Source organism: Euphorbia lathyris, chromosome 1 (assembly GCF_963576675.1).
Source record: "Euphorbia lathyris chromosome 1, ddEupLath1.1, whole genome shotgun sequence".
NCBI classification, from domain to species: domain Eukaryota; kingdom Viridiplantae; phylum Streptophyta; class Magnoliopsida; order Malpighiales; family Euphorbiaceae; genus Euphorbia; species Euphorbia lathyris.
In genome coordinates this window covers 124,094,837-124,166,925 of record NC_088910.1, presented here as the reverse complement: position 1 = coordinate 124,166,925, position 72,089 = coordinate 124,094,837, and the positions used below count along the sequence as shown (strand labels likewise).

At 36.0% G+C, this 72,089-nt stretch overlaps 3 protein-coding genes across 3 annotated transcripts; all 3 read left to right on the top strand.

Annotated features, from left to right (window-relative positions):
- Positions 1-14,013: 14,013 nt before the first annotated feature.
- Positions 14,014-18,516, top strand: LOC136210882 (uncharacterized). Its single transcript, XM_066002309.1, has 10 exons — positions 14,014-14,213; positions 14,407-14,535; positions 14,695-14,766; positions 14,869-14,943; positions 15,399-15,482; positions 16,417-16,486; positions 16,567-16,658; positions 17,973-18,014; positions 18,091-18,171; positions 18,289-18,516. Exons 2-10 carry the CDS (start codon positions 14,419-14,421, stop codon positions 18,364-18,366), a joined length of 711 nt encoding a protein of 236 aa, XP_065858381.1. The 5' UTR covers positions 14,014-14,213; positions 14,407-14,418; the 3' UTR covers positions 18,367-18,516.
- Positions 18,517-23,196: 4,680 nt separating this feature from the next.
- LOC136210881 (probable methyltransferase PMT17) lies at positions 23,197-28,147 on the top strand. The gene is made up of 6 exons (XM_066002308.1): positions 23,197-23,515; positions 24,508-25,215; positions 25,297-25,507; positions 26,358-26,655; positions 27,241-27,708; positions 27,787-28,147. The coding sequence occupies exons 2-6, from the start codon at positions 24,526-24,528 to the stop codon at positions 28,004-28,006; spliced, it is 1,887 nt and encodes a 628-aa protein (XP_065858380.1). The 5' UTR covers positions 23,197-23,515; positions 24,508-24,525; the 3' UTR covers positions 28,007-28,147.
- A 4,094-nt stretch (positions 28,148-32,241) lies between these two features.
- Positions 32,242-38,925, top strand: LOC136210879 (uncharacterized). Its single transcript, XM_066002307.1, has 10 exons — positions 32,242-32,800; positions 32,912-32,990; positions 33,082-33,176; positions 33,271-33,375; positions 33,450-33,529; positions 37,147-37,237; positions 37,306-37,413; positions 37,558-37,644; positions 38,341-38,409; positions 38,541-38,925. The coding sequence occupies exons 1-10, from the start codon at positions 32,555-32,557 to the stop codon at positions 38,670-38,672; spliced, it is 1,092 nt and encodes a 363-aa protein (XP_065858379.1). The 5' UTR covers positions 32,242-32,554; the 3' UTR covers positions 38,673-38,925.
- Positions 38,926-72,089: the final 33,164 nt, after the last annotated feature.

Below are 72,089 nucleotides of genomic sequence, written 5' to 3'. Positions count from 1 at the left end.
CAATGCCCCCATTGAGATCTCGTAAATTTTAAATACTCAGGAAAATAATTCAAAAAATTTGAAGTTTGCGCCCTCAATCTCCATTGTTGTTGCTTATGGCACTAGCTTTTGTCTCTGGTTCTCGTTCTCAAGGTTGAAGATACAATTTTTTTTCTTTTTTTTTTTCTTATCAAAACAAAGCCGTTCCACTTAAGTGGAACATCCTCGTTTTGATAAGAAGAAATTAAAAAAAAATTATAAAATAAATATAAATATCTAAAATTCCACAAGAAATTAGATTTAGAAGTCCTCTTACTTCCCCGTTCTGAAATCTCATTATGAATTCACCCCTTCCTCCTTCCCCATTCATCAACAACAATTGAATCCCAAAACTCAAATCTCAGTTCCCTAAATTTTTTGAATCCCTAAAGGCTAAAACAACATATCATCGTTCGTTCATCACTTGTCTCATCTCCGGTCGTTTGCTAACTTTGTAAAGGTAATTGTAAAAACTAATTACTATGAATTAATTGTAATTGCTAACGTTGTAATTGTAATTTTAAATTTGCAATTGCTGAGATTCTTTACGTAATTACTAACTTTGTAATTGCAATTGTAAATTTGCAATTGTTTAAAATATTGGAATTGTTTTTGTAATTGTAACTTTTTAATTGCCAACTTTTAAAGGTAATTGTAAATTTGTAAAATAAAATTGTAAGGGCTAATTTTGCAAGGGTAATTGTAATTGCTGAAACTTAAAGTCAATATAAAACAAAATGAAAAACAGAAATAATTAAACTTAGTAAACTTAGAGACTTGAAGCAGATATAAGTAAACTTAGAGACTTGAAGCAGATATAACCTTAGTAAACTTAGAGACTTGAAGCAGATATAAGTAATTTTTATTAACACCAAAAATAAACCAAATGAAAAACAAGATTCATGTTGCAGATTAGAGGTAGAAGACGGAGAAATATAGGAAGAAGATAAGAATAAGAAGAGAATAAGAAGAGAAGATAGAGAAAAACAGAAATGGGTATTCTAAATGCTACCCACAAAGACAACCATTCTCATATATATAACTGAATCTGTTTACAATTACAACTCATCAGTACTAGAAAGTTCTTTTTTATTATTAGTCAAATCTAGTGGGCCTACGGGCTCTTCTGTGGCCCTTTCTCACCACTGCCTGATCATTAGGTGCAACATTATCCCCACATTCGAAATTGACCTTATCCTCAAGGTGGAAATCAGGGAAATCCTTGTGAAAGTCTTGCAAATCCTCCCAAGTGGCCTCAAATACAGACTGTGTTTGCCAGTGGACTAGTATTTGTGGAATGAAATTGCCTTGTTGTAAGAGCTTGCGATAACCCAAAACTTAAGCTGGTAACAGGAGCGGCTGAGCATCCAAAGTCAGTGGTGGTAAGGGCACAAGCTGATCATGAGGATTACCTTTACAAAACTTGAGCATAGAGACATGAAAAAAATTATGAATTCTCGCAGTTGATGGTAATTCCAATCGGTAGGCTACTGGTCCAACATGAGTTATGATTTGAAAAGGCCCAAAATATCTCAGTGAGAGTTTGTTGGTCTTGCGATGTGCAAGAGTAGATTGGCGATAAGGTTGAAGTTTAACGAACACCCAGTCGCTAACCTTGAATTCAACTTCCTTGCGATGAGCATTACCTTGTTGACGCATGCGGAGCTGAGCATGTTGTATATTAGCCCGAAGTTGGGTAATCAATTGAGTCCGATCAGTCAGCACTTCATCTATTTGAGCAATTGGTGAATTGCCTGGGATATAGTCTTGGAGATTTGGTGGAGATCTTCCATAAACAGCCTCAAAGGGTGTCATCTGAATTGTTGAATGTGATGCGCCTCACGGCGTTAGGTACCGCAAGGCTCACTAAGGGATAAGTGTACCCCGTCGTTATCAAGTAATAAAATCTGGAAAGTTCAGGTATCGAATCCACAGGATTTATTCCTGCAAGTATCGAGCTACTTGGTCTCATGTGTTATCTAGGCTGTGTGGGTTTTGAGTTTGTTTTGATTAAGTTAATCTACTCATAGTTCAATTATTCTACTCCTAGTTAAGTTATACTAATTCGAACTAAGTTATTCTACTCCTAATTAAGTTATTCTACTCCTAAGTGATCTTTCCCTAATGCAATTCCTTGAAGGAACATGGTATGAACGATAATAATGAAGTTAGGTTATTAGGTCAATAGATTAAAAACCTAATCTAAGTCACTTGTATTCAAGGCGATTAACCCTACTTACCCTCCTGAAGTCTCTAGTGCGTGATTACCTTGTAAGGTCGAAACTAGGTCTAAGGCTCAGCAATTTGGGCTTAATCAACTAAGAGGTCGTCAATCTCCTAGGCTCTGACTAGGTCAGATTCAGCTCGCAATATGTGCCTACTAGATTTTGAGGCTTTTGAATGAGTTAAACCAATTGAATAAAGCGTAAGACAAAGATTAAACAAATAATCATAGAACAAAATAAGAGCTAAAATATTATTAAAGGCGAAGAATATTATCACAGGATACAATTAGCCTAGGATTCATAGACTGTATCAAAGGGTACAAACATGGTAAGATAAAAGGTGATAAGAAAATCCCTTTCAAGGAACCTGTCTACCCTGCAGCCGGCTTCCTAGGTCTTAAGGATGGACCTTGAATAATCCTCGGTGGATGGAGCTTCAGAAGTTCTTCAATGGAGGTTGAAGGAGATGGAGGAGGTGGAGAGGGTTTTTCAAGGGGGAAAGCTAAGAAAATTACAATAATGAAAGGTATCTAATTTACAATTGGAAATTCCTATTTATAGACGTGGTTCGGGCCCTCTTTCTGACCTAATTCGTATCCTTTTGCAGGTGGGAAGTCGTGGGGTCAATCGTGACTTCGTGGGACCGGGAATCAGTCTTTTGACTGATTCCCGTAGGGCAGCTCGCCGAGCTGGGCGAGCTGGCCTGTGCAGGCCAGCTCGCCGAACTGGCCTGTGCAGGCCAGTTCGCCGAACTGGCCCCTTAAAGGCCTGCTCGACGGGCTGGCAGTGCCAGCTTGCCAATCCGGCCCCAAAAGGCCATTTCAACAAGCGGGATTGCCCAGAACGCCTCGCGCGGCTGCTGGATGTCCCGAAATGCAACTTTCACCCGAACTCGTTCCTGTTTTAGCCTGCACATGCACGAAAACTCCAAATAACATTAGTTCCGAGGCTAAATTGACCCGCCAATCGCTCATTTTGAGTAAACACTCCGTTTGGTGCGACTTTTGGCGGATCAATTAGCTATAAAAGATAATGGAAATTTAACGTACATGCTATTTTGGCCATATTTGCCTAAAATAACCAGAAAACGAGCCTAAACAACGAAAAGTAAATAAAACATCTCCAATTCTTGACTAACTCACACAAAAGCATATAAATGCGAGAATTGCTCGCTTATTCATGAAATAACGCTAAAAACCGTCCTAAAACCGTATCCAAAGATAGAGGTTTTTGACCCCTATCAGAATGCCAAGAAGTATTATAATTCAACTCCGCCCAGGGTAAGAATTTTAGCCACTAGTTCAGTTATGGGCAGCAAAGCATCGTAGATAGTCTTCCAAGCAACAATTTACAACTTCAGTTTGGCCGTCAGATTGAGGGTGGTAAGCTGTACTAGCTGATAACATAGTGCCCTGAAGTCGAAAGAGTTCCTTCCCGAAAGTAGACATGAATAATGGGTCCCTATTCGTGACAATTCGAGAGGGAAAGCCATGAAGCTGACTGATTTCACGGACAAATACTTCTGCCAATTGAGAGGTTGTATAATGGGACCCTAAAGCACAAAAGTGAGCATATTTTGATAACCGATCCACCACGACTAAGACCGTTGTCTTCCCATGAAAGGGGGGGGGGTAGTTGTGTAATGAAATCCATCGAAATTTCATCCCAAATTTTACCAGGTATTGACAGAGGTTGAAGTAGACCTGGGGTGTCTGTATTGAGAGGTTTCACTTGCTGACATGTAGAACATTGAGTTACAAAATGATGAACATCTCGGCGCATATGAGGCCGATAAAAGAAGCAACTAGTCGTGCTAGTGTGTGTTGAATCCCATCATGTCCTCCAAGTGGAGAATTATGATATTCATGGAGAAGTAGTTGTTGGAGAGCAGACTCACTGGGAATTACTATACATTGCTTGAAGAAAACCAAACCATCCTTAACTGTGTAATTAGGATGAAGACCTGGATTTTGTAGGATGGATTGAAACCAGGTTTTGGAGGCATCATTAGAAGTGGGAATGGGAAACCAGTCTTTGATGGTTACAACATTTAAAGCTCTATAGTCAACACAAAATCGCCAAGTCCCGTCTTTCTTTTTAACTAACAAAACTGGAGATGAAAAAGGACTTTGGCTTGGATGAATAATACCATCAGTGAGCATCTCCTTAATGAGTTTTTCAATTTCTGCCTTTTGGAAATGGGGGTATCGATACGGCCGAACATTGACTGGGGCTGTATTGGGAAGTAAAGGAATTTGATGATCAAATGGCCTTTGGGGGTGGAAGACCTTTAAGAATGGCAAAAATAGAGGAAAATTGATCTAGAAGAGTTTGGAGATCAGTGGGATACGGTGTGGTCTCTTTAGGGTGTGGTGGAATTAAAGCTTTAGAGGTGGAATTGGGCACAGAAGGTAACATGACTATGTGGAAGAACGACATTATGCTAGAAGTATGGATTGTGCGATTAAGTTGTTGAAAGGAATATTGGGCCAAATGAGGCTGCATGAGGCCTGTTAATGTGACTTGGGCTTCTTTGTAATTAAATTTCATGTATAGTTCCAGATAATCAAAAGTAATTAGGCCCAAGGAAGCTAGCCATTGAACTCCCAACACAACATCAGCCCCATATATAGGCAGCAAATAAAGTTCTACAGGAAAGCAAGATTCAGCCATGGAAATGGTTACCTGCGAACAACGACCACCACAAGCCAGTGAGTCCCCATTTCCAACTGTCACATTCATGTGGTTGGAGGGATGTATAGCTAAATTAAGTTGCTGAGCAATCCTCGTTTGTATGAAATTGTGAGTGGAGCCACCATCAATAAGAACAGTGACCATTTGACCCTTAATTTTTCCTTCAATTCTCAGAGTCTTGGGTATACACCGACCTTCCAAAGCATGCAAGGAAATTGATGGCATGTCTGGTTCATTAAGTTGAGCATGGCTTCAGACAATTTCGAGCTCAATTGATTCAGTGGGTGTGATGGGTTCACTAATCTCAACATCCTCATCTGCCAGCAGACATAAAAATTGATTGGATTTACAACGGTGCCTAGGATAAATTTCTCATCGCAGTTGAAATAGCGGCCCTTTTCATGCCGTGCTGCCATTTCGGTAGGTCTGAGTCGTTTAATAGGTAATTTGGGTTTGCTAGGAGAGGAAGGTGCCGATGGAGGTACGGACACATGGGTTACTGGATTTCGTGCAGGAATATAGCGTGGTAAGACTTGGCATTGAGCTGCCAACTTGTCTTTAACTAATTTTGCCTAACCCATGGCTTTAGATAGTGTTGGAGGCTTAAGCAAATACAATTCTCTTTGGATTTCAGGTTTTAGGCCATAGAGGAAGCAATTTAGGAGGTTGGTATGGGAGAGAGTGGTAGTTTGGGTAGAGAGGGTTTCGAATTCATCCATGTAAGCGGACACAGATGTAGTTTGCTAGAGTTTATATAGGGAGGCTTCATGATTTTGGAATTCAGATGGACCAAAATGCAAAGTAATAGCTCTGGTAAAGGCTTCCCACGTTGTGAGCTGCTTAGTGCGATGCATCCATCGAAACCACACCAAAGAATCTCCAGTCATATAGAATGAAGCTATATTTAATTTCTTTGAGGGAGATGTACTATGACAGGTAAAAAACCTTCCAATTTGGAATAACCAGCCCAAAACCTTATCTCCTGAGAACACCGGAATCTCAAGTTTTGGGAGTCTAGGTTGAGATGGTGGCCGGTTTTCATGTTGATTGGTATGGGTATTGCTGTTGGTATTGGAAAAGGAAAATGAAGTGGGGGATGGTGGGTTAGGTAGCAGGGGTGGAGCTGGCTGTTTCTCTAGTCGAGCTAGTTTAAGTATAATATCCGAGAGAACAATTTTTTGTGATGCCATAGATTTTTGGAGCGACTCAGAAACCATTAATGTTTGAGAAATTACAGAAGAATGTTCGTGAACAGTAGCAAGAATATAATCAAATTGGGAAACAATGGTGTTCTGAGATTGAAGCTGATCTGTAACCTTGGCCAATGATTCTTCTAACGCCTTGTAACGAGTAACCATTCCGTCTCCCATGGGGTTCAGCTCTCAATGAAAGCACTAAATGTTGCATATTAGAGGTATAAGAAGGAGAAATATAGGAAGAAGATAAGAATAAGAAGAGAATAAGAAGAGAAGATAGAGAATAACAGAAATGAGTATTCTAAATGCTACCCACACAAACAACCATTCTCATATATATATATATATATAACTGAATTTGTTTATAACTACAACTCGTCAATACTAGAAAGTTCTTTTTTATTATTAGTCATCAAATCTAGTGGGCCTACGGGCCCTTCTTTTGCTCTTTCTCACCACTGCCTGATCATTAGGTGTAACAATTCATTTCATAATGCAGCAAGAAAGTCAAAGCATTTATATAATTATTAAACAAAAAACATAGTTTGGATGGTAGCAATCATTCAAGAAGAAAGCAAATAAGAGTGAGGAAGGGTGTTTTGTATCCCCTGGTTTATTTGAGTGCGAAGTTAGCTTTGATTTTATCGGTTGCAACTATTTTACTGGAAGAGTATTTTCGACAATGAACTTGGTGAAAGCTCCACTACGAAATCGTGTAGGGAGTGAATTTTTAAATGATTGTTTAGTTACATAGTATAAGAGAGAAATATTTGATAGAATTGATAAAGAAAAAATTATCAAAGATTTTCAACATATGAATAAGCCTAAAAGACAATTATGAAAAATATTGATTGATGCAATTTATTTTGATATATTGTGATTGAAATAATTTATTATATTGTTATTAATTTCTTGTAATTTTTATTTTATTTTATACTACATATATAGTTTGTCCCCACTAGATAAGCCGGATATGATAAACCTTCATATGAATTGGATGAATGGAAAAAGAAGATTTTGAAATATGATGAGATCAGTCTTCTAAGATATATTTTTCTGCAATCGATAATCGTCCCTGATGTAGTGGCGATTTTGTAATTTCTCCCAAGTTTGGGGTTTCAAATTTTGGTCCGGACCTTATTTGCTTGGAAACAGGCCAATGATCAAAACTCATGACTTTGCAATGAGCCCCATGTTGATTCGGTCAAATTCAGACATTTAGGCCCTCAAATTTGCAATTTAGTGTTATTTTTGAGTTAATTTGCCTTTTCTTAAGATTTTGTTTTCCTATTCTTTTATGATTATAATTTAGTATTTTTGGCTATTTAAGGCATTGTTTTGGATGTTTTATGGACCTTTTGACAAACAAATTTTTTATTTTCCAAAGTTCTTGAATATTAAAGGTTTATTGATAGGTATTCTTGTGCTAGTCAACTATCCATAGCATATTGAATATCTATTGATTACCTTCAAAATTCAAAAGGACTTTAGAAAAATAGAAAATATATTTATTGAATATCAAAAGCTCTATAAAAACATCCAAAATAATACTTTGAAATAGCCAAAAATACTAAATTAGAATCATAAAAGGAATAGAAAAATAGAATCCTAATTAGAAAAAAAAAACTAAAAAAGAAAATGCAAATTAATTCAAAAACAACACTAAATTGCGAATTTAAGGACCTAAATATCCGAATTTGACCGAAATAGCACGAGGCTTATGGCAAATCCATGAGTTTTGATCGTTAGCCTATTTCCAATGAAAATAGGGTTCGAAAATGCCAAATTACGAATCCCTAAACTTGGCAGAAATTACAAATCGTCATTGCATCAGTCTCTCAGGATATAATAGAAGAGTGAGTCGAACTCTAACCGCGTGTGTCGAATTATCACTGGAAAACCAAGAATTGAGACGAACGAATCGAAATATAAGTTTAATAAGCTGCACAAAATTTGTCAAAGATGGAAATTTTCAAATGGAATCTCTATCTGTTTCAAATGAAGTAAAAATCACTCTTATAGACAGACCGTTAATGAAGAATTAGTTTTACTAAATTAATTCATGTTAATGACAATTAAAATCAATTTAACGACTAAACTGTTTTACAAAATTAATAATAAATATTAATTTTATTAATGAGATTTAATTTTCTAATAACCACCATTCAGAATTTAAAATTCTTTAAAGGATGGTTGCTTCGAATTCTATCAATGCATTATACAACTCCAAAACTTTCAAGGATATTCTTTAATTAAAGAAATGGAAATGAATGATAAATTAATGGGAAAGAGAAAAAGACGTTTTACAATAGGTAAATGAAATGTTCAAAATTTATTATGACATTCATTTTAATGTTATAATTATAAAATTGAGGTTTTATAATATATTGACGTGTCATAAATTGATGATGATGTGTCATACTTTTGGGGAGTTTTATATTTCAGCATTTAAGAAGCTTTTATAGATTGTTAATAGACTATAAAAATTGGATTAAACCTTTAAAGGGTGCTAATTTAAGAAAAAATTCTTATAATTTAGATATAGTTAAAATTTATTTCTTTAGAAGGGATTGTTTTTTAACCTTAATTAAACAGTCCCAATACAGCACTTTATCCACCGTAATGGTGGAAAAAGAATTTTATTTTACCTCATTACGGCGCTGTTGGCGCCGTAATGAGGCAAAGCAGGAATCCCTTCCAAGGGATTCCTGCAGTCATTGCAGTGGCATCACGTGATGCCACTGCCAACACTCCTTCCCTTTTAAAAGGGAGGAGATAATAACATATATAAAATTATAAAATATAAATTTTATATTTTATATTTGATATATCTTTTGAATTATATATTTTTTAGTGTATTATTTGTTTATTTTTTGAATTATTCGTTTCGTACAATTATTTTAACGGATAAAATTATAAAATTAATATTATTTATTTATTTTTTAGTTGGGATGTCCGTCTTCCACCTCTTCCCTCATCGTTTTTAATTAAAAAAAAGTATAAAATTGATATTTTATATTCTACTTTTTACTGTGTTATTAATACACTAACTATTTAATCTATATGTTTCAAGCGAAGTGTAGCACGTCAGACCTTCTAAATCAATTTGTCAATAAATTGAAGCAGTTTCATACATTTTTTTGTAATTATATTAATAACACAGTAAAATATTTTAGATAGTTTCATAAAAACTAAACCGGCTAAATATAAATTAAACACAATTTTTTTTGAAATTGTTTAAAATATTTTATTGTGTTATTAATGCATTAAATATTTTTTGTTATTAATGCACTAAAATATAATGATGTCATTGTGATTAATTTATACATAACAAGTTTAGCTTTTTGAAACTGTCTAAAATATTTTACTATATTATTAATGTAGTTACGAAAAAAAAAATGTATGAAACTGATTCAATTTATTGACAAACCGGTTTAGAAGATCTGACGTGGCTAAATAACAGTCAAACAAATTTTGTTCAAAATTTCGGTAGCGTATGGTTAAAATTGATCTTCCTTGGAAACGTTAGTGCTAAATTTGCACAATTTCATACATTAAGGCTAAATTTGCATTTCACTTGAAACGTTACGGTTAAATATTTAGGGCATGTTTGGTTCAGCTGTTAGCTAATAGCTGTTGCGGTTGTTGTTAGTTGTTTGCAGTTGCAGTAAGCTGTTTGTTATTAGCTGTTTAATTACTAGTATTTGGTAAAATTATATTGAACTGTTGCTGTTCGGATTTAAAATGTCTAAAATATTTTACTCTGTTATTAATATACTAAATATTTTTTTTGTTAATAATGTACTAAATATTTAACCGTAACGTTTCAAGTGAAGTACAGATTTAACCGTAACGTATAAAATTGTGCAAATTTAATTCTAACGTTTCCAAGTAAAATTCAATTTTAATTAAATTTTTATAAAATAAAAATTCAATAATATCATTATAATATATAAATTTTTTTAATCAAAAAATAAATTTATTTTTATAAAATAATAAATTAAGTTTTTTTATAATTGTTTTATAAATTTTATTTTTATTTTTATTAAATAATAATTTTTTTTTTTAAATATTTGTTGGGGGCAGTGGCGTGAAGCCACTGCCCCATCTGTGGACAGGAATCCATTCCTGTCCACTACCTCATTAAAATTTCAAAAAAAAAATACCATATTTAATTATGGTTAAAAAATAGCCCCTTCAATGAAAATAAATTCTATGACCAATGATGTAATAATCTTTACTTTTGATCCAAACAGAGGTTTAATCTATAAAAATTGAGGTTTTATAATATGTTATAATTTAGGTGTTTTCTGTGCTTACTTTGTTTTTGACAAAATAATTCGACAAAGTTCATCACCATCCAATGATGGAAAAAACAAAATAAGTATAGTCTAATCCTATAATTTATGTTTGATGTGGCATGCTGTAGGTTTCAGTTTAATAATAATATTAATTTTATTATTAAGATTTAATTCTCTAATAATGAACGTTTAAAATTTAAAATTCTTTAACAAATGGTTACTTCTAAGTTCATGGAACTCTAAAACTATTAAGGACATTCTTTAATTAAAGAAAAGAATAATAAATTAATGAGAAAGGGGAAAAGAAGTTTCCCAATTGATAAAAGAATGGTTTAATATTTATTATGACATTCTTTTTAATATTATAATTATAAAATTGAGGTTTTAAAAAAAATATATCTCACTATACATGTTTTTAAAGAGATTTATGTTTTAACTTTTATAAATTATTTTGAGAGCCCTGATTTTTTATTTAAATATAAGCTCTTGATCTTTTATAAATGGATATATCAACCCCTTTCGTAACAGATAAAACTGTTTATTGACACCTCAACGACATGTAGATGAAAGAGAAAGCTAAAAAAATCTCTAGAAAGTACAAACTCTTAATCAAATTGCTTTTGGTGAATTATCAAAAAGAAAAAAAAGAAAAGAAAAAAATTACATTTAGAGAAAGAGTCACCTCAGTTGAATGGTACAGAAGGAAAGATATTCACTATTGATAAAAACTTAATTAAATTTATTGAATTCTTGATCAGCCAAATTTCAAATCCAAGTACAAACACATAATAAGCAAAAGGCTTGCGTTGCGATGGTTCCTAATTAACATACTAGTAAGTACAGTAATGGCTCAAGTAATAAAAGGGTTAACAAACCGAATATAATTCTTCCACATGGATTAATTGGTCCACTATTCACAACTAAATTAACTTAAAAAGCTTAATTACAGATTATAAAAATGGGTTAAGTTTGTTGTCACTGACACTACTAAACAAAGTAATGTAAAATAACTAGTAAAATAAAAGAGAATAACTAGCGCAATTTATGGTTTGAAAAATGTTGGATATTTCGGGTGGGTCACCCTTGATATGACTCGACCCAATCCAATCGACCATTTATATTAGTATAATAGTGAAGAGGTTGAATGAAAATATATATTTTTTTCTCCCTCTCTTTGTGACAAAGAAAAAAGAAAACTCTATCTTTCTACTCTCAGATTTCTTCTTCGTGATTGAAAATCGAAGTTTCACTTGAGAATTCTACAAGAGGTATTTATACCGTGAAAACCTTTTACATAGTTTGTCAATTTATCTTTGATGTGATTATGCAATTTGATTCATGTTAATGATCTTGAGTGTGACTAATTATGTTTTAATCATTGTTAAATCGATAAAAACACATGTGTATTTTCGTCGAAGAGATACAAAATGTCAGGGTTTGGTTATATTTCCATCTTAAACGTTCTTAACATATTTCTATCACCAAGAAATCAATTAAAGTCGTTTATATTCATATTTCTATCTCATATAAATAAATAAAAAAAAAAATTAAGGTCAAGAAATCACTTTATAACATTTTCATGCCTATAAAGTAATGAACACACCCAAAATCGATATTTCTATCCTACTTCTAACGCCTAAAATATATCATACTCAATTTGTTTCTAACTAACATAATAGAGATTGTTGGCGACCAAAACTCACAAATATAACATATTTAAGAAAATCCTATAAAGAAATTGTTACCCAAAATGAACGAAAACATGCCGTGACTTAGATCTTTTGTTTATCCCATGTGAGTGAACTACTCAGTCATAATCGATGAACTTTTTTTTGAAACACCATGGAAATGAACTTAGAAGCTCATTAAAACTATAAAAGTGCTCGAAAAGTAAAGGAAGAAGAAGAGAGAAAACAAATATAACTTCCGTTAAAAAATACTTAAATACCACCTTTAAAGGAGCTAAAAGCTGCCCTAAAGGACATGTGTCACATCCTATAGAAAAACACAAACCAAAAGTCTAAAGTATCAAACAATGCTTAATTAATTACAATACTATCACACAATGGTATAAAAAAAAATGTATGCACTGACACACATGTATAACACCAGCGGTCTTGCGGACTGCGTACGCTAACAGTCTACTCTTTTTCTTTCTGAATTGCCCCCAAAAGCTTTCAACACTTCCTTTTTTTAGAAGAATAAATGTTTCATTAATAAGAAAAGTAGTACATCTCGACATAAGTAATTAAAAATTACAATCCAGAAATACATTAGAGAAACTTGAATCTGCATCTACAATATCATAGACCGTGATAGAGCATTAATGAATGACTTCATGATCTTTCAATAAGACAGATCTATCTAATGATGGACAAAAGTCTTCTGTTTTTTTCATAAAAGAATACATGATAACACTCATATATGAGACATACCACAATCACTCATAAATGAAGAAAGAACAAAAAAAAAACTACAAATAAAAAAAGAAACTATCAAATCTACCATAATAGATCAATCACAAATTTATTGAATAAAGAAAAAACAAAACAAAAAAAGTGGCTTATCTTCCGATTAAAAGCTGGAAGAAAACCTCAAAATCTAGACGAAAAAAAGAAAGTTTCTTAGCAGTTATAGATGGAGTTTGTAATAACTCCCTTCATATAGTTTAACATCAATTAAGAAATAAAAGCATAAAAACTAATTAGTTAAAGTTTTTTTATCAAATATTTACAAAATAAAATTAAATAAATGTGGATTTAGGTATATAGCACATCACCTTGATTAATGGTGGTGAGTATGTCCACATAAATTGATGAATCATTTCAAGTACCAATTTCAACTTTTCCAATTTTCAACAAAATTCCAAAATTCTATAACTCATCCCATCATTTTTACATTCAGCAAACACAATACAAAGCTATTAATTAGAAAGTGAATTAAAAAATTAGTAATCCCTCACCATCGAATGAAATTCATCGAGAAAAGTCTACCTGGATTTGCTTCGGTTCATGACACCCTCAGTTTTATAGAAATACCACATTTAAACACACAAAAGCATTTCTAACTTGATTGTTGATCCACCATCAACTTTTTTTTTCCGCACTTTTAAGATAAAGGAAGAAAGCGGAGAAAAAGATTTTTTTTTTTTTTTAAGAAGAAAGACGCGTTCTGAATCTCCTTTTAGTCACGTGAGTTTGTGATTATGATATTTCTCTCATCCACATGTTGTTGAGGTGTCAAGAATATTTGACACATACGAGTTATACAAAAAGTGAATATCACAATACTTTTTATTTGTTAAGGGGTTAATCTATTTATAAAATATCAATGACTTAATATGTCAAAATAAATGACCACGAGCCTTATCGTAATGTTTTTTTTTTTTTAATTTATCTTTACCTTTTATAAAGTATTAATTGATTCTTTGTTATTTTGGTAAATAAATTTCCTAGCATTTTGATTTAACTTTTTAGTATTTATTAGATTTAGTTAAAAATCACTACAAAACAATACAGTTAAACGACGTTTGGATCTTTTGAAGATGTTATGGTAATATAATAATCATCATAACGAACTAAAATGGAAAATACAGAAAGAATAGTAAAAATAGAATTCGAAGAATCCCAGTCTGGCCAAGACTTGGACTATGTGAAGCGAATGGAAATCGTGTGCACCCAAATAAATCCTGCTAGACTCGGCTTCCTCGCCACAACACAAGGAACCGGTCTAGATACTACTAAGAAGTTGCTTTGGTTCATCTTTTGTTTAATTTCGCGGTATGATTTCTTTGATTTCCGATTCTTAATCTAGAACGAGATTTTGTATCTTAGGAACATGGATTTTGGTGGAATTGGGTTGTTCTGTGTAGTTGCTTCTATATCTGATTGTGAATAAAACAGTAAATAGTGCACGACATTTGTTTGATGAAATGTCTCAATGAATATTGAGTGTTTATCTTTCATATCTCAGGTATTTTGCGCCATGATGCGTCTTGCTCCTTTAACGAGCCTGTTCAGAGTTCCCATTGTGCATTCGCCGCCCTTAAGAAGATGGAGTTTGGCAGCGGGAAATGTGAATTTGTGCAAATCCTCATTTAAGGTTGCTTTATAGACTAGATAATTGCATTAATTTTCCTCCCTTTTTGTATATGATAATTTTGAGATTAAAATCCACTAAATGACTTGGTCTAGAACTAGAAATGTTATTTCAATTTTTTCAACTTAGTTGTACATTTAATCATCTATAAGTTCACTACAGATAATACTGGGTTCATCCTCAAAGGCTCGTAGACAAATTTTATCTGAGATGGGATATGACTTCTCAATCTTGGTATACCCTTAACGAGTTAATACTCAATTTTGTGTCCTTTTGTTTCATTTTATAGATGCTTGTTAAGAATATGAGCCAAAACCTAATGGGTAGTCAATTTAGACTGCAGATATTGATGAACAGAGCATAAGGAAAGATAAACCAGAGGATTTGGTTATGGCTTTGGCTCAAGCAAAGGTTTGACTTTCTTACAAGCTGTCCCATCTTGCTTGTGATTTAAGTGTGAATAATTATCTGGAACGCGCTACATAGTTTTGCGAGTTGCTACTTGGGCTTAAACATAACTAAGCTCTCAATGACAATGTTGATTTCCCTTATAATTTTGCTCCATAAACGTCATGTGATTTTCTGTATAGAAATTCTAGTTTCATGATATGGAACACTAGGTGAGGCAAAAAACCGTCCTGTTTAACTAATAACGCAGTTTCTTATTTGGTATGTATGTTTTTTTTTTTCTAAAAAAAAGAAAATGTATGTTTATTTAATTGAATATTAATGCTTTTTTGTGTGCATGGGTACATTGATTTTTTATGCAACTCTGTAATTTGATATGGTGGTACTCATTTTTTTGTTTTACAATTATATTTCTAAAGTGGATTCCTGCCTTTATTGATCAATTATTTATTTCATAGGCAGATGCTATCATTGCAAGACTTGGAGCTACAGGTCAATTGGAAGAAGATGCAAAAGTGACTTTATTGATCACCGCAGACACAGTTTGTCATTGTTTTTCCTTATTATTTTTAATTACTTGCTTTTCGATAAAAATGCATATATTATCCTGAAAAGGCTAGATTATTATTACTTGAATATTCTATGACTAGCTATTTGGAAAAAAGAAAAAAGAGAGAATGATGCTTGTTAGGAGATTTGATACTTTCATGAACACTAAGATAATTATTTTAATGAGAAAAATGCTGAAAACATAAAGAATTTAACACTAATAATTCTTAATTTCCTCACTTTGTACAAAAGGAAATGAGATCATAGAATAGTTTCTTCAGTCAATGAAGCTTGTTATGTAGGTTTCATGTGTACAATGTTGCACTAGATAAATTGGACACTAATGTTACCATTTCAAAGACACTATCGATAAAATTAAAAGGATTTCACAAAATTGAAAAGAGGCACAGCCATGATTTTAGGCAGTAGGGCCGTTATGAAACGTGTGAAATGCTATTTGTCAAAGATTATAATAAAACTATTCTTGGACCTTAACTATTAGCTTGAGCTTTTAGTTCAAATGGTTCTTTGACATGGTAATATGGGCCTGTGTTGTGCACGCTTCAAGCCCAGTTGGCATTAGCGTGCGAGGGTGTGTTAGATATTAATATGAATTGGGCATTTAACTATCAGAGCCTCTTGGACCAAACGGTCGAGGGTCCTAATCCTGACAGCCTCATTTATTGATGAATTAAAACACATGGTGGGATGGGTCTGTGTTGTGCACGCTTCAAGCCCGAGGGGCATTCGCGTGAGGGTGTGTGTCACAGATTATAATAAAACTATTCTTGGACCTTAACTATTAGCTTGAGATTTTAGTTCAAACGGTTCCCTGACATAACCAACGTTGTTGTTTGGTCATGTTCTCTTCATTTGGAACAGAAACTACTCTTAATGTTTTCTCTCAACTATGTCATGGATTTTCAGGTGGTGGTGTATAAAGGGGTAGTGAGAGAAAAGCCAACTAACGAAGAAGAAGCACGGACTTTCATTAAAGGTTTGCCAAAATGGTTTCTTCTTTGCCTCAACTGGTTATGATCTTTGAACTTGTTTAACGGCCATGTGACTATTTTGCAGGCTATTCTGGTGATCACGCAGCCGTTGTTGGATCTATACTAGTAACTAACCTTACTACAGGAATAAAAAAAGGAGCCTGGGAGAGGGCGGAGGTACTGTTTATTGTGCTAATATATTATATCTGGACTTACTTAATGAAGACTTTACGTAGGTTTCAGCCAGCAAATTCCTGTGGGCTTAGTAAAACTTTAAAGCTTATTATTTCTGAAAGAAAGTTCAAGCATTTCTGTTTAGCTTAAGAAAGCAATTATGGCATTACTTTTCTTGCCCTTCTATAAGTATATAGTTGTTAAAGGCGCACCTTACGCAAGGCTCAAGGGTCTGAGCCTTAATAATCCTAGACGAGGCTCGGTTTGAAAGGCTCTCGCCTTGTGCGCCTCGCCTGGGCTTCAGAGGCTTTCCTCAGGTGTATCTCTTTAACATTAAGAGTTTTTTATTTTATTTTTACAGTTTTCATTAAAATAAAAGGTTGATTAATCTCAACCATTGATCTAATCTAAGTAAACATAAATGTAACCGTTGAACTAATCTAAGTAAAAGTGTAAAACTAAACAAGAATAACAAGAGGTGTAAATAGAAGAGAGGTTAAAGCTATGCAAAAGGAAAAAACAAAAACAACTCCTCATGTGAGAGCTAGGCCATCTATGTCAGTTAAATATGAGGAGGAGGAGGATGGATATGAAGAGGAGGAAATTGGAGATGAAAATGATAATGGAGAGGATGATATTAGGCTTGAGGATGTTTTTTTTTGGGGGGGGTGCTTTTTTATGGACAATGAATGCTTATTAGTTTATTAGCATTAGTTAGGTTAAGCATACGCCTCTATGAACTTAACTTGCTGTTTTTGAGTTTAATATCATGTTTTTATGTGGTTTTGTCTTGTTCATGTGGTTATAAGTGTGTGCTTTGGTTCATCAGGACTTATGTTTTAATTAGCAATAGAGTATTAGTGAGATTAGTATCAAATATAGATTTTGTATATATATTTTCTTAAATTTTCTATTCCTGCTGTTCATCATGGGTGCACCTTGAGTGGCGCCTTATGCCTAGGCTCCAGGATCCCTTAGCGCCTTAAGTCTTTAATAACTAAGAATCTGGCTAATACAAATCAAAAGTTACTGTCCTCAAATTTACATCCTTTTTCTGTAATGTATAAAAATCTAAGTTCGTTCAAGTTTGTACTTGGCATATATTTAGATTCTTCAATCCAATTGGGTTCATTATAAAGATCTTGGCTAACAAGTTTTTCTGGTTCCTTGTTTCTCGGGTGTTTATAGAAATAATATAATTTGCTACCTCTGTAAAGTTGGATTTTGCTATATCTAATCTTGATAATTTATATATGGGTTGATGACCAAGAGACGGTGAGATAATGCTTAAACATCAATCTTGGCTTTGCGTTGCAGGTTTATTTCCATGAGATACCAGATGAGATCATTGATAGACTGGTATATTACAATACTCATTTTCTGTTGAGCTTTTGTTTCCCAAAATATATTCTAAATTTGCTTCTTGTGATCCCAGATTGAGGAGGGAGTCACATACAATGTTGCAGGAGGTCTCATGCTCGAGCACCCGCTAACATCGCCTTTTGTTGAAGCAGTGGTAGCTCTCTCTCTCTCTCTCTCTCTCCCTCTCTCTCTCCCTCTCTCTCTCTCTCACTCTCTCTCATTCTAATGGTTAATAATCTTCGTATCTGAATGTATTAATAATTTTTTGCAGGTCGGGGACACCGACACGGTGATGGGACTATCCAAAGTTCTTACTGAGAAGCTGATTGCAGAAGTCCAACAGGTTTAAGTGTAATGATTTAACCTCTTTATTTTTGGCCATCGGAAGAGTTCATGCTTTTACAAGAAATGGTGCATTTAAGAAAACTAGGCTTTCTGTAACCTCTAATTTGCATACAGTTATTCAAATACCTTAAACCACAAGTGCTTCTTTTCTTTACTTTTCCAAATCTTCCTATTTTTGTAAAGGTACTATTGGAAATATATGGATGAATCTATTAATTATAAGCAAAACTTGCCTTAAGAGTATCATCGTACCAAAAAAAAATGTGCTGAAGAGCATTGCTGTAAATGAGCCGAGCCGCTAAGCGTTCTGCTCGATAAAAGCTCGATTCGTAAATGAGCCGAGCTGGAGCACGATGAAACTCAGCTTGAAAGTTCGCTAGCAGGCTTGGTCAATAGATTCGTGAACAAACTCTATTATAATGTTCATGAACAGGTTAGTGAGCAAGTTTGGTTCGATTATTTTTTTAATTTATTGTGTTTCTATAAAGAGGGCGAGCCTTGGCGCAACGGTAAATGTTGTTATCGTGTGACCGAGAGGTCATGGGTTCAAGTCTTAGGAGCGGCCTCTTGCTAAAAATTGGCAGGGCAAAACTTGTCCCAGTACACCCTTGTGGTGGAACCCCCTTCTCTGACCCTCGCTTAGCGGGGACGCGTAGTGCACAACAACTCACGATCAGATAATTTTCTTAATGAGATAATGAACCGAGTTCGAACAAGATATTGACTTCAAACCGAACTGGTCCATTTTCTATTGAAACATGAACAGTTCAAAATTTGGAGTAAGGTTGAGCAAACACATGGGATGGGATTGCACAAGTAAGAATAAACAACAATGATTGTTTTAGGACCAAGTATTTTAAATGCATGATTTAAATTTGAAATGATATATGTATGTATATATGTGGTCTGTGTGTGCTGAATGGATATTGTGTTAAAAGATGTTTTGGCCTTTTTGAGGATTTTAAAGTTAGGCATAGGATTCGATACTGTCTGTAGATGACCTTATGCCCCCCATCAATAATGTTCACCACTACCTTCCAACCAACTTCTTGTACCTTTTCTTATTTATTTATTTAAGACTTTGTATCATTACAATCAATCATGACTATCTACAGATTAATCTTTGTTTTTTTTATGTCATTTATACAAAATCTTAATTGCCATCTAATCTAATTCATAATCCACAAGACAGAATCCTTAATTATAATACCTTGTTTAGTGTCACAATGAATCAAATAACACCATCAACAAAGTTTTAATATACCATATTAGCAAGTACTAACAACATTAGTCAACTTGTTTATTTTATTGAGGGCAAATTTTAAATATAGTTTATGTGGGTTCACCGATTTGTAGATAGATTTTTATGGGTTTCTTTATTGTAAAAAAGGATTGGAATTTCTCGCCATTAGCGAAACCAAGAACTTTTAAGTTGATACGGTTAATTTGATCGATGATGACTTCAAAATAAAAAATTTCAAAGAATGAGTGATATCTTAAAATCAGAAACTGTGACTATTTAATATAGACTGTAATCATTTCTTTGTTGGTTCAAAATGAGTTTGAGGAAGAAGAGGGTCTGAAACTGTTCAACCGAATGATTTTCGATGAGGGCTCAATTGATGATTTTTGTTTAGATTGTAACTCAATTGGTGATTTTTGCTTAGTTTAGAGACCTGATTGATGATTTTGATAGTTTAGGGTCTTAATTGACTTTGAAGTCTTAGTTTAGGATTCAAATGAGTATTATGCCTTTAATTATTGTTTAGTCATGAGAAATAAAATGAATGTTTATGGAAAAAAAGCTTTCAAAATAGTGATTTTGGAAATCGAAAACGTGGTTTCATATCATATGTGATACTAAACAAATTTAATCTTTGTAACTTTCTATTTTGAGCCATCCACGATCAAATTAATAATGTAAACCTAAAATTTGTTGATTTTGCTACCACAAAAAACCCAAATCCCCTTTTTGCGACAAAATAACGTAAAAATATCCATCTACAAATCCACGAAACAATGCAATTCATATTTGGAATTTGTCATATTATTAATGGTATCTTTTACGATGATGAAAAGAGACTGAGATGCTTGATGTATTTGTCTCTATTACCATTAGTCAAATCGCTTATTTGTCTCTATTACCATTGAGTTATGTTTGTTTCTTTCTCTTACAATAATGAAAAGAGACTCAGTTCATCAAAAAAAAAAAAAGAAAAAAAAGAGAGAGACTCAGATATCTTTTTCTAAAATTACAATCATGGTATCTCTAAAATAATTTCTTACATTTTTTAATCCCTAAAAAAAATCCAAAGAATTCGGAATCAATGAAATAAAAAATTATTAACAAATTTGTCGTATTATGAAACTATGCAAATTTTTTCATAATATGTCGAAATTGATTTGTTTTTTCATCAACTACATTTCGATATTGATTGACATATTTTTTTTTATCACATCCTCTTCTAACTGTAGCTCCTCTATATCATTGAAGAATACAACAACTGTATTGTTGGTTATTTCTTGACTAAAATGGAGGACAAATCAAATGAATATCGTAGCCACATCACCTCCCCCATCATTCTTTGTACTCATCGCAAGTTTGATCTCGCTACTATGTATGGCTAGATTAAAATTGAAGCAATTGTTACTTTCATGATCTAAAATTGGAAAAATGTATAGTATTTAATGATTCTCAACTTTTTGGATATTTTTTAAAATTGAAATGAAAGAGTTAAGAAATTGTTATAGGGAGAGAAGAATGAAATGAAAGACATAGAAATGAGAGATTATAGATAGAAAGGAATGACTAAATTGTTTTTACAACTTAAGTAAGACCTTGTTTGATAAACCGTTTAATTGCTTAAATTAAAATGTTAAGCACTTATTTAATTTAAGTGCGTTTGATAACAGTTGTTTCTCTACCACTTAAATTAGTTAATTAAGTTAAAAACCACTTATTTTGATAAATAAAAATATTTAACTTCACATTTTAAGTTAAACATTATCAACCAATATTTTTACATAAATTAAATCATTCAATATTTTCAGCACTTATTGAAGTAAAAAACTTGATCAAAATATGCCGTACCAATATTTTAATAGTTAAACGGTTGTAGCATGTCATAAGTACTATCTTGTCAATCATCTTAACTTCATGTATTTTCTCGTGAAAAATGAAGTTTGAATATCAAAGTGTAAGAAAGATAAAATTTAAGTATCATAGTTATATTTTATCCATATTTTTAATAGTTATACCATAATTATAATTTATCTTTTTTATATATATATTTATCCATCACAGGTGTCCATATGAACCTTAATGACCAAATGAATTTAATCATAATCTATCCATCTCAAAGTAATAAAACGTTTGATGGTGAGACTGAGATGCGAGGTTAAAGCGGGTATGTTGGCCCGAAATTTGGTTCAAAGGTAATTTGGCTTAATACATTATAGTATTTTCAATAGACGGTGCTATAAAAATTGCAAAACTTAATACATTATATTAAAAATTTAATATTTTATTTCCTCGCATTCACCTCATTTTTTACAATTTTTGTTAAAAAATGCTCTAATAGTAAACAACTTCAAAAATTGATACTATGGTCTCACAAATCATTATTTCATATATAATTTATTTTAATTATAGATATTGTCGTAAAAATGCACAACAGCAATAAGCAACTACATCATTTTTTATATTAAAAAAAGTCAAGCAATATTATCAAAATGTTATCAAAAGTGTTAACATTGCTTGAAAATTTCAAACATTTACCATCGCTGGACATTGTTTGAAAGTTAACAATATTATTGTCATACTGGGCCATGTGCCTTCGTTTGTTTACCAAAAAAACAATATTATTGTCATATCATCAAGTACTCAATCAAGCATTTTCGGTTAAAGATGCTCTTAATAACCTGAATTTCGTTCAAAAAGCAAATTAATTATGAATTTATATAATGTTTCATTAGTGTTTTGAAATTGCATAAAATGATTTATTATTTATCTTAATTTGTTTAAAATGAATTATTAACCCTCTGAATTGCTTATAATTATCTATTCATTCTTGAATTTGTTTAAAGTCATATATATTTCAATTTATCTAAATTTTATACTGACACATGAACTTAAAAAATTAATCACCTCCTAACATATTAAGCCTGAGTATTTTTTTCTTACTTGTCAAAAATCCATAAATATTAAATAAGACTTAATACATTTCTAATCCCTTATATTTATTCAAAAAAGTGTCTCATATATTTCCAAATTGTCTTATTTACTCTTGAATTTGATTAAAATAACATGTTGGTTCTTTGAATTTTTTAAAGTAATATTTTGGCCTCAAAAACTTATACTGAATTTGTTTAAAATATACACAAAATCTCCATTTTCTCTACCACTGGATTTCAGGGGTCAATAAGGACTCGTTTGGCTTATTGTTTATTGTTCCTGTTTGCTAGTTGCTGTTGCGGTTTGCCTTTGAAAAATGTTACTTTTCCAAAAAGTAGTGATTCTCTGCTTTTTGTAAAAAACTATTTTTCAGCTGTAAAAGGCAAACATAAGATGTCTAACCAAACACCTAAAACTCTGCATTTTAAAAGTGAAAAGACAAACAAGAAGTGAAAAGTAAATAACCAAACACTCCTAAATCTTTTTAAGAAAATTAAGGAGGTAAATATGAAGTTCTGAAAGTGTAGGGAGACAATTGAAATTTACTTTAGACTATTAAATAATAATAAAAATAAAAATAAAGAAGCAAAGGAAAGGGAGAGCCGGGGAGATAAAAAGACAAAAAAGGAAAAAAGAAATGGAGAGGAGTAAAATTAGGGTGTTCTCATCTCTCTGTAAATACCTGCCAACTTGTAGTGTTTTTCTGGACCAAATCCTCTTCACCTCCTCATTTTTTGGAACACTAATAAAACACACAGCATCTTCAAAACCCATCCAATCTCACTCTTTCTTTTCTCTTCTTCTTCCCCCCTTTAAGATAATACAAAAACAAACACCATATCTCAAAACTCTTCCTGCAATGGCGGAAGAGGCCTTCAATGTACCTTTTTCCTTAACCTTCTTTACGCTTCCCTCTTTTAATTTATTGTAGCACTATCTTTCTTCCTCGTTTTTCGAGCTTTTGTTTTCATTTCTTCAGGTACGCTTCTGCTTTTCTTTCTTTTTCTTTTTCATGTTTTCTTTTTGTGCATAAATTAGATTGCCATCGATTGTGAATATTTGATATTTTGTGTGTAAATCTTAAGAGAATAATTCTTGAATGGTTTTATATGAAGAACAAATGTAGACAATGGCCTGCCTGAGAAATGGCAGCATCGCCATTGATAATGTGGCCTGTTTGGGGATCCAATTGAAACTGTGGTTAATCATTTTTCAGAAATTATAAAATTGATCATTTGCTTCTTCCTTTACACTTGCTGCATCTTTCTTGAAATTTTTGGACAGCCTATTTTTTCACTTGGGAAAGTCTAATACCATTCCTTAGAATTGACAGATTAGCTGGTACCAAGTCTAGGGCTGTAAATGAGCTGAACCACTCATATGTGGCTCCGCGTTTGGCTCGATAAAAGATCGGCCGTGTTCGGTTCAGCAAGTTGAGCTTGAGCATGATGAAAATCATCTTGAAAGCCTGCGAACAAGCTCGATTATAATGTTCATGAACTGGGCTTGTGAGCAAGTTTGCTTCATTTATTTTTTTAATAATAGTAATCTAATAGGAGGAAATGTAAAATTATATAGTTTTATATGAAACTTAGTTTCCTTGATTTCAAAACTAGGTAGGTTTGTGTTAAAGATATTTCAAATGAATATAATTAAAGAGATATTCGCGAGCAAAGTTCATTAACAGAATTAAAGATAATCTCGTGAGCAAATAAACCAGCTGTTCGAAAGCAGCTCACGAACAGGATATTAAGTTTGAGCTCGTGCATTTTCTGATGAGCCGAGCATGAGCAAGGCAAACTAGGTGCTAACCAAGTTCTTCACTTTTCTTATAGAATGGATTAGTTCTCTAGCAATAGAATAGCATGGAAGTAGAAAGCTTTCAGCTTTTAGAAGATAATTGAGTTATATGATCATAACTGAACTATATTGTTATTGTGGTTAACATATTTTGAGGTGGTTGTTTTACAGATAAAGGAAAAATAAAAAATGGCAAAGGATTATCCAGGATCACCCAAACCTCATCATCAGCTTGAATCAAAAAGGAAGCGGCTAACTTTGATTTTGGGAGTGAGTGGCCTCTGCGTAATTTTTTATGTTTTAGGTGCTTGGCAGAAGAGTACAACACCTCCTCCTATAAATCACTCTGAGGTCACTACTAAACTTGGCTGTGATGTTTCAACCCCTGGAACCACAACATCCAACACAAATTCACCACCAACACTTTTAGACTTTGAGACTCATCACCAAATTGAGATCAAAGAAACTGAAACAACTGTCAAATTTCCAGCATGTAACGCATCATTCAGTGATTACACACCTTGTCAATATCCACCAAGGTCAAGAAAATTTGATAGGACTATGTTGAAATACAGAGAGAGACATTGTCCAAGTAAGGAAGAGTTGTTTCAATGTTTGATTCCTGCTCCACCTAAATATAAAACCCCCTTTAAATGGCCTCAGAGCCGTGACTATGCCTGGTATGATAACATTCCTCATAAAGAGCTTAGTATTGAAAAGGCTGTGCAGAATTGGATTCAATGGTCTGGTGACCGGTTCAAATTCCCCGGTGGAGGTACTTCTTTTCCACAAGGAGCTGAGACTTATATTGAAGAGATGAGTAAACTCATTCCTTTTACTGGTGGCACTATCAGAAATGCAATTGACACTGGCTGCGGTGTAAGTAGATGATAATGAACAGTTTTGGTTTGGTGCATTCTTATTTTGCTGCTATTGATGTTTATTGTTTTGGGGGTGTAGGTTGCAAGTTGGGGTGCTTACCTGCTGAAACGAGATATTCTGGCTATGTCTTTTGCACCACGAGACACACATGAAGCACAGGTTCAATTTGCTTTGGAGAGGGGAGTTCCTGCTATCATTGGCATCATGGCTTCACAGAGGCTTCCTTATCCAGCCAGGGCTTTTGATATGGCTCACTGTTCCCGTTGCTTGATACCTTGGCAAAGTCAGGGTAATGTCTTTTTCAAATTTTATATACACATACAAAAATGATAATTAGTAACCAGCAGTGTTCAAGAAAAAGACCGCCTTAACCGCCTAAACACTCAAAATCGAGAATCCATTCTGGTTTTACCAGCTTAGATCCCCGGACGTTTTCTTTTTGACCCTCTGGCCGTTTTTTTTGGCCACCTGGCGGTGCTTGGAAATTGCCTAGGGGCTAAAGGCTGGTAAAATCAGAACGAATTCTCGATTTTGAACCCCTCGATCGAACCTAGTTGGTAAAAATCGAAAATCCGTTTCAATTTTTCCAGCCTAGGCTCCCTAGCCGCTTTTTTGCCCCCCTAGGCTGCTTGGGAATCGCTTGGAAGCCGCCTAGGGGCTGTCTGGCGGCAATCAGAATAAAAGAACGTTTTTTTATTGTTATTTTGATTTTTTTTGCTTTACTATAATTTACTTTTGAACATTGTCGCACGATTTCTGGTGATATGTGTTTATTATTTACAGAGATTTTTTTTGTTTAATTGCGTTCTCTAGTTGTTTTCATGATATGATTTGAGATTTTAAATACATTGTTAGGTAGTTTTTTTACTTAATGTTGTTTTTGACACATTTTTAAGGATACATGCTAAAAATATACACGTTTCTCTGTCAAATCATTTTATGTTCTTATTTTTAAATAGTATAATACATATTTTAATTACATTTAAATAAAAAGTTATTTATTCACAAATAAAAAAATACAAAAATAAAATTCCGATTAGTTTCCAAGAGTCCTGTCCGCCCGACTAGTGTCTAGCGTGTTTTTACAACCTTGCTAACAATATAGACTTATGCAACATATATGCGTATACTTTTGTTAGGTGGTCTGTATCTAATTGAAGTGGATAGAGTGTTGAGGCCAGGAGGTTACTGGATTCTCTCTGGTCCTCCAATAAATTGGAAAAAGCACTGGAGAGGCTGGGAAAGAACACAGGAAGATCTGAAGCAGGAGCAAGATACTATCGAAGGTATCGCCAAGAGCCTGTGCTGGAAGAAACTTGTAGAAAAGAATGATCTATCAATTTGGCAAAAGCCTATCAATCACGTTCAATGCAATAAAATGAAGAAGGTCTATAAAACACCACATATTTGCAAGTCAGACAATCCAGATATGGCATGGTAATCACTCTCAATTAAATTAACTTTTCATCTTACCCTTCAGTCAGGGCTGTAATTGAGCCGAGCTAAGCCGAGATTTTGTCTGCTCATGCTTAGCTCGTCAGAAAATTGACAAGCTCGAGCTTGAGCTCTCAAGCTCAATATCCTGTTGGTGGACAACTCGTTTATTTGTTCACAAACTTTGCTCGCCAGCAGTTCATTAATTCTGTTCATGAACTTTACTCGCGAATATCTAGCTAATTATGTTCATTCGAAATTTCTTTAACACAAAACTACATTGGTTCTAAACCTATAAAACTAAAGTTTACACAAACCTACCTAGTTTTACATTTCTCCCTTTATAGAAATACTACTATTAAAAAATAATCGAACGCTTGCTCAGGAGCGTGTTCATGAACATTGTAATCGAGCTTATTCATAAACCTATCACCGAGTCTGCTCGTGAGCTTTCGAGCTGAGTTTCGTTGTGCTCAAACTCCGCTTGTTTATAAATTGATCTGAACACAGTCGAGCTTTTATCAAGCCTAAAGCCGGACCGCACATGACTTAGCATCTTCATTTTGCTTAACATAACATATGTTTTAGGTACAAGGATATGGAAGCTTGCATAACCCCTCTGCCAGAGGTAAGCAGCCCAGATGAAGTTGCTGGTGGTGCACTAGAAAATTGGCCAGAGCGTGCATTTGCTGTACCTCCAAGAATCCTCAGTGGTTCAATACCAGGCATCACTGCCGAGAAATTCAAGGAGGATAACGAGGAGTGGAAGAAAAAAGTCGCACATTACGAGCACATAATGAACCCCTTAACAAACGGGCGCTACCGAAATGTCATGGACATGAATGCTTATCTCGGCGGATTTGCTGCAGCAATGTTGAAATACCCTGTGTGGGTTATGAACGTCGTGCCTGCCAATTCAGACCACAACACCCTCGGCGCAATCTTCCAACGTGGACTAATAGGCACGTACCAAGACTGGTGCGAGGCATTTTCGACGTATCCAAGAACATATGATCTCATTCATGCCAGTGGAGTTTTCAGTATATATCAGGACAGGTAATTTGGAGATTATTAGTTAATGGTTGTGCTTGTTTTGGATGTTGAAATGTGGTGTTGTGGTTGTTTGTTTTGCAGGTGTGACATAACGTATATTCTGCTGGAGATGGACAGAATTTTAAGGCCGGAAGGGGCAGTGATATTTAGGGACTCGGTTGAGGTTCTGGTGAAGATTAAGAGTATAATAAGTGGAATGAGATGGAATGGTCAGATTGTAGACCATGAAAGTGGACCATTTAATCCTGAGAAAATCCTTGTGGCTGTCAAAACTTACTGGACTGCTGAGGAATCTGCTTAAAAAAAGAGAGGATTAACTTAGTGTAACATAATTAATTAATACCTTGATTATCTATTCAGGGATCATTTTGTTCAATCAGATTTTGCTCAATGAGAAATAGGTTTGGTATTAATGGAAGTGCATGAAATTTTGATTCTACTATGCAATTTCATCTTGTTGAGGTCCAAATGGGGTAAATTACACTCACGGTCCTTTAACTTTGCTTTTACATTCATTACGGCTTCTGAACTTCACACTTTACTAATATTATGGTCCCTTTTTACAGTTGACCATGTTAAAATAGTCGATGATGATTTCAAAATGGAAAAGTCTAAGAATTGAAATTATTTAGAACCATATTTTCTATGAACCGTTGTTTTTTATTTTCCAAATCAGTATTTTCGAAGCTTTTTCTTTAAAGAACTATTTTTCTCTCCTATAAGCAAATACCTAAATGATCTGAAAATTAAAAAAAAGTGAAGAGATAAGATTGTTTGGTATCATTTCCATCAACTCTACATTGGAGGGTTACTTACTATTAGATTGGTCATCTTCATCAACACTAAGGGGTTATAATGTTAATACAACAACAATAAAGCCTTAGTCCCGAAATGATTCGGGGTCGGCTAACATGAACCATCATATAAAACCGTGAAATAGTCGTGTCAGTGACATAAATTCTCTCCATCCACTCTGTCCTATCCACTACCATATTTTCCTCAAACCCCAATAAACTCATATCGCTCTCGATCACCCTCCTCCAAGTTTGCTTAGGTTCCCCTACCCCTCACTACTACATCCCTTTGCCACTCTTCAGTCCTCCTACCCGGCGCATCAAACGCTCTTCGTCTTACATGGCCAAACCACCTTAGTCGGTTTTTCCTCATTTTATTCTCAATAGATCTAACCCCTACTTTTGTCCTAATTATTTCATTACTCACCCGATCCTTTCTCGTATTCACGGGTCTTAATAAAAGTAAGAGTAAAATTAAGGAGACATGAATGTAATTTACCCATAAAAATGGCCTTGAAGTTGTTAGACAAGATCGATTTAGTCTAAATTAAAGTTTAGATGTCAACTGAGTTTTAAAGTTGGTAATATTAAACAAATTAATTCTAATATAACTAGTTTAAATATTTAAAAATTTATCAAATTTGAGCTAATTTATCAAATATTATTAATTTCAGAACCGAATTGATACCTAAACTTCTATTTCGACTAACCGATCATGTTTGTGGAGGTAGGGTTATTTTAACCCTTAATTATGTTGGTTGATCACTCTTATTCATTTTATTTTTGAGTATTGTTGTAGCCAAGCTTAGGTCTCAACTAAAACCTGAATCCTCAAAATTGGTGTCCTAACCATTTGGTAATTTTACCAACCAAACACAGCCCAACTCCACCAGTTTCCTATTTTTTTTTTTAGTTCTAACCTAACCATGGACACCAAATAAACAAATTTATAGGACAAATGACTCATATTAAAGGGGAAAAAAAAATACTGACCTTGACTGAAGTTTAGCCAATATCACAACATTGTTATTAAATTTTAGGAAAATGCATAATTAAGCCTTAAACTTTGTCTATTTTAACGAATTCTCTGATCAAATATATTTCCATATTGAGCCATTAATCATTGATTCTATTATGGATCGGGCTCTTTTTAACTTTTCTGTCGAGTTTGGATGATATATATCGTTAAAGCAATTCGATTTATTGACATGGATAAATAAAAATAAGAATTTCTTAATTAGAAGAGATAAAAAATTAAAAAGTAAAAAGAAATTATAGAAATTAATTTCGAGTACGTTCTTCCAAGTTCTATCTTCTCCTCTCCAATTTTATGATATCCAACATCAGAATCGCCAAATGGATCTTCTCCCCTAACACCATAATCCATTTAGAACATGTTCTTCCAAGCTCGATTACCAACTTAGAAAACCTACTAGAAATCGAATTGTAATTTCTTTTTACTTTTTTTTATCCTCTCTCTCTCCTAATCAAGAAACTTATTTTTTTATTTATCCACGTGGAAGTAAAAATTTCCATGTCAGCAGCCTTAACAGCGATTGACGTCCAAACTCGACGGAAAAGTTAAATAAGGGTATGATCTTTAAGAGAGGCTTAATGTGGAAAAATAATTGATTAGGAGCCTGATCCTTGAAACAGATAAAATTCAAGAACTTAATTATGTTTTTTACCTAAATTTTAAAATAAAACAATAAATTGATTAAAATTTTGCTATGGCTATAATAAAATTACAATGCCCAATTTAATGGTCATGTAGCGTCGAAAATATGACGTAAATAATTGGTAAAGAAATGAACTCGGTGTCACCTGTCTAGCATGTATGAAACTTTTGCCACATGACAGACGTGTGTTTGCCACGTGGTGTTTTGCCACATGACAGACACGTGTTTGCCACGTGCTAAGGGTTTTTAAAAAAAAAAAAACTAATCATATGGATAAATAAAAAGAAAACATATATTGTCGACAATTTACGTCATCTTTTTGATGCTACGTGGTAAAAATTCCATGTGTGACATACACGTAGTATCGAGCTTCTTTACTAATCATCCACATCATCTTTTTAACGACACGTAACCACTAAAACCGGCTATTATAACTTTGTTATGGTAAGATTAAAATTTTAATCACTTTATTATCCTTTCAGTGGCCATAAATGCCTTTTACTCTTCATATTAAGGACATGAAAATTGTAATTATGGTAATCAAGATAACCTCAACCATATTATATATATGGATATTATAATATAATGGGTAAAGGGTACATATATACTTATATAGTTGCGACGGGACTGGACATTTAAGATGTTTGGTGTCACTGTTGTACATTTATAACATGCATTCTCATTTCATTTCATACAATCAACTTATAATTTCAAATTCGTTTACACCCCATAATTTTCGTTTTTAAATTTTAAAAACAAAAAACATTATCAGCCTTTAATCATTTCGATTTTAATGAATTGAGCCTCTAATTTCATACTTTAACATTAAATTCCTAATATTTTTTTAAACAACGTTCTAATTTATCAAATTAGTTAGATGTGAAAATTTAATTCAATTGAAATATTATTACACGTTTTATTTATGTCTAAAATTATTTTTTTATATTTTAAAATAAAAAATTTAATCTTTATATAGACACATTACATATATAAGAAAATATGTTTTCAAACTATTAAAACTACAATTTTTCAACTTATATGAAATGAATAAAGATTTGTTAAATTGAATTTTATGTTAAAAATTTACTTTTATTGAAATAAAGGATCAAAAAGTACTATTTAAAATGGTTTAAATCTTACTTAAAAAAAAAAGTTTAAACCATTATTTAATCTCTAATTTATGTAAAATTTTACCATATTATTTGGTCACTAATCAATTTCAATTAGTTAAATTCAACCAATTTAGATAGAGACTACATAACTATTATAATACAAAGTGTTAGGGTCCGTTTGTTTTACCTGCTGTTTGCTGTTGCTGTTTCCTGTTACGGTTTGCTGTTTGCTGTTTGAAAAGGCTGCTGTTCCAAAAAGCAGGGATTCCCTGCTTTTATAAAAAGTTACTTTTCGGCTACAAAAGGCTAACAGGAGATATCTAACCAAACACTTTAAACTCTCATTTTCAAAGTGAAAAGGCAAACATGAGGTCGAAAAGCAGCTACCAAACACCCCCTTATTTTACACCTGAACTTAAAACATCATATGTCTTAAAGTTTTTTTTTGTCACGTAAATTTTCTTAAGTGAAAATAATTACTTAGATTTAAAAAAATAAAAACCAAATTTCTAAACAAAAATCGAAAAAATCTATCGTGGATCGGGACTAGTAATAATCATTCTACTCAGATGATGTCATGTCATTCCAACTATTAATGTGGTAATATGAGTGGAGAACAACTACTGGAGTCTACAATAGAATTTTATCACTAAAATCCATTAAGTCCGAGTGTAAATTTCAGCACGTGTTAATGGAATAACAGTTCTGTCAAAATCTCTATCAAAATTTGGTGTAATTTCGTAAATTGGGATCGGTCGAGAACAATTAATTAAGGACCCAATAGTGGTTTAAAGTAGGTTTAAAGCTTACTTTTATCAGGAAATTCACACTTAATTTGTTAAATTTGATGTTTGTAAAGTATTAGATCAAGTAATAAATTGAGATAAAAAGAAAACTAAATCGTTTCTACTGCTACTTAAAATATTTGGACAAGAAAAAAAGGGGAAAAAAAGACAGAGTAATGCAATATGGCATCAGCTTGAGTCCACATAAAATTAAGCGTCCGCCGCAGAGTGATAGAGAGATAGCGACACAGATTGGGCGGAAAAGGGTTATACTTCCGAAAAGACAACCAAATTGCTCCGATTTCAGATTTCAGATCATATGTCTATTATAATTATAGACAATAAAGTCTGTTAGGAGAGGAAGAAAGGGATTTTCCCCCCATTCGGTTGAGCTGCTTTCTGTGCAAGATTAATTTAACAAATTAAGTTTATACGCGATTTGGATCAATAAGATTCTCAGTCGGTCGGAGGAGGTTTTCATGGATTCGTCGATGAATTCCACGGTTGATGAATCGGCCGACAAGATAGAAGAAGAGGTTTCTAGAGTGGTGGAGCAGGCCAAAGAACTTCAGGATTCTGCCGCTTCTTTTATGTCCAGGTCTTTTAACGAAGAGCAGTCCCTCCGCCAGCGTGCTCTTGCTCTTGACTCTTCAATCCGACGCTGCCGTTCCCTTCTCGACTCTCTGTTATCCCATAAGGTTCTCGATCCCGTTCTTGCTGATAAGGTAGTTAACTACTCCTCTTAAAGTTATTGCTTTCCATTAATTTATCTCTCAATTCAATTCATAATCCATGTTATTGGTTTCTGAAATTAAATCATGCTGATTGTATTGCAGCTCGTAGAAGATTTGCAGAGAGCTAGATGTATTATGCTTGATGGAGATGCTGCTGCTTTTCTTCCTACCAAAACTCAGGGTTCAATTCTACTCCTAATTCTTCTTTTTAATCTCTCAATTCATTCCTTGCATTTCCTCATCTCATTGCATGTGCCCATATTTGCATGCAGGCCGCTTTCTCAAAATGTTTCTTGGACCAATTAATGTCCGGGCCTCTCGTAAAGACATTCAATTGAAGGTTAAAGAGGAGTACAACAGCTACAGGGTCTGGTTTGCTTCTCCTTCTCCTTCTCCTCTTCCAAATGATCTTTAATAGTTTTGACATCTTGTGGGCTAACGTTTTTTTCTTTCTGGAGCAGGATAGAACTGCCCTTTTATTTCTTCTTTTTCCTTCTGCTCTATTGATTTTAAGAACTTGGCTCTGGAGTGGATGTTTACCAGCATTTCCTGTTCAACTCTACCAGGTAACCTCCTAGTGTTTGAGATTCTCATGTAAATCAATTTCTCATTGTGACATATTTGGAATATACTCTCTCAGGCATGGCTTTTGTTCCTCTACACTGGTTTGGCTTTGCGAGAAAATATTCTGAGAGCAAATGGAAGTGATATTCGTCCATGGTATCTAAATATTAGCTCTAATCCTGTTAAATCTTTTGGAAGATTTGTGATAATAATGTGATTGTTGGTATCTAAATAGTCCTCTTTGGCCTATTAGCCTTGCTCAGCATGTTGTCAGCAGTCTACTCATCACCGTAGGAATAGATTTTGTTAATTTCTTAACTAGTATCTCTAAAGAGGACTTGTAAAATTTGCTATATTGCAGTAATAGAATTTACTAGAAAAGAAGTAACTGATGAAAAGAGTTGCTTACCTTCAAGACATGATAATGGCCAAACACTAGCAGACTCTGTCTGTGGATGATTTATTTACATCCTATGACTAGCTATTTAAATGTTTGCAAGAACGTTAAATTTCATCCAAGTTGTTAAATGAAGGTTCCATGGCTTGTAACTTTTACTATGCTATAGACTTCAATTGTGGATCTGGGGTGGTGATCAATGTCTTCCTAGATCTGGAACTTCTATGATTTCCTGATTCCTATTTCTGTTTATTTTATTTATTGTTTTAGGATTAGTCAGTTGCCACATCTTCCAAAGAACCCGCAAGTCTCTTTTCTTGAAACTTGCCCATTCTCATATTCTCCTTCTACCATGTACATAGTTGAATTTGCTTTGCATCCATACATAATACACCCATTAGATGCTTAAATGCTTCTCCATCTCTCGGATGTCCATTGCATCACATGGTTAAAAACACAAACTGACAAAGAGATGACTGCAGCAGTTCAACAAATTAATTTATCTTCATTGTGAATGGCTTTCAAGATTTTTGTTACCCCACTTCAGCATTGTGCACAAAATTGTAATGAAATTATTATCATATAGTCAATTGAATAGGTGGGTTGACAATATCTGAACATCACATTGGTTGCGGGTGGTGCCTAATGTGCACTTCATCATCATTGTTATCATTTATTGCTAGCAATGTAGCAGTATTTATTAGGTAGTTTTCGTTAGGATATTTTTAATTTACTTTAATGTTTATTCATGTTTTATTGGTAGAATAGTATTCTATTACAGTTATCATAGGATTGAGCTTTTTTATTCTGATAATATAGGTTAGAAATGAACAAGAATTACATTCTTTTTGCTGATTTTCTACTGTTAGGTCACGTTTTGATTTATCTTTGCCCCCCTGTGTCCTTTCATATAGTTTCTTGTACTATTTCTTCTTTTCTATTCTATCTGAAATTGAATTCTTGTGTGCTGTCTCATCCTGATTATTTGTATTGAAGCTGTATGATAATCTTATAGTAACATTCTGTGTGTTGTATGAGTAAGTTCTGTCATGTTATCAGATAAAAATTCAATAATGATGACTCCAATTATGAAAACTATTCGAAATGCATGTCCTGTTCATCAGATCTGGAAACATCTGAAAACCTTAAGCATGTAATGTTTTTGCTACCCTTTTGTATTGTACTTCCTGATAAAAAAAAAGGCTCTTATTCTTTACCTAGATTATGGATATGCTTTATGGTTGAATCATAGCTGTAAAATCGAGATTCGACTCGTGAATTGAAATCCTCATTTTTCGAATCGTGACTCGTGAATCAAATCGAATCCTAAGATTCGGTCCACATTCAAAAGATTACAAAAAATAAAATATTTGCCACGTTGAACTTAAAACGTTATCAAATATTAGTCTAGAAATTAATGTAAAAAAAGAAATCATATCAACCAAGTACATAAAATTCAAATCTAATGCAAATGCAATTCTAATAAAACTAATTCACAAATCGAACTGACATAGTGGAGATGGAGAGTTTGAGTTTCTGACTCTGTTTTCTTGCCTTGTTGACAACTTGGTAATGATGGAGGGAACTAGTTTGAGTTGATAACTTGATAAATAACAATCGGACTAGAGGAGAGTGAGTTTAGTAGTTAGTGTTGTTGAAGTTTTTGATGAACGGTGATGAATATAATTTGCTTCAAATCGTCTCTTGTTGCACCACAACAAAGCAAAGTGCACAGACGTTTTTGAATGGGATGAGATGAGACTTGCGTATTGTTTTGAAATTGGAAATTCATATATGTTAGTGTGTTTTGATTTGTTAAAGTTTAATGATAATTAATTTTATTTCTTATGTTTTAAAATTTCTGATTAGTTCTTTTCCACTAATTCACTTCCTTCCTTCATTAGACTTCTAGTTTTTCTAAACTACAATTTGGAATCTGCTGCAGTAGTTATTATCACGATTTTTTTAGCATATTTTCTGAATTGGAATAGAACGATTCGCCCGGTTCACCACGGATCCCGACAATTTATATCCGATTCTGTTGTAATTTAGATTCTTCCTACAGATCCGGCTCGAAATAGACCTGAATTGAATTGAATTGTAAGATCCTGTTCTAATTTAGATTCTCCATATAGATTCGGCTCGAACCGTAAGATTTGAATCGTGAATTGTAAGATTCTAATAACAGTGAATAGTAGTCATATAGATTTGACACTTTAAGTCTCTTACAGTCTGTTTGGATGGGGTGAAGGAGGGTTATTGAAGGAAGGGAAAGATTTTAGAGGGAACTTTATTACGCTGCCCAACACTCCAATTTGGAGTGTTGGAAACTAGGAAGTAAATGGATGGGATTTTACCCTTATAAACACTTACCAACCCCTCTAATAAATTTCCTCTCAAACAAGGATTGTTCTTTAGCCTCCCCTTATTAATCCTCCAAACCCATCATCCAAACAGACTGGTATTACTATGAGTAATGGGAATTACTCTCTTGACGGTAAAACGTTGTTGCCGTGTGACCTGAGGTCACGGGTTCGAGTCTTAGGAGCGGCCTCTTGCCAATTAATTTGGCAAGGGAAGGCTTGCCCCCAATACACCCTTGTGGTGGGACCCCTCCCCGGACCCTCGCTCAGCGGGGACGCGTAATGCGACCGGGCCGCCCTTTTTTTTTTTTTTTATACTAAATGAGATGCATACGTGAGGGCGAGCCTTGGTGCAACGGTAAACGTTGTTGTCGTGTGACTGATTAGGAGCGGCCTCTTGCCAAAATTTGGCAGGGGAAGGCTCGCCCCCAGTACACCCTTGTGGTGGGACCCCTCCCCGGACCCTCGCTTAGCAGGGACGCCTAGTGCACCGGGCCGCCAATCATACTAAATGAGATGCATTTTGTTTATATTTCTCTGTTGAAGATAGATCTGATAATACTTTCATAATTCTGTCTTGTCTATATCTGAAACCATGGAGAATTTGCAGTTCTTAAAAAAGCATTTCATCTTTGAGTAATGCAAGAGCGTTCTGCTCTTGATTTTTCTCTCAATCCAGTTTGTTTTTACTGGTGGTTCTTTGCTTGATGTGTTCAATTTTTGCTTGAGAAATTTCAAATTTTGACATAATTTGATAACTTCTTTTCTTGTCAAACACGTGAATCTGGTTTGAGCAAGTTTTATGTCACAATAAAGTATACTTTTCTGCGCGGGTGGAGTGGGGTGGGGTCCATCTAGCTGAATAAAATGTTTTTTACAAGATACAATTGTTAAAAAAAATATGGAATACTGTCAAAAAGCAAAGCCATATGCCATGTAGTTTATCAGTTTATCTATAGATTTTTCGGCTTAAAATTTATATTTTAATAAAGATGCCTGATGTGCTTTGTCAGGTGGATATACCATCATTATTGCGCTATGATTATGGCCCTTGTTAGTCTCACATGGGAGATTAAAGGGCAACCAAATTGTGCCCAGAAGCAGGTTATTATCTTTCATTATCTGCTTGTTACACTATTTATATGATTTATGACTGCTTAAATATTCTGCAGAGAGGGGTACAACTGTTTCTGCAATGGGCTATGATGCAAGGTGTTGCCATGCTTCTACAGAACAGATATCAGCGGCAAAGACTTTATACTCGCATTGCCTTGGGAAAGGTTTGATTTTGGATTCTTTTTCTGCACTTCAAACCATATATGCCGTTTGGCTTTTGCAACTCAGTCTTCATTTTTTGTGAAGGATATCAATTATCTCAACTTGGTAACAAGAGCTTTCTCATTTAATTCATATTGTTATTCTAGGCCAAGAGAATGGACGTTGTTTGGGGTGAAACAGCTGGTGTGGATGGCCAATTGTGGATTTTGTGCCCTATCCTCTTTGTTTTGCAGGTGATTTATGCTCCCTCTTACTGATTAAGGTTTATAAATTGAAAAGTACCCTGCTGTCAACACCATTCCTTCATACCTAAATGTCATGCACAAGTATTCAATCATTTTATCTGTAATTTTTCTTTTTCTTTTTGGAATAATTTTGAGAAGTAACTAAAATGTTTTTAACATGCCGGATTTTGAATAGTGAAATTCTTATAGTCAAATCGCAGAAAAAATTGGTTAATATGCTACTGGTTTATTTTACCTGTGGACATAATTTGTTCGTTTACATTTGGTTTGACAAAATTTCCCTGGAAAACATTTTCATTTTTTCTGTTAAGAGGACATAAAATTGCAATGAAAATTATTTTCCTGGTAAAAAAGGAAGGAAGCAACTTTTCCAGAAAGCTTTTTTTTTTTCAAACTTCTTTTTGGTTTTGTACAAACTTAACATAAGAAATGAAACCTTAGAGAACCTGATTATATACCGAGCATGGCTTCCATTACTGTTAACTCCAGTAGGCTGCGGGTGCCTGTCATAATTCTAATTCATATGCAAGTTTCTATCAATATATTTACCACAAATGACATTGTTTTGAAGACAAGAGGACTATGAACGGAGCTTGAAGCAAAATGGCCTGCTTGGATCTGAAATTTTGTGGACATCTGGTTTTTAACATTTCCTGCATGCTTATTTATTTTACTTTTTTCTAGGGTTTTGAAGCCTATGTTGGACTGCAGTTGCTCAGGACTGCATTTGTAAGAGTTGTGACTGAGTGGCAGGTATGCATTCTTAAAATCTTCCTTTATTCTGTCGTCCGGGTAGCTGTAATTTCCAGGTAGATGTGATGCGCAATTTATAGTTGCTTGGTGCATGGCATATTGCAGTCTATTGATGAAACTGTTTTTGGCAGGTAATATTCTGTGGGATTCTTTTAGTTTTTATGGCAGTTGGAAACTTCCTAAACACAGTACAGACACTTATGGTAAAGTCAAGGTTTAAGGCAAAAATGAAAAGAAGTAAGAGCAAGGCAGAATTGGATTAAGGAAATTCCCCATATTTATAACTACTCTTCCAATAGCTCTATAGGATCTCAAATTTTGCTTTTTTTTTTTGGGTGGATCTGAAACATGTTTTGGTTAAATTGAGGCAATGAAACATTTGGTGATATGATTCTTCTACTTGTTATACTCATCCTAGCTTGTACTTTTCTGTCCATGTAGTTAACCTAGTGAAATAAAAGTAGAAAGAATGGAAGTATTTTGACCCCTATGTTAATAGGGCACAGTTTGAGGCAACCATGTAAAGTGTCAGGATCAGATGGTTTGTCATGCTAGCTATATAATATATTAATGTGCCTGTAGCCAGTCGTACGCGTACTGAGTTGTATAGAGAATGTTATTTGGATTCTGAACTTGGAAAGGTTGTTGTTTGGCTCTTTTTGGCAAAATATGCACCTTGTGACTTTTTAAATCAAAGGATTGCAAAGAATAAGAAACTGTCAAATTTCTGAGATGATGATTATCAAAATGATATTAACTTTAGAGGACAGTTGACCAACAAAAATAAGGGTCCGTTTATAAGATTGGAGGGATAAGATTTATCTCTTGCTTATCTCATGCCTTATCTCTAAAAAAATAAAAAATAAATATATGAGATAAATGAACTTAAGAATTTTTTTTTTATCATTGTCCCATCTATTTATACCCCATAACAGTCTCTAGTAGTGGAGATAAACTGCTCAATAATAGAACGACTTTTAATGACTGCTAAAAACTTTTGTTTGAAATTTTAATTTAAGAGCCCAATTAAGAGGCTTCAGAAATACTATAATTAACAACTTAGAGGAGAAAATTGAGTAAACACGTGAGCAACTTTTAGATTTTCCGATTAAACTATGTTCACCATAAAAAATGTGAGAACTTCACCATGAAAAAAAGCCTTAATATACAAATAACTCCCTGAACTTTTCCAAATGTTGCAACTGCCTCCTGAACTTTCAATTGTAAAACATAACCCTTCAAACTTGTTCAATTGTAAAACATAACTCCAAATTGCTGACATGGACTGCAATTGAAGAAACATGTGAAATACAAAAGTTGCAACGCTCGTGGAGTGTGATAATCAGATCTTTGGTGTGATATGAATCCGGAGAAACATTTTTACGGTTGCTTCAAGTACGGGGTAAAAAAATTCCCAATTTGGGGTTATGTTTTACAATTTGATAAGTTTAAGAGGTAAGTTGTTACAATTGAAAGTTGTAGGAGGCAGTTGCAACATTTGGATAAGTTCAGGGGTTATTTGTGTATTCGGCCTAAAAAAAATGCTTCTTAATTAGTTCAGAAAAATATGTTAAAAAATTAAATCACCTTCTCTGAGTGTTCTGTTCAGGAGAAGTAGAAGGAGGATGTGGATTTCCGCAGTGATCACCTGCGTCTGGTTTATCTGGATGACGAGAAACAGAGCTATATTTGATTCAGAGCTCCCTTCAATCCAAACTCTCAAGTACAAACTTATGATCTATATCAGGGAAAGGAGCGTCAATACTGAGGATGTCGTTCGAATGATAAATGAGCCTGAGTGCATTATTGTTCGCTGGATTGCGCCTCCGTCTGGTTGGATCAAGGTTAATACAGACGGAGCCGCGAATTCTTCGGGAATCGCCGGAGCAGGAGGCATCTTTAGAAATTCTAAAGGGTTTGTGGTTGGCTGTTTTGCCCTCCCCTTGCGTTGTTCGCCTGCTCACATTGCTGAGCTCAGAGCGATTATGTTTGCCATTAATTCTGCCTGGGAAAGGAACTGGCGATGCATCTGGATAGAATCTGATTCGGCTTATGCGGTGCAGCTTCTAAATAATGGAAGGCATGATGTTCCTTGGGTAATCAGGAGAGACTGGCAATCCTGCTTAGCTAAGCTTTCGACTATAAATTGGCGTGCCACTCATATCTATAGAGAAGGAAATCAAGCAGCGGATCGTCTAGCCAATCATGGAAAATCTATCTCGGCTATATACTGGTGGCACTCTGCACCCCACTTCTGTCAAAGCTTCGTGTTTGATGACATTTGCAATGTAGCTCATATTCGTGTTCTGTAGTTTTATTCTTTCATTTTTTCATTTTTTCTTTCCCTTTGCCCCTCCCTTTGTAATCTTCTTTTTTTTATTAATAATATTCGGGTTGTTGGTTGTGCTGGAGGTGCCAGCCTAGCTGGGATGTCCGGCCTTCCTTCGCGTCCCAACTTTGATGCAAAAAAAAAAAAAAAAAGTTAACGGAAAATTTTAAGTTAGTCAATAAAGAAATTGAGGAAAATGCAAGTTTTTGGAACTCTACTATATTTTTTCGTATCTTTTAGTAATATTAGTCACTTATCACTTTTTCACGTTTTCAGTGTTATAATCAAACATCGAAAACTATTTTATTTTCTAATAAAAGTTTTCTATTACCAAATATTTTTCCACGAGGAAAAAGTTTCCCTTGGCAAAAGTTTTGACTTGCTGATTGAGGAAACGTATTAAAAACATAATAGTAATAATAAAATAAATGCTTTGATGTAGAGATTTAAGATATGCAGCAGCCCAAGAAATCATTCTGACTATTAATTTGTTAATGAAACAAAGTCTCACAAAGGGCTTTTGAAGAGCATACTTGAAGTTAATTGCATACAAAGCTTTTGTTTGGAGCACACGTCATACAGGAAAAAGTTGAGTTTCTTTCTTGGAATTCAATTTATTGACCAAATCATTTTTTTTCTATGTACAGAACATATTTTTAATATAAATAAATTGAATGGCTTGGTTAGCAATTATTAATTTAATACCACAATGAAACGAAATAGAATACATAATTAAAAGGATATAAAAATATCGTGAATATTGAAAGTATAAAAAAGTCAATTGAAATTACAAATTTTCTTTGAACCATTTTACGAATTGAAAGTAGAACAGATTTGAGTCAGATTATATTAGTTTCTTTAAACCGCAATTGATTACTATCTTTCAAAATACAATAAAAACGTAAGTAAATTTGAACCATGTGTAAAAATTGTTATTGGAATATAACTACTGATCGAACAAAAGGACGAAAATGAAATTTGCATGTACCAAAAGAACAACTGAGCAAGATGAAAATGGCTAAGGTTGCAATATTTGGAATATAAACCAAATTTTATTCAACAGTCTCCCACGTGAATAAAAATGGAAACGAAAAGATTTGATGTGGTGATAATTTTCTATAGTTAATAATTGCATAGAATAGATAGACAACAACAATTGAATCGTCAATTGTGAGAGTTATTTATTTTACTGGCTGACTAGAAGATACGATATTATTGAACTATTGTTTCGGTTGTGTAAACGATGATATACTTTACGCAAAAATCAACATAACTTGGTTTTTAGTTCTCATGGTTATGTTTATGTTTGTTATGATCTTGAACATCTATCGGTTCTGCAAGAGTTTTAGAGAACCAACCCCATTAGTCTCCATTAAACGACCCATTACATAAAAATTTCTTTTGCTCGGAATTTCGACGCACAAAGAATCATTAAAAGCATAACTTGATATTTTCCGTTTCATATCACTTTTCACATCATTGTAATGGACTAGGATTGATCCCTACTTGACCACACAATGTTTATGCAATTAGGTTGTCTCTTTGAAGCTAGATCTTGAAATCTCCAATCAACAAGGTTAAGATTTTCTTCACACAAATATTATATATCACATATAAGACATTCTGTAGCTTTACTTCTTTCCCATAAGTCGTCTTCAGAATCACATTGTCATTCATAGAGGTTGAAGAATTTCCTATAAAGAACTTCTCTCCAATTAGTTCAACAAAGGACTCATTGTCATAACAAACATGACGTGTGGCACCGGTATCAAGCCACCACTCCATTGGGTTAGAATAAACCATGTTGACTTCCAAGATTACAACACACAAATCGATGTCAGACACATCTTATGTAATGGTTTCCATAATGTTTATTTTTGTTTGGCTTGACCCCTTGATAGCCTGTAATCAGATGACTTTGTGTCCCATCTTGTTACACTTATAGCATTTTGCATTGAATTTTGGCTTCTTAAATGCCACCCTTAGGATCCAATTTGGACCCATGTCGAGGCCACTTCCTTCTTTTGGAGTATTCCTTATCATATTCGCCTTAGCCACAAAACTAACTAGCCATGTTGGAGACTTTCTTCTCTGTGTCTTTATTATCTTCCTCAATTTAGAATCTGATAATAAACTCCTCAATAGTCATTTCCTTTCGTTTATCTTTAAGGTAATTTTTGAAGTCTTTCCATCAAGGCGGTAATTTCACTATTGTCACACCCGACCCTAAACGACCTCAATCGGCATCGGGCGTGAAATAGAAAGATCATAATCAACACTTAGGAGTCTCCAACCTCAAATAAGTGTTTTCTCAAACCAACTCGTATATAATCAAACGTAAAACCTTATATCAAAATCAATCATAACCGAAAACATAATCCAAATGAACTTAAAACATTGTATCCATCCTCGAGTTTCTCCCCTTAAGTATCAATCCATAACCACATATATAAGCGAGACGTCTCTTAACATTGCCTATCCCATATGGTCTTACCCAACACTTCACTGCCATACCCAATAGGTCTTCAGACTGTGTACACAGGCCATGTCCCTCACTGAACATGGTCTTCAAATATGGAACCACCGATCCGGATAACTCCCGATGGATATAAAATCATAAAATAATAACGTGCTCAAATATCCTTTCACAATCAAATTCCAAACTATTTGATAACCAAAAATCATTTGGCTTCAAGTAGCCCTTTTGTATCATAAAAATCATATTTGGACTTCAACCCAAGATAATAACAACAATAACCGCAACAGATTTCTCAATCCAAAAACAATTCGTAAGAAATCATCAAATTCATTTTGTTCAATATAGAGATATATTGAAACCAAAAACATATATGTATATATGTAAATCAACCAAATTAAGCCTTAAATCAACATAATCAAGTAAAATCTGAAATTCACATAGAAGCATAATCAATAGCTTCATTTGAACCATAAATTCACAATAAAAAGCAAAATCGTGAAAAACCTCAATTTTATAAAATTCCTGCATAACCCTAAAATATCAATTTCTGAAAATTCTTTGATTATATATATATATATGTATACATAAAACTCAACATATAGGTGATAGTTACTTACCTTGGTCACTAATTGAAGACCACAAACCCGTTCAATTCGCCTCTAAACTCTGTCTAAGACATTTTCCTCCAAACACTGCCGAAACTCAAAAACTCTTCGGCTAGGACTTAGATCTATACATAAGGATACTATGATTTAAATTTCAAGTGATTCGGACGGTCGAATATCCGTAAATCAAAGAAACGGTGGAAAAACGGTTTAGGAACGATAATCTGCAGAAGAAACGGAAAGAAGAAGAAAAAGGAAAAAGAAATCAGATAATGATCATCTCTCCCCACCTCCTGCGTATATATATATCCATATCTGGAGAATATCCCGTTTGATCCTCATCTTTATATAATCTTTTAAAAATTATCCTAAACTTTTAATTACATTTAAAATCCCCAAATTAACTCCAAACTTTTCCTATAACACCAAATAAAAATCATACACCTAATAATTATCATATATACTAATATCAAAATATAAATTCTAGAAATTTAGTCACGGACGTGACAACTATAATGGCAACAAGGCCGGTCCTGGGCAATGATTTGAGGTGCGCCCGTCCAGGGCCTATAAAGGGCCCAAAAAATAGTTTTGCATTATACTTATAAAAACGGAGATCAATTTGGAACATCAGGATTGATTGGTTCAGTTGGTCCAACTTCTAATTTAGTTTGATGCGGGAGGTTCAAACCTCCATCTCCCCATTTATTTTCTCTTATAAATTGTTACTATAATTTTTACGTTTTCCTTGAATCAAAATTATAAATTTATATAGTTAAAAAGAATAACCATTTAATTTTTTTTCAATCATTTTTATATTTAATTTCAATTATTTTTTTAAAATTTAAATGTCAATATATATATATTTAATATAAAAAATAATATACTTATTTCACATAACATGGATAATTACTATTTTAGTATATAAATAATTCTAATAGTATACTCGTTACCACTACACTACTAAAGTTATAAAAAATAAATAAGTAAAATTTCAAACATTTTTCAGTTTCTATCTTTTACTTTTTTTACTTTTTTTACTTTCTCTTTTCTTGTTTTTGTGCTTTACTTTGATATTGTTAAAATAAATCAGTGGATTTTGTAATTCTAGAAACATTAAAAACTTAGATTGGATTTTTTCATTTTTGGTGGTATATATCTATAAATATTTTTATATTTTTAGCCTAATTATGTAAAAAAAGACCAATAATAATAATTTATCTTTTAAGCCTTATTATATAAATTTAGCACTATGGCTTTTGGAGGAGAGTGAATTTAGTTTTTACGTAGAAAACATTGCATTATTTTTTTTTTTATGAAAATGAGTACATCATTTCATTGATAAGAAAATTGCAAGTACAACAAGAAAAGTAAGGAATAAAACCTTACACAAGGCTATGCCTAATACAAAATCCATGTAGGTAAGTGATGCGCCTTCGGTGAAGAAGACTCACTAAGGGATAAGTGTACCCCGTCGTTATCAAGTAATAAATCTGGAAAGTCCAGGTATCGAATCCACAGGACTTATTTACCACAAGTATCGAATTACTAGGTTTCAGGTGTTATCTAGGCTTTGTGGGGTTTGAATTGGTTTTGATTAAGTTAATCTACTCCTAGGTTGAATTACGCTACTCCTAGCTAAGTTATCTAGTTCTAACTAAGTTATTCTACGCCTAATTAAGTTAAACTACTCCTAATTAAGTTAAACTACTTCTAATTGATCTTTCACTAATGCAATTACCCGAAGGAACATGGTATGAACGATAATAATGAGGTTAGGTTATTAGGTCTGTTGATTAAAAATCTAATCTAAGTCACTTGTATTCAAGGCGATTAACACTACTTACCCTCCTGAAGTTCCTAGTGCGTGATTCCCTTGTAAGGCCAGAACTAGGTCTAAGGCTCAGCAATTTGGGCTTAATTAACTAAGAGGTCGTCAATCTCCTAGGCTCTGACTAGGTCAGATTCAGCTCACAATATGTGCCTACTCGATTTTGGGGCTTTTGAATGAGTTAAACCAATTGAATAAAGCGTAAGACGAAGATTAAACAAACAATCATAGAACAAAACAAGAGCTAAAATATTATTAAAGATGAAGAACAATGTCACAGGATACAATTAGCCTAGGATTCATAGACTGTATCAAAGAGTAAAAACAAGGAAAAGTAAAAGGAGATACGAAAATCCCTTTCAAGGAACCTGTCTACTCTGCAATCGGCTTCCTAGGTCTTAAGGACGGACCTTGAATATTCCTCGCGAATAGCTTTGAAGGAGCTTCAATGGAGGTTGAAGAAGATGGAGGAGATGGAGAGGAAATTCAAGGGGAAAGCTAAGATAATTTACAAATAATGAAAGATGCCTAATTTACATTGGAAAAATCCTATTTATAGACGCGGCTCGGCCCCTTTTCTTGACCTATTTCGTGTCCTTATGCATGTAGGAAGTCCTGGGGTCCATCGTGGCGTCGTGGGGGCGGAATTGGTCTTTTTGACCAATTCCCGCAGGCCTGCTCGCTGAGCAGCCCTCTGCCGGCCTGCTCGGCGAGCAGGCCTCTAAGGGCCTACTCGGCGAGCAGGCCTACGAAGGCCAGCTCGCCGCGAGCTGGCCTAAAATAGGCCAGTTCGTCGAGCCGTCTTGCCCGATACGCCTCCGCTCGGTTGTCGAACGCCAACAACGTGCTTTTCGCCCGAATTTATCCCTACGCATGCACAAAAACTCCAGATAACATTAGTCCAAAGGCTAAATTGACCCGCCAATCGCTTATTTTGAGCAAACGCTTCGTTTGATGCGACTTTTGACGGATCAATTAGCTTCAAAAGATAACGGAATTATTATACACATGCCATTTTGGCCGTATTTGCCTAAATTGATCACAAAACGAGCCTAAACAACGAAAAGTAAATAAAACATTTCCAATTTCTAACTAACTCACACAAAAGCATTTAAATGCGAGAATTGCTCGTTTATTAACTAAATAACGCTAAAACCCGTCCTAAAGCCGTACCCAAAGATAGGGGTTTTTGACCCCTATCAAACCTCCTCGCACTTAAAACTTTACTTGTCCCCAAGTAAACTAAAAAACTAAACCCGTAATCACAAACAAGCTAGAAAACCTCCCAGTTTGACTAGGTGTTTGACATAATTTCGAGCATCTGTAATCACATGCATTCGGAAATACAAAGTAGAGACACGATATCCAAAAGCCGCATTTCAATTATCATAGGTCATATGTTTTAAGCAAAAGGACACATGTTCAATTAAACGAGCTTGAGGGGATCGCCAAGTAAAACACCTCACCATAGGTAGTTCACTCATTTCACACAATTTTGGTGGCTAAAGTGTTTACTCTCGGCTTATGTTCTTGCTTAGGATTACGTTGATTTTGCACGTTCATCCGAGTTCCTCTACTATGCTATATGACTCCGATGATATCAAAAACAGCCTCGAATTGGGGTTGTAATGTGGTTAGAGGGTTAAAGGTACAACAAGGGTTAATAGTTCTAGCGCTAGAAAAATAAGGTTCAAATGACTTTAGCAAATATGAAGTGGCTGAGCTTTTTATTCATCCATTATTCTCTTTTTGGGATGTTTTCTTGAGACGTTTTGATTTTAAGAACTGGGGAATGAAGTTCTCCCCTTTTTGTTCGTCTCTTTTCTTTTCTTTTTCTGTTTTTCTCTTCCCCCCCCCTTTTTTTTTTCTTTTTGGGATAGTGATGCTCATTCACTTCTTAGCCTTTTGGCTTGCTACTATGATGCCATAAACAAAGATAAAACGCTAGAATGACAAAGGCTCGATGTGAGCTTTGCAAAAACTTTGGGTTAAGTAGCAAACCAAGTGATGGTTTGCAAAAATAGGTTAGAACGAAAGAAAAATCTATAAACTACAAAAATATAGTCTCAAAGGGGCTTCCTAGAGTGGATGAAAAAGAGAAAATAAGGTAAAGAAAAGGGTTAATTCTAATGAGGCTGATTTCATCGTTTATCATCTCAAATCATTGCATGTAGGTTCAACACAGTATTAGGTGCAAAATCTGTGATCTTCCACAAGTCAAAGCATTCACACACAAATGTCAAGAAAAAGAGCTTTTTGATGTTCGCTCTTAGGCTCAAATTCAACTCACAATTCTTTGGGTTTCAATTTTGTGTTTACTAGTTCTCCCCAAACTCAAGTTTAACATCACATGCCTTCAATTCTTAAGTTATCTACCTAAGTAATGATTTTGACATTTCTTCAAAAGTAGGGTCTAAATGCAAACTTTAGCTCATGCTTTTACAAATACAAGGATTGTGTTCTACACCTAAACTAGTTGTCATGCAATCTTAGATTCGGTTCTCAGCCCTCAAAGACAAATAACGAAGTTTAGATTCGAAGGAGGTTCACGGTTTTAGGTCCTAAACATGCAAAACATAAATAAAACCCGAAAAACGCAAAACTAAACTAGACACGACGCAACAAAAATTTTAAAAATTATACAATTTTTGTAAGTTTGTCTACCCCTCCTCCTCACACTAAAAATATGCAATAAGTTCCAACATTGCATCACAAATCATAAAGAGCAAGTGTAAAGAGTTAGGGTGGAGAAGACAACTTACTGATCGGCCGGAGGGTAAGTGATTGTCTGTAGGCGCAGAACTTGTACGTCCGAATCATCTTTGCCAAGATAAATCTTCAGACGGTGCCCGTTTACTTTCTGGATGATCCCATTCTTCCCCTCGATTTCGACCATTCCGGAGGGGTGCGCGTTGATGACTGAGAATGGCCCATACCATCTACTTTTGAGCTTGCCAGGGAAGAATCTCAATCGGGAGTTGTATAAAAGTACTTGATCGCCTATTTGAAAGGTTTTCTTTTGTACTTTCCTATCATGCACCCTTTTGGTCCGTTCTTTGTACAGTTTGGCGTTCTCGTAGGAATTGTACCGAAGCTCATCCAGTTTGTGCAGCTGAGTTAATCGTAGTTCACCTGAAAGCTTAGGGTCAAAATTTAGATATTTCAATGCCCAGTATGCCTTATGTTCTAATTCAACAGGTAGGTGACAAGATTTACCGAAAACTAAACGATAGGGGGACATTCCTATGGGAGTCTTAAAAGTTGTCCGGTATGCCCAAAGGGCATCATCCAGCTTTAGGCTCCAGTCTTTCCTAGCATTCCCTACTGTTTTCTCAAGAATACGTTTTAGCTCTCTATTTGACACTTCTACCTGACCGCTCGTCTGAGGGTGGTAGGGCGTTGCAACCCTATGAGCTACGCCATACTTTTGAAGCAACGTGTCAAATTGTCTATTGCAGAAGTGGGACCCCCCATCACTGATAATGGTCCGGGGGGTGTCGAATCTGGTAAAAATATTCTTTTTCAAAAATCTTATCACCATTCGAGCATCATTTGTGGGTAGAGCTTCTGCTTCTACCCATTTGGAAACATAGTCAACCGCCACAAGAATGTATTGGTTGTTGTGGGACATGGGGAAGGGTCCCATGAAATCTATGCCCCAAACATCAAATAGCTCACACACAAGTATGCCCTGTTGAAGCATCTCATTCCTCCTAGAGATATTCCCTACTCTTTAACATGCATCACAATATTTAATATAGTTATTAACATCTTTATGCATTTGTGGCCACCAAAACCCACTTTGGAGGATTTTTACCACTGTCCTATATGGCCCGAAGTGGCCACCTGGTTCCCTAGAATGACACATATTAATCACCGAATCTACCTCCTCTTCGGGTATACATCTCCTAATCATGCCATCAGTACAGAATCGAAACAGATATGGTTCTTCCCAAAAATATTGTTTGTTCTCAAACATAAACTTACGTTTTTTGCTTGCATCTAAATCAGGGGGAAGAATGTTACCGACTTTGTAGTTCGCGATGTCTGCAAACCAGGGGAGAGATCGTACCGGATACAATGTTTCGTCCGGGAATACCTCATTGATTGCCTCATGTTCTAAGGCTTGTTGATCTGACTCTAACCTGGATAGGTGGTCTGCTATTACGTTTTCCACCCCTTTCTTGTCTCTAATCTTGATGTCAAACTCTTGGAGTAGTAAGATCCACCGAATCAGCCTAGGTTTTGCATCTTGCTTGCTCATCAAATATCTTAGAGCTGCATGGTCAGTAAAAACAATTACCTTAGATAGCACCAAATAAGATCTAAATTTGTCAAAGGCAAAAACTACGGCTAGCAATTCCTTTTCAGTTATTGAATAATTTTGCTGTGCATCATTCAAGGTTTTGCTAGCATAGAAGATTGGGCGAAAAAGTTTATCTACCCTCTGCCCAAGACAGGCTCCTACAGCCAGATCACTGGCATCGCACATTAATTCAAAGGGAAGGGACCAATCCGGGCTTACCATAATAGGTGCTTCGATTAATTTCTTTTTCAGTAATTTGAATGCAGACATACATTCTTCATTGAAATTAAAATCAGCATCTTTCAGTAATAATTGAGTGAGGGGTTTAGTGATTTTTGAAAAGTCTTTTATGAACTGTCTATAAAACCCCGCATGTCCTAAAAAGCTCCTAACCAATTTTACATTGGTAGGGGGTGGCAATTTTTCAATTACCTCAATTTTTGCCGGATCGACCTCGATCCCCTTTCCCGACACCTTGTGTCCTAATACTATACAATTTTGGACCATAAACTGGCACTTTTCCCAATTGAGTGCCAAGTTTTTGTCTTCACAACGTTCTAAGACTCGGTCCAAGTTTTCAAGACATTGGTCGAAAGTAGGTCCCACAACATTAAAATCATCCATGAAAATTTCTAGGAACTCCTCGACCATGTCACAAAACATAGCCATCATACAACGTTGGAATGTGGCAGGGGCATTACATAATCCGAAAGGCATCCGCCTATATGCGAAAGTCCCATGGGACAAGTGAATGTGGTTTTCTCTTGGTCCAAAGGGTCCACATGAATTTTCATATAGCCGGACAGCCCATCTAAAGTACAGAAAAATTCGTGCCCTGCCAACCGTTCCAACATTTGATCAATAAATGGTAAAGGGAAGTGGTCTTTACGGGTGGCCTCGTTTAATTTCCTATAATCTATGCATACACGCCAACCCGTAACCTTTCTAGTTGGGATTAGTTCCCCTTTTTCATTTTTCATTACCGTTGTTCCCCCTTTTTTGGGCACGCATTGAACCGGGCTTACCCATTGGCTATCAGAAATCGGAAAGATGATACCTGAGGAGTTTTATAACCTCGGCTTTTACCACCTCTTTCATGTTAGGGTTGAGCCGTCGTTGAGGTTGGGCAAATGGCTTGATCTCTTCCTCAAGAAAAATCCTATGCGTGCAGATTTTGGGGTCGATGCCTTTGATGTCGTGGATTGACCATCCAAAGGCCCCTTTATGTTGCATCAGCACCTCCACCAATTTTTCTTCCTGTTCAACTGTCAACAAAGAAGAAATAATAACGGGTAAATCTGTGGGAGGTTGAAGAAAAACATATTTCAGATTGTTGGGCAAGGGCTTAAGCTCCAATTCTGGAGGTTCCTCTAACGAGGTTTTGGGTTTAGGTTTGATCTCACGATCAAGATCCTCTTTTCTACCCTTGACCCAATAACATTTTTCAAGTGGAAGGTCTTCAAATGGTTCATTCGAGTTTTCACATTCCTCACCACCTAGACCGAGTTCTAAAGAGGTATTTCTCATGTTAAGGTCTACTTCCTCAATACATTCATCTATTGGTGCATCTACAAAGTTACAACTTTTGGAGCGTTCTTGAGGAAATTTCATAGACTCGTAAACGTTAAATGTTACCTCTTTGTCCTGCACCTTTAGGACCAATTTACCTCCATGGACGTCTATCAGTGTCCTACCAGTTGCAAGGAACGGTCTCCCAAGAAGAATGGGGACGGAGTCATCTTCTTCCATGTCGAGGACCACAAAATCGACCGGGAAGATCAGTTTGTCCACCTTTACCAATACATCCTCAACTATGCCTCTAGGCCGTGCGATCGACCTATCCGCTAGCTGCAGTGTCATGTTTGTTGGTTTAGGCTCTCCGAGTCCCAATTTCCTGAAAATTGATAAAGGCATAAGATTAATACTTTCTCCTAAATCGCATAATGCCCTATCTATGTGCATGTTGCCTATCCTACACGGGATGGTAAAGCTCCATTGATCTTTAAGTTTGGGGGGCAATTTATGGGTGATTATGGCCGAGCATTGCTCTGTTAAGGCCATTATCTCGTTTTCCCCAAACTTTTTCTTCTTCGACAACATGTCTTTAAGAAATTTTGCATAGTTCGGCATTTCCTCTAGTGCTTCCATTAATGGAATATTGATTTCTAATCTACTAAGGATTTCCGAAAACCGAGCGAATTTTTTATCTAAGTTGGCCTTTTTCTGTTTCTGAGGAAATGGCAGTTTTGGTGCATAAGGCCTAACTACGTTTTCTACAGCTATTTCAGGAGCTGGAGTTTCAGATACGGGACCGGGGTTGCTTACCGCTTCTGGTTCCCTACTTACCTGCGGTGACGGTTGTGTTTGCGATGGAGGTGCCACGAGTGTGTCCACTTCCTTGCCGCTCCTCAGGGCGATGGCTTGAATCGTCTCTGCTTGTGAGAAGAAAGCCTCTTGGCATTCCCTTTCTTCTTGTCTGATTGCGGCAAGCTGGTTGCTCAGGGTCCTACATGCCTCCTCGTTGGCTGCTAGTCGGACGGATATCTCTCGTAAGAGGGTCATTATTCCTTCTGAACGTTTCATTTGCCTGCCATAGAAATCAAAGTCAGAATGGGGGTATGGAAGGGCATCCATGGGTGCCATGTAGGGCACCGGTGGATATCGTGTATGCTCCTGATCGTAATAGTTGTAAGTTGGGGATTCAGAATTATACCTTTGATGATTACCCAAGTAACTTACATTCTCACCTCTAGGTATGTAGTAGTTGACGTGGCATACCTCACCGGGGTGATTCTGGCCACATCTCTCGCAAAATGGTGTCCTTGGTTGGCTATCACGACTGTATGAAGCCATAAGAAAATCCATTTTTGTGTTGAGATCGTTCATGGACGGATTTGAAGCTCTGTTGTCCATAATTACTGGAAGAACGATTTTATAAGTACAAGTAATGTTACAGAATTGAAGTAATAGTATATCAACAAGTATTTGTATATGTAAGTATAAGTTATAAACAATGATATGAACAAGTATAAGTATAAACAAGTATAGTTATTATAAACAAGTATATATACACAAGTATAAATGATATTAACAAGTATAGGTATAAATAAGTATAGTTGATATTAACAAAGATATTAACAATGAATGCCTAAACTAACAAATCGACCTTTGGTTCGATATTGCAGAAGAAATAAATCCCCGGCAACGACGCCAAAAACTTGATGCGCCTTCGGTGAAGAAGACTTACTAAGGGATAAGTGTACCCCGTCGTTATCAAGTAATAAATCTGGAAAGTCCAGGTATCAAATCCACAGGACTTATTTACCACAAGTATCGAATTACTAGGTTTCAGGTGTTATCTAGGCTTTGTGGGGTTTGAATTGGTTTTGATTAAGTTAATCTACTCCTAGGTTGAATTACGCTACTCCTAGCTAAGTTATCTAGTTCTAACTAAGTTATTCTACGCCTAATTAAGTTAAACTACTCCAAATTAAGTTAAACTACTCCTAATTGATCTTTCACTAATGCAATTACCCGAAGGAACATGGTATGAACGATAATAATGAGGTTAGGTTATTAGGTCTGTTGATTAAAAACCTAATCTAAGTCACTTGTATTCAAGGCGATTAACACTACTTACCCTCCTGAAGTTCCTAGTGCGTGATTCCCTTGTAAGGCCGGAACTAGGTCTAAGACTCAGCAATTTGGGCTTAATTAACTAAGAGGTCGTCAATCTCCTAGGCTCCGACTAGGTCAGATTCAGCTCACAATATGTGCCTACTCGATTTTGGGGCTTTTGAATGAGTTAAACCAATTGAATAAAGCGTAAGACAAAGATTAAACAAACAATCATAGAACAAAACAAGAGCTAAAATATTATTAAAGATGAAGAACAATGTCACAGGATACAATTAGCCTAGGATTCATAGACTGTATCAAAGAGTAAAAACAAGGAAAAGTAAAAGGAGATACGAAAATCCCTTTCAAGGAACCTGTCTACTCTGCAATCGGCTTCCTAGGTCTTAAGGACGGACCTTGAATATTCCTCGCAAACAGCTTTGAAGGAGCTTCAATGGAGGTTGAAGAAGATGGAGGAGATGGAGAGGAAATTCAAGGGGAAAGCTAAGATAATTTACAAATAATGAAAGATGCCTAATTTACATTGGAAAAATCATATTTATAGACGCGGATCGGCCCCTTTTCTTGACCTATTTCGTGTCCTTATGCAGGTAGGAAGTCGTGGGGTCCATCGTGGCATCGTGGGGGCGGAATTGGTCTTTTTGACCAATTCCCGCAGGCCTGCTCGCCGAGCAGGGCGAGCTGCTCGGCGAGCAGGCGCTGCTCGTCGCGAGCAGGCATTGCCTGCTCGCTGAGCAGCCCTCTACCGGCCTGCTCGGTGAGCAGGCATTTGCCTGCTCGGTGAGCTGGCCTACGAAGGCCAGCTCGTCGCAAGCTGGCCGCGCCAGCTCGCCCGAGCAGGCCCTAAGGCCCTGTTCGGCGAGCTGGCCTAAAATAGGCCAGTTCGTCGAGCCGTCTTGCCCGATACGCCTCCGCTCGGTTGCCGAACGCCAACAACGTGCTTTTCGCCCGAATTTATCCCTGCGCATGCACAAAAACTCCAGATAACATTAGTCCAAAGGCTAAATTGACCCGCCAATCGCTTATTTTGAGCAAACGCTTCGTTTGGTTCGAATTTTGACGGATCAATTAGCTTCAAAAGATAACGGAATTATTATACGCATGCCATTTTGGCCGTATTTGCCTAAATTGGTCACAAAACGAGCCTAAACAACGAAAAGTAAATAAAACATTTCCAATTTCTAACTAACTCACACAAAAGCATTTAAATGCGAGAATTGCTCGCTTATTAACTAAATAACGCTAAAACCCGTCCTAAAGCCGTACCCAAAGATAGGGGTTTTTGACCCCTATCAGTAAGAAAATGACTACAAAGAGCAAAACAAACCATTACAGGTACTAATAACACAAACAAATACATATACTTCTTGAAACTCCAAATTCGCCGAGAAGCATCTGGAATCCAATCTTCATCATTTAAACTCTTCTGAATATTCGGATCGAAGTCTTTTCTTTTGCAACCACGTAGATGCAGTGATCTACATATAAGATCTATCATTTCTGCTCTTGCTAAATAAGAAAACAGTACAAATGAAAAAGATAATAAACAACAGTTGCAATTCAAACGAATTAAAAGATCCGGTAAAATATATGAAATCCAAAAACAAAGAAATTATACAACAAAGAAAAGAAGAAAAAAAACACAACGGTGTAAGGAGGAAAAAGGAAGACAAACTTCCTTCTTCCTCCTCAAATAAAAACTACAACTCGAAAGAGAAGAATACTCAATTAACAACAACAATCGATTGATGAATTTGGTGAAGAAAAAGTTGGTCCCTTATAACGTGACAAGTTAGTTCCAAGGGGGTGATAGGAACTATTTAAAATTTTGTCCATTAAGGCTGACTTCTTTTCTTATGAAAAGGTTTACACAGCGTGATTAAGTAGATTGAAGACACAAGCTTAGTCAACTTGTGACTAAGTCTGTTTCTTTCCTTGAGTAAGGAAATAGCACTTAGAGTCTATTCCTGAACTCAGCTTCTTAGTACACTTAACTCAGTGTGAGCTCGTTACTTAGTCAGTTTTATAACAAGCAATATGTAAAGGAGTTTAAGGGTTAGAAAGATATTACTCAGCAGACTTATCCTGGTTCGGCCTATCCGCCTACGTCCAGTCCCCGGAACTCGTTCCGAGCTTTTTGAATTCTCTACTGAGCTCTTTAAAGGTAGAGCACGAAACCTTTTACAATAGAAGCTGAGTATACAAGAGTACCTTCCTCTATACCTCTACTCACTCCTATATCTACCGCTGAGTACTATAACCGAGTACTCAGCCTCTCCTTTCTATTCTTCTAGAAATGATAAAGTGTTTGTCCTAAACAACAATTGCTAAGACACTTTAGATGATTGAAAATCACTCTAGACTTTTACACAATAATATGGAAATTGGTGTAAGGTTTTTGCTTTGCTTTTCTCACAGAACTTCGTGTAGAAATTTGGTCAGTGTTTTGACTAGTTGAAGATCTGCATCGAATGAAGCAAATGAGAGGCCTATTTATAGTGACACTTGAGGCACCGGTCATTTCGAATTTCGAAATAACCGTTGGAGGGAAACGGCTTCCTGTCATTGTCACTCAGTACGCGCTCAGTGTCGTTGGCCAATGAGATTCATGCATCTTCTGTCCACGACAGTGCTCGGCAGCTTTTCGTCTGGCAAACAGAATGTTTCGACATTTTTGGCAAAGTCTTCCAGACAGCTTCCTGTGCCTTCTGAACTTTACCCAAAGTAGAAATACTTTGTCTAGAAGTTGATTCTTGTCTGCCGCTGTCCTGACCGCTTGTCGCTTGACTCAGCAGCTTCCTCTTGAATCATTTGCTAGAAGGCTTCTCGATCCTTCTTTACGCCGAGTCATCGTTTTGCTTGAAACGGCTTCGTTTCATCTTCTTGGGCCGTGAGGTCTTGATTAAGTTGACTTGGGCTTGACTTCCACTGATGGGCTTTTAGGCTTTTAAATCTTAATGTCTTATAGATAAATAAACTCAACATTGAACAAACACATTAATATAAATAAATCAAATTATTTAAATTTAATGTGTTAGAATATTTTTTATCAATTACTTAAATAATTTTGTCAAATCAAAATCATGTGGAAAGGTGTTTCAACAAACTCCTCCATTTTGATGTTGGCAAAAATATTCAGTCAAGAACTCAGTGTTGAGCTCCCCCATGATTGTTGACCTTATCTTACTCAGTATACTCCCCCGTAAGGGTTGAGCGGCTGACTTAGATTTACTTTAAACATTTCAAGGTTTAATCAAGTAAGTCTAAGGTCAGTTTTCAGAATTAGGTCAGCTCATGGAACATATTCTATTTAACTCAGTTTATGCGGAAGATTTAGATATCAGAGAGCGTTGAGTATTTATTTGTTCAATGTATTTAAGAAGACATGTAAAAGCGGTCAACATATTGATCAACACAGCATACAATCATAAAGCAATGTAGACAAATAGCACAGTTGATTTAGTGAAGATGCGTTTAACTATTCAATACAAAACATAAGTAAGCATCACATAAGATTGGTTAATTTAAAAGGATAGATGCATGCAAACTTTTGTATTCAGGGTCAGCACAATAAAAGTACATAAAGGAAAGACTACAAGTTTTAACAAAATCTAATCTAGTCAATCCTAGTAAAGCTAAAGCTATTTCTTCTTGTAGTTGAGTTGGGCTTCATGCTCTTTAGCTTTACCCTTTCCCTTTTGTCTTTGCTGACTACCTAAAGCTTCTTCTTCTGAATGTTGGGTTCTTTGAGCTTGTACTTTCTCCCCCGTTTTGCCACCATCAGCAGGAGGAGGAATGAAAGTGTCTTCAATGGCAGCTTGAGTTAGGCGTTTTGAGAATGCCTTTAGCTTTCGTGTGCTGGTATTTATGCCGTCAAAAATGGGAACACCATCATCCAAAATATCCTGTGGAATCCTGACATTTGCAGCACTCAGCATACTCAGTACATATGTTTGAGACTTTCCAACCCAATGTATGCTGTCAGTGAGCATTGCAAAAGCTTGATGAAACATCTTTAGCAAAGACGAATCAAAATACTGACGCTGAGCGTTGGTGTGTCACACGTGGTTGAAAGTAACTCGAGAGTACTTCAGGATTTCGTTTGTTTTGAGCTGGTCAGTTTCCATCTCTTCCTTGCTTAAGTTTAGCAGACGTACAACCTCGCTAATTTTCTCAATGGAGCATTGGGAAGAGGAAGAGAGTTGGTGATTGGTTTTCTCTTGCTCAGTATGAAGCTGGTTGAATAGATGATGAACTTCGGCAGAAGTTGCATACATTGAGTTCGCAGCTGACAATTGATGAAGTTCACCCTGTAGAGAGTTTATGTGGTTTACCATGGTCAGCTGGAGTTCGGCCAGCTTCGTTATAGAGTCATGCCCGGGCTGTTGAGATTGTAATGAAGTCATGACACTCAAAAGATCCTTCAGACCTTTGATCTCAGTAAGAAGCTGAGTGACAGACGAAAGCTGAGTTGGCTCAACAGTAACTGACCCAGCGACATTGGTACTTATTTGATGGAGGTCCTGGATAAGAGGCATTTAGATAGCTAAAGGATCCATCATTTGTTGGCCCATGTGCCGGAGGAGGAGTAGAACCGAATAGAGGTGGTGTTTGGTTCTGCTCAACATTAGAAGTGCCAGCATTATCAGCGACTGGTCTTGAACTAAGATTTCCAGTAGAAGCTGATTGGATTAGATTCTGCACTTGGATTTGGGGAAGAGGAGGATCGGCAGAATGTGTTACTTGCTCAGGGTCAGGCTGAAGCTGACTAGGTGTTGGAAGTTGAGGAAGTTCAGTGTTCACCTGAGCAGGTAATTCCTTAGCTTGCTCAACGTGTTGAGGAGCGAAATCTTCGAGCACTTGCTCGGCATCCTTTTGGCTGGGGGAAGCAGTTAAGTCGGCATCTTCCTTCGGCTGAGAAACAGAGGCTTGATTTTCTTGTTGCTCTGGTTGAGACTCAGGAGGATTAGAGAAGAACTTGAGGTGTACCTCTATTAGGTCAGTGATCTCATCCCTTAGAGGTGAATCACCCATGAGGTCAATGACGGGTGCTCGATATGCCTTCTTCTTTCTCAGTCTCTTTAGCTTTGGAGGAGTAGGGTCAGCAGGAATGGACTCAATAGAGTCAGCGGGTGAAGCTTCCCTTTGATCAGCGGGATGATTTGTTGTTGGCTCAGTGTCTTCTTCTATAATCTCCTCAGTGTAGATTGTGCCATGTTGGTCATCGTCTGATGGCTCATCATCCTCATCCTCCACTGTTACCTCATCATTAAACTGTCCACCCAGTTCTTCTTCTTCTTCAAACTGACCACCCAATTGGTCTTCTTCTTCCTCTTCTTCAAATTGACCACCCAATTGGTCTTGTTCTTCCTCTTCTTCTGACTGTTGTTCAGTGTCAATGTCTTGACTTTGTACATAATGTGAGTTAGGAGGAACGACGACGTCAGTTGGAAGGGCATCGATGGGTCTTAACTCAAAAGATAGTTTCTTTTTCTTCCTTAGTGGTTGCTCATCAGCGTCCACTCTCTCCTCAGGCTCAGCTTGCCTTGGTCTTTTCTCAGCTAACCTAGGTCCACCCTGACCTTGTTGAATTTAAGGCTTAGTTCCTCCGCATACAAATTTAAGCTTCTTTGGTGGAGAAACAACTGCTTTAGAGGTGCTTTGAACAGCCTTCCTCTTTCTTTGCGTCCTTCCCTTTCGAGTCACCGTCCCCTCAATTTCCTGGTCAACGGCTGCTTTCCCTTTCTTGGGCACTATTGGTTGATCGTAGAATAGACCAAACAGTGCCGCAGCTGTGATCTCTGTCCCTATTGTGTGGATTTCCTCAACTAAGCTCACCCTGTGATCCTTAAGGATTTTGGTGATGATGGAGCTTAGCCTTAGAGTTCCAGTACTCCTTTGAAATGCACCGATTATGAATACATGCATGTTTATCGGCGTATAGGTCAGCATGTGCCATATGAAACACTGCTCGAAGTTTGTCGCTGAGTTGGTGCAGTTAATTTTTGGGAAGAGGAAATTGGTCAGTATGAAGTGGGCCATCTTCTGATTTCGACCCATGGAGGTACTTGGAATTTCCCCTACATGACCAGGAGGTTTGCAGAACTCAACTTTGTATTTGGTTTTGTCTTGGTCACCAGATTTATGAAGAATTGCTCCTTCGTTTTTCAGTTGGAGTAGTGAGGCAAGATAAATAGGGTTGATGAAGATGTCCTTCCCTTTAACCTTGGTAACCATATAGTCCCGGTCATCATCCGCGACCTTTAGGTTAGCGTAGAATTCCTTAACTAGCTCTAGGTAGGTATCTTCGCGAACTGAGAACAGCTCGGTCCAGCCGTTGTTCTTGATCCAGTCGCAAAAGGGTTGCTCAGCTTCCACAAAACCCTTTGAGAACCATCTGGAATGGTCTACCTTATACCCCCTCACACTCTCGTAGACTTGAGTGTAGGTGCGTTCTACAGGCTTCTTTTCCTTATCCTTCTGCTATTTTCCCTTTGAGGAGCCAGCTTGGTCAGCTTTGGTTTGCTTGCTCGGCGTAGTGACCTTAGAGTGGTCACGCTGGGCAGTAGATGAAGGATTTTCATCGAAGCGATTAACGGCACCGGAGACATTCTGAGAATCTTTCGTCATGATTCTTAAAGAAGTTTGAGAAGTTTGGGAGATTTTAGAGAGAATATGAGAATACCAGAAATTTCTAAGCATAAAGAGATAAAAGTGGGAAATCATCCACTATTTATAGAGGTGTCGAATTGATCCTACGCATTGAGGTGGTCGTTTGACCTCGAGATACTCAATCGACAAATATTCTGGCATTTATGACAAATTCGGCGCATGTGTTTTCTAATCATCGCGCTTACGTCATCCTAGGTGGCTATTTAATTTGCGTGTTATGCATTAAAGTTTGCAATGGATCTTTACTCAGTGTTAAGGATCTCAAACGTTTAAGATTCTGAGTAGTCAATTGTTACGCAAAGGAATAATTCTTATGCTTAGTTACTCAACTTAAGATAAACACTCAGCATGTAAATCTACTCAGCATGTGATAGTAATTGATTTAGCATAAATCATTCAGCATGGTAATTCACTCAGCATGCAAACTATACTTGGAATTTATTGAAGAGGATTAAACATACCAATGGCTTCTCTAAGTATGTTGAATTGCTCACGAGCCAATGGCTTTGTGAAGATATCAGCAAGCTGCTCATCCGTTGGGACATAGGTCAGCTTGATCTCTCCCTTGAGTACATGATCTCTGATGAAGTGATGTCTTATGCTGACATGCTTCATCCTGCTGTGCTGGATTGGGTTATTTGATAAGTCAATGGCACTCTTGTTGTCACATTTGACTTCAATTGTTTTAGTCCGAACGCCATAATCTTCAAGCTATTGCTTAATCCATAGGACTTGAGCAACACAGCTTCCATCAGTAACGTACTCAGCTTCAGTAGTTGACAGGGCTACTGACGCCTGCTTCTTACTGAACTAGGACACAAGATAGCTCCCAAGGAAGTGGCATCCTCCTGAGGTGCTTTTACGTTCAAGCTTGTCTCGTCCGTAGTCAGCGTCAGTGTATCCAATGAGTGTGAAATCATGAGTATTTGGATACCACAAACATGCATTCACTGAGCCTTGCAAATATCTAAGGATTCTTTTTACAGCTATGTAATGAGATTCCTTAGGGTTAGATTGATATCTAGCACAATAACATACTGAGAACTGAATGTCCGGCCTACTAGCAGTTAAGTAGAGTAGAGAACCAATCATACCTCGGTATAATCTGCTATCTACTGACTTACCATTTTCATCAGCGCAGAGGACAGTGTCAGTGCCCATTGGGGTAGATATTGACTTACAATCCTCAAGTTCATACTTCTTCAATATCTCCTTAGCATACTTAGTTTGACTAATGAAGATGCCATTTTTCCCTTGTTTGATTTGAAGTCCAAGGAAGAAGTTGAGTTCTCCCATCATTGACATTTCAAACTCAGTCTGCATCTGCTTACTAAATTCATTGCACATTGACTCGTTAGTGGCACCAAAAATAATGTCATCAACATATATTTGAGCTAGCAGGGTATCTTTACACTTCCTCTTAATGAATAAGGTTGTATCAGCTTTACCTCTGACATAATTTCTAGTCAGCAGGAAACTGGTCAGCCTCTCATACCAAGCACGTGGTGCTTGCTTGAGACCATACAGAGCCTTTTTGAGCTTATAAACGTGGTTTGGGAATTTAGGATCCTCAAACCCTGGAGGCTGATTAACATAAACTTCCTCGTTTATAACTCCATTAAGGAAGCACTCTTAACATCCATTTGAAACAATTTAAAGTTCATATAGCTTGCATATGCACATAAAATTCTAATAGCCTCTAGCGTTGCCACTGGGGCAAAGGTCTCACCGTAATCAATACCTTCTTGCTGACTGTAGCCCTGAGCTACAAGTCTTGCTTTGTTTCTGACCACGTTCCCTTGTTCATCCTGCTTGTTGCGGAAGACCCATCTTGTTCCTATGGTCTTCTGGCTTCTTGGTTTTGGCACTAAGTCCCATACTTCATTTCTTCTGAACTGATCAAGTTCTTCTTGCATTGCATTCATCCAGAATTAATCATACTCAACTTCAGCGAAATTCTTTGGTTCCTGGATTGAGACGAATGCTACGTTGCTGAGGTATCTCCTAAGTTGATTCCTCGACATCAGGGTGTTCTCAGCGGCATCAAGAATGGCACTCTCTAAGTGACCTTTTGGTATTCTGATCTCTTTTGGTAGATTGATGTCTTGTGCTGGTTGTGTTTCAACAATCTCTGCAGATGTAGATTGGTCAGTGAAGATAATTTGAGTTTCACTTTTACCTTTGGTCAGCCCTTGAGGCAATGACTCAGCGGCTGTTTCTTGGTCAGTGGGAGCTGAGTGTGGATCATCCTCAGTCAGCTGCATGTCTCTTCCTGTAGGGTTAGTTTCATCAAACTCAACGTGTACTGACTCTTCTAAGACCTGAGTTCGTTTATTGAAAACTCTGTATGCTTTGCTGTTTGTTGAGTAGCCTAAAAAGATAGCTTCATCAGCTTTTGAGTCAAACTTAGCTAGGCTGTCTTTGGTATTTAAGATAAAACATTTACAACCAAAGGCACGAAAGTATCCAATGTTGGGCTTTCGTCCTTTCCAAAGTTCGTAGGGGGTCTTTTTTAATATAGGTCTAACTAGAGTCCTATTAAGTATGTAGCACGCTGTGTTAACAGCTTTTCCCCCAAAGTACTTTGGAAGCCTATGCTCACTCAGCATTGTCCTGGCTATTTCAACCAAGGTTCTGTTTTTCCTTTCAACAACCCCATTTTGTTGAGGCGTTTTAGGAGCAGAAAAATTATGGTCAATGCCGTTGGTTTCACAGAATTCAACAAACTGTTGGTTCTTGAATTCTCCACCATTATCACTTCAGATGTGAGCTAACTTAAAGTCTTTATCATTTTCAAGTTTTCTTACTAAATTTGAAAACGTCTCAAAGGTTTCATCCTTGCTACTCAGCAAGATGATCCAAGTGTACCGAGAGAAGTCATCTACAATGACCAAGGAAAATCTTCTTCCACCCAAGCTCAACGTCTGGACTGGACCGAAGAGATCTAAGTGTAGTAACTCTAATGGACGCTTAGTTGAGACAATGTTTTTACTATGAAAAGATTGTTTGGTTTGTTTTCCAGCTTGACAAACGTGGCATAATTGATCTTTTTCAAACTTAAGTTCTGGCAGTCTCTCAACCAATTGCTTTCTTGCTAATTTGGCCAGGAGGTCCATGCTTACATGACCAAGTCTCCTGTGCCATAGCCAAGAATTTTCTTCCTTTGACACTAAGCATACAGTTTTTGAAAACTTCTTTTCTAAGTTCAGCATAAAGACATTATCAATGCGAGGGGAATTAAAATCAACTCATTTGTTTTACCCTCGAATATTTTACATCCAGTGTCATCAAAGATAACTTTTCTCCTATTGTCACATAGCTGAGCTATGCTGAGTAAGTTATATTTGAGTCCGCTGACTAGGGAGACAGACTCAATAGTAGGATTACCACCAACGGTTCCTGATCCTACTATCTTACCCTTTTTGTTGTCTCCAAAACTTACACTTCCTCCTTGTTTACGCACAAATGTGATGAACTGAGTTTCATCACCAGTCATATGCCTCGAGCATGCGCTGTCAATGTACCACATCTTTGACTTCTCAGCACACCTCTGGCTTACCTGCAATATAGCTAGTTGCTTTTAGGTACCCAATTCTTTTTGGGTCCTTGCTTGTTAGGTTCAACAGGTAAAGCATCATATTTCATTTTATGACGACATACTTGGACAGTGTGTCCATTCTTTCCACAGAAGTCACAGATGACCTTCCGTTTAGGATGTCTCACTGACTGGTCAGCACCCCAGTGCTGAGCGTGCCAGCACACCTTAGTGGTGTGTCCTTTCTTCCCACAGAAGTCACACTGGACATTCCGCTGAGGATTCCATCTCTGCTGACTAGTACTTAGGTACTGAGTGTTCAGAGGAATATTTATTTTATTCGGAACCTTAAGTTGGTTCTGAATAGACGTGACATCCTTTTTCAGTTTCTTAGAATCTGATTGGACCTCAGAGATAAACTTTTGCATAATTTCTACATTACTATGCAAAGTTGAGTTGTCCTGGAGAAGATATCGAAGGTCACTCAGTTTGACCTCCTCAATCTCGTCACATCGCCTACTGAGTGCTCTAACCTTCTTGTTACACTTTTTGATAAGTGTATAGAGGTCGCTCAGGGCATTTACCATTTCATTTCTGAGCAAGGGTAGTGATATTACCTCAGTTGAGTGTATCTCATCGTCAGATGCGATGGAGGGGTCAGCATGCTCAGAAACACATGGCTCAGCAAGTTCGTCAGCCATGAAACAAATCTTTGCTGACTCAGTGGCATCAGCTTCTGATGATGAAGACTCATCACTGTCGCTCCAAGTTGCCACCATTGCCTTCTTGCTGTTCTTTCTTTCTTTCCTCAGTGTGGGACAGCTTGACTTGATATGGCCAGTTTGATGACATTCAAAGCATGTAATGGGCTTTGAGCTGTCCTTCTTGTACTTGTTGTCGCTGGACTCAGCTTTGTACTTATCAAACTTCTTGTAAGGCTTCTTAGAATATTTGTCATTCTTTCTGAACAACCTTTTCATCTTTCTAGTGAACATAGCCATTTCTTCATCGTCTGTTGAGCTCCCATCAGTGGAGTCAGCTTTCATGACAAGAGACTTTTGCCTCTTGTCTTCAAACTTTTCCTTCACCTCGAAGTTCTTCATTGATATCTCGTGGGTCAGCAGCGAGCCAATGAGTTCATTATACTTATAGGTGGTTAGGTCTTGAGCTTCCTCAACAACAGTTTTCTTTGCTTGCCAACTTTTAGGAAGACTCCTAAGAATCTTCTTGACTTGCTCTTCCTCAGTGAAGATCTTTCCAAGTCTCTTGAGCTCGTTGATTATGTTTGTGAACCTTGTGTTCATGTCAGAGATTCCTTCATCATCATTCATTTCAAACAGCTCGTACAACCTCATGTGCTGGTTGACCTTGGATTCCTTCACCTTGTTGGTTCCTTCATAGCTGACCTCCAGCTTCTTCCAGATCTCCTGCGCTGACTCACAACCTGAAATCTTGTTGTATTCTGCAACATCTAACGCACAGTGAAGCATGTTTATAGCCGAAGCATGATTTTGTAGCTTCTTGAGATCATCTTCTGTCCATCTAGTCTCAGCTTTAACAACCGTTTGACCGTCAATAGTTTCAACAGGAACAAATGGGCCTTGGACCATAGATAGCCATGCAATCATATTTGTTGCCTGAATGAAATTTTTCATTCTATTCTTCCAAAAGGTATAGTTAGACCCGAAGAATAGAGGAGGCCGAGTAATGGACAGGCCCTCAGGTAAAATCTGAGTTGTCTGATTTCCTAGGAGGAACCGAGTGCTGTTCTCAGCCATAGTGGGGATCAGCTCAAGGTAGTTAAACCTTGCACAGTGAGCTTTTAGGCTCTGATACCACTTGTTGGTCCCTTATAACGTGACAAGTTAGTTCCAAGGGGGGGGGATAGGAACTATTTAAAATTTTGTCCATTAAGGCTGACTTCTTTTCTTATGAAAAGGTTTACACAGCGTGACTAAGTAGATTGAAGACACAAGCTTACTCAACTTTGTGACTAAGTCTGTTTCTTTCCTTGAGTCAGGAAATAGCACTTAGAGTCTATTCCTGAACTCAGCTTCTTAGTACACTTAACTCAGCGTAAGCTCGTTACTTAGTCAGTTTTATAGCAAGCAATATGTAAAGGAGTTTAAGGGTTAGAAAGATATTACTCAGCAGACTTATCCTGGTTCGGCCTCTCCACCTACGTCCAGTCCCCAGAACTCGTTCTGAGCTTTTTGAATTCTCTACTGAGCTCTTTAAAGGTAGAGCACGAAACCTTTTACAATAGAAGCTGAGTATACAAGAGTACCTTCCTCTATACCTCTACTCACTCATATATCTACCACTGAGTACTATAACCGAGTACTCAGCCTCTCCTTTCTATTCTTCTAGAAATGATAAAGTGTTTGTCCTAAACAACAATTGCTAAGACACTTTAGATGATTGAAAATCACTCTAGACTTTTACACAATAATATGGAAATTGGTGTAAGGTTTTTGCTTTGCTTTTCTCACAGAACTTCGTGTAGAAATTTGGTCAGCGTTTTGACTAGTTGAAGATCTGCATCGAATGAAGCAAATGAGAGGCCTATTTATAGTGACACTTGAGGCACTGGTCATTTCGAATTTCGAAATAACCGTTGGAGGGAAACGACTTCCTGTCATTGTCACTCAGTACGCGCTCAATGTCGTTGGCCAATGAGATTCCACGACAGTGCTCGGCAGCTTTTCGTCTGTCAAACAGAATGTTTCGATATTTTTGGCAAAGTCTTCCAGACAGCTTCCTGCGCCTTCTGAACTTTACCCAAAGTAGAAATACTTTATCTAGAAGTTGATTCTTGTCTGCCGTTGTCCTGACTGCTTGTCGCTTGACTCAGCAGCTTCCTCTTGAAGCATTTGCTAGAAGGCTTCTCGATCCTTCTTTACGCTGAGTCGTCGTTTTGCTTGAAACGCCTTTGTTTCATCTTCTTGGGCCGTGAGGTCTTGATTAAGTTGACTTGGGCTTGACTTCCACTCATGGGCTTTTAGGCTTTTAAATCTTAATGTCTTATAGATAAATAAACTCAACATTGAACAAACACATTAGTATAAATAAATCAAAGTATTTAAATTTAATGTGTTAGAATATTTTTATCAATTACTTAAATAATTTTGTCAAATCAAAATCATGTGGAAAGGTGTTTCAACAGAAACAAGGCCACGTTGCAAAATGGAAGAAAACATTGCATTGTTAACATAATGTTTATGAGTTTGATGCAATTTCAAGCCTAGTTGGTTAAAAATGAGTTTTTTTTTTTTCATTAACCTAAAATGTGCAACTTCAAACCATATTTAATGGCCAGAACTGCAGATATTGGAGCGAGGTTAAACATAAAATTACACATAAAAAGGTCATTATCATCAATTAATTTGAAACTATTCCAATTAAGAAACGTTAAGTTTAAGATTGCACTGTTTTATGCATGGATGCTAATTACTCTCTCCTAATAACCATATGGCTAAAATTGTACCTTATCACTTGTAATAATAAACTTCATCTAGCCTTCAACTTTAAAAAAAAAAGAATGTATATTAAGGGGCCCAAGTTTATCATCTCGCTTCGGGCCTCTAAAAGGTCAAGAACAACCATGATGGCAACCACTTGGAAAGATTCACTAATTTCCATATGTTTAACATGAATCTCATGGATAATGAGTTGTAATTCTTGCACATGACTTGTATCTTTCTTGGAATCTACCATAGTAAAATTCAAGAATTTTTCAACTAAGAATTTTTTACATGCATCATCTAATTTACACTTATGGTCCAGAGATTCCCAAAGTTCCTTTATTGTTTGATTAACTTGATAAACACTATAAAGTGCATCAGTCAACCTATTTAAAACATAGTTACTATAGAAAGTCATAATGATCCATACCTGAATTGCATTAAAGACAGTAACACCATCTACCTCATCCTCTATGATAACAACATGATAATCTTTTAGTCATTTTTTCAAAATTGAACATAGTTAGATAAGACGTTGTCATATTTTAAAATTAACACCAGTGAAGTTTTCACTCCTTTCAAATGGGTAGCGGAAATTTCCACCGGCATCGGTATGCGTGAAACCTCTAACGTGACCATATTCTTAGAAACAAACTCATCTTCAATTTCAATCATTTTTTCTGAAATTTAAATAAACCAATCAAAACAAAATTGAACAAATAATAAACAAAAACATATCTTATATTACAAAGATGGTCGCAAAACAAATACTTAATGTCCTTAGAGCCCGTTTGTTTTACCTACTATTTGTTGTTTGCTATTACGGTTTGCAGTTTGTTGTTGGAAAAAGCTGCTTTTAAAAAAAAGTAGAGATTCTCTGCTTTTGTAAAAGACTGCTTTTCAGGTGTAAATGACAAACATGAGATAACTAACCAAACACCTAAAACTTTTCTCATTTCAGCCGGTAACCAACCTTCTTCCCTTTATGGTCTAGCTTTGATTTAACTCTGTCATCTAACGTAAAATAAGCCAACTCACTCTTTTCTTTCTCGAAAATCTGGCTAGTCTGAAATCAGCCTATATAGACTATATGAAGCATGACATTCTTCTCTTTGGTGGTGTAATGAAAAAAAGCTATATATAGAGTTATTATGGAAGCTCTTCCTCTCCTCTCCCTCTGGTCCAGCTCAATTTCATCGAGCCTTTCAGTTGAGCTACTTCGTTCCTGACTAGGGACTGCTGAACATGGATCCCGATTTCTACTGAAAGAAGAAGACTTTGCGCTTCTACCTTTGAAGTCCGATTGGAATTTATGCCCTTTGCTATCCACCTAAAACTTTTCCTTTTGAAATGAGAAGGTAATAAAAAAAACAGCCAAACACATCCTGAAATCATTGTGGATTATTATCTCTTCAAAATCTACTTTCTTTTTTGTGCTTTCAAGCATAATATAATATTGATCCGAAAGCTTTATTGACACTGAGCTTTGGAGGTTAGAATACTAATATTTCAATTGCCCTATCCTTAAAAATTCTTCATCTGTGAGTAGAAACGGAAGTAGCGGACTGATCGCTTGAGAAAGAAGAAATTGCTTTGCTTAACACACCCAAGTTCATAGGGTCATGGCAGAAAGAAAGAAGCGCGTCTCTTAGAAGCCCGGAGGAGAACCGGAGGCCCAAGGAAGGGATTTAATAAGCAAGATAGCATTCATCTTATCTTGGGCAAAAAAGGGCTTAGCAACAGAGAAAAGAGAAAGAGACGATGTTAGAATGGCTTGTGCAAGTGAAGCAGAACTAGCTATTTCTTACCCGAACTGACATAGTTACTGTCAAAGGAAGGATCAATAGTAAAGGGAGGGCACGTATGACCATATTAATGCAGCTAAAAGCAAAAGGCATGCATAGCGGCTCGAAGATCCAAGTCAAAACCTGCTGCGTAATGCCAATACCTTCACATTAAAAGTAAGCCTTAGCCCTTGAATCATATGGCTTTCTGGGAAGCTTCATCTCAAAAGCATGAGACTAGGTTTACACTGCCTAATAACCGATCTTACGCATTAACAGCCCTGTCTTGCCGTACGGCACAGAGGTCAGGCTTAGTAACTAGTGTCTAGCGACACTTTAAAGTGTAGTTTTAGCTGGATCGGGAGCCCTGAAAGGGTGCTAAAAGCAGATTAGCCAGAGATGTAATTTACATCAACAGCAGATTAGCCAGAGAAGAAAAAAGGGCTAGGGAAAAAGGTGAATAAGCCGATAGAAGGCCTAAGCAGGGAAGGAATGCAGCAGAGTTCTAGGAAGAGAGAGCCTGTAAGCTAAGATAAACTGATTATTCACCTAGACATTCTTCTAAGAGAAAAGGGCTAATAGGCCCAGTTTGATGTATAACCAAACTGATTCAATTCGATTTTTTTAGTTAATTTTTTTTACCATTTCAATTCGGTATCGATTTATAGTTTATAATTTTATGTGTATTTCATATTCGGGTTTGGTTCAGTCCAGTTTTGGGAAAATATTAAAAAATCAAATTATATTGAATTAATATTTATATATAAATATATAATACATATTTGATTTTATAATTTTTTGTTGAGATAATAATCTAATATACATATATTTTGAAAGTATTTTAATATTCTTTTTTTTTTGTTGTTGTTGGTAGGGATGGCAACGGGTAGGGTATCCGCGGGTAATGCCATTCCCAAACCCTTACCCTTTTATTTTTAACTATCCATACCCGTCCCATTACCCTAACGGGTATACTTGTTGCATCCCATACCCTTCCCATTTAATTCGCGGGTACCCTTACCCGTTAAGAATCAATAAATATTTAAAAATATTATAAATTTAACAAACTATAAATTTAATAAATCATCAATCTAAAAATTGAATAAATTGAACATTAATTAATAAGAATAAAGTAGCTTAGTGGTATCACTCAATTGTTAAAAAATAAATGGTTGGGGTTTAAATTTCATGTCTTACATCTAAAAAACAATGATATTTATTAATATAATTTTTTTTATGACGGGTAACGGGTACCGGGTACCCTAGGGGGTATTCCCATACCCGTCCCATTACCCTAACGGATAATGATTTTGATCCCATACCCGTCTCATACCCTTTTATACAGGGTACGAGTAGTCCCATTAGGGTCGGGTAGTACCGGGTACCCGCGGGTACACTACCCGTTGCCATCCCTAGTTGTTGGAGAGGTAAATATAATGAGAAAAATTAGTGATTTTTATTTGTTGTCTTTAGTTTTTAACTAAATTTTGTTTGTTCGGTTTAAAATTGAACCGAACAGAATATTTCGGTTCGATTATATTTTGGTTATAAATATTGTCCGGTTCGATGTTAGTGTCAATTATTTTGATAATTTTGATATTCAATTTTCTCGATTTGGTTCGGTTTGGTTTTTGAACCTATCACTTCTACTACAATACTCTTCGTACATATTCACTCATCATTTATTTTTTATTATTAAAATTATTATATATTACTATTATAACTATGCATACGAAGATGCGAGAGGCTTTTTAATAATAAATTATTAACAAAAAAAAAAAGAAACAGAAAGCGGAAAAATGCTCCTCAATAATAGAGAAGAAATAAAGACTATTGGTAATTTACAGAGGAGTTTTTTTTTTTTGAGGAGGAGGAGTTAAGAGGCTTTTTCGAATTGGATTTTACTACAAACTTTTAAAATTTAGTGTTCATATGGTTCCATTTTCATAACTATTTTTTGCCTTTTAATTCAAAACATTAGGAAAAAATATTTAGTAAAATTTTGAAATAGTTGTTTTTAACAGAAAAATCAACTAATATCTATTACATATTAGCAACAATAAACAACAACTAGGGATATAAACGGGACGGGGCGAGGATTGGAGTTCCCATCCCCGTTCCCTGACTAAACGGGGACTTCCCATACCCGCCCCGCGAAACAAACGGGGAGAAAATTTATCCACATCCCCGCGGGTATCCCTGTTTACCCATTTAAATAAGAGAAAAAAAAGAGAATATGATGAACAAATAGATATAGAGTGAAATAGAGGTAAAGCATTTCGATCTACGGGTGTGCATCGGTGTAAAACCGAACCGAACCGAATCCAAAAAACCAAATACTGAAATGATCAAAATAATTAACACCGACACCGAACCGAATAATAGCTAAAACCGAAATGAAACCGAACCGAAATATTCGGTTCGGTGCGGTTTAAACCGAACAAACCGAATTAAATTAAAAAAATAAATAAAACCCCATATTTTCTTATTAAATTTACCATAACCACAAATAAAAAGAATTAAAAAAATCTGTCAGGTAATGAAATAGATATAAGAGGCATAAGGTAGCAAACACAGCAGATTGTGAATGTTTTCCATATGTGTTGACAAATAAACTTAGGGATAGTGACCAATACGCAGTAACAAAAACATTAATTGTCTAAATACTAAAATACACACACCTCTATTTGGATCAGATTAATCATAGGTTCAAGTTTTTCTATGCGTATTTTTTATTTTCTATGATTAATAATATGTTATCGGGGATTAAATGGGTAATCCGTCGGGAATCCCCGCGGGGCACAATACGGGACGGGTTCGGGGATCCCCGCGGGGGCATACCCTTTGCCATCCCCGTCTCGTCCCCGTTAATGGGGCACATATTAGTCCACGTCCCCGTCCCATAATAAAACGGGGCGGAGATTATCCGTCCCCGACGGGGTGGGGCCCCACCGGGGATGGATAATCCCCGCATCATTTACATCCCTAACAACAACAAACATTAAACATAAACGAATGAACCAAACAAGCCCTTAA

What these genes read in the sequence shown, in the direction of transcription:
- LOC136210882 (XM_066002309.1), top strand. Translation starts at nt 14,419, where the DNA reads ATGATGCGTCTTGCTCCTTTAACGAGCCTGTTCAGAGTTCCCATTGTG. An exon ending in TGTGCAAATCCTCATTTAAG is followed by an intron (nt 14,536 to 14,694) that starts GTTGCTTTATAG and finishes AGTTCACTACAG; the next exon opens with ATAATACTGGGTTCATCCTC. An exon ending in CGCCTTTTGTTGAAGCAGTG is followed by an intron (nt 18,172 to 18,288) that starts GTAGCTCTCTCT and finishes AATTTTTTGCAG; the next exon opens with GTCGGGGACACCGACACGGT.
- LOC136210881 (XM_066002308.1), top strand. Translation starts at nt 24,526, where the DNA reads ATGGCAAAGGATTATCCAGGATCACCCAAACCTCATCATCAGCTTGAA. An exon ending in GATACCTTGGCAAAGTCAGG is followed by an intron (nt 25,508 to 26,357) that starts GTAATGTCTTTT and finishes TACTTTTGTTAG; the next exon opens with GTGGTCTGTATCTAATTGAA. An exon ending in GACAATCCAGATATGGCATG is followed by an intron (nt 26,656 to 27,240) that starts GTAATCACTCTC and finishes CATATGTTTTAG; the next exon opens with GTACAAGGATATGGAAGCTT.
- LOC136210879 (XM_066002307.1), top strand. Translation starts at nt 32,555, where the DNA reads ATGGATTCGTCGATGAATTCCACGGTTGATGAATCGGCCGACAAGATA. An exon ending in TCTTCCTACCAAAACTCAGG is followed by an intron (nt 32,991 to 33,081) that starts GTTCAATTCTAC and finishes ATTTGCATGCAG; the next exon opens with GCCGCTTTCTCAAAATGTTT. An exon ending in TTCCTGTTCAACTCTACCAG is followed by an intron (nt 33,376 to 33,449) that starts GTAACCTCCTAG and finishes ATACTCTCTCAG; the next exon opens with GCATGGCTTTTGTTCCTCTA.